Genomic DNA, 72,089 nt, shown 5'->3' on the forward strand with positions numbered 1-72,089 from the left:
GAGCCCCCTTTATATAATGACCTGATAATACAGGGGTGTACTCACTTATGCTGAGCCCTATATATATAATGACCTGGTAATACAGGGGTGTACTCACTTATGCTGAGCCCTGTATATATAATGTACTGATAATACAGGGGTGTACTCAATTATACTGAGCCCTGTATGTATAATGTACTGATAATACAGGGGTGTACTCACTTATGGTGAGCGCTGTATATACAATGTACTGATAATATAGGGGTGTACTCACTTATACTGAGCACTGTATATATAATGTACTGATAATACAGGGGTGTACTCACTTATGTTGAGCACTGTATATATAATGTACTGATAATACAGGGGTGTACTCACTTATGCTGAGCACTGTATTTATAATGTACTGTTAATACAGGGGTGTACTCACTTACACTGAACACTGTATATATAATGTACTGATAATACAGGGGTGTACTCACTTATGCTGAGCACTGTATATATAATGTACTCTTAATACAGGGGTGTACTCACTTACACTGAACACTGTATATATAATGTACTGATAATACAGGGGTGTACTCACTTATGCTGAGCCCTGTATATATAATGTTCTGATAATACAGGGGTGTACTCGTTTATACTGAGCGCTGTATATATAATGTACTGATAATACAGGGGTGTACTCACTTATACTGAGCACTGTATATATAATGTACTGATAATACAGGGGTGTACTCACTTATGTTGAGCCCTGTATATATAATGTACTGATAATACAGGGGTGAACTCACTTATACTGAGCCCTGTATATATAATGTACTGATAATACAGGGGTGTACTCACTTATGCTGAGCCCTGTATATGTAATGTACTGATAATACAGTGGTGTACTCGCTTATGCTGAGCCCCGTATATATAATGTACTGATAATACAGGGGTGTACTCACTTATGCTGAGCACTGTATATATAATGTACTGATAATACAGTGGTGTACTCACTTATACTGAGCCCTGTATATATAATGTACTGATAATACAGTGGTGTACTCACTTATACTGAGCCCTGTATATATAAAGTACTGATAATACAGGGTGTACTCACTTATGCTGAGCACTGTATATATAATGTACTGATAATACAGGGGTGTACTCACTTATGCTGAGCCCTGTATATATAATGTACTGTTAATACAGTGATGTACTCACTTATACTGAGCACTGTATATATAATGTACTGATAATACAGGGGTGTACTCACTTATGCTGAGCCCTGTATATATAATACACTGATAATACAGGGGGTGTACTCACTTATGCTGAGCTCTGTATATATAATGTACTGTTAATACAGTGATGTACTCACTTATACTGAGCACTGTATATATAATGTACTGATAATACAGGGGTGTACTCACTTATACTGAGCCCTGTATATAAAATGTACTGATAATACAGGGGTGTACTCACTTATGCTGAGCGCTGTATATATAATGTACTGATAATACTGGGGTGTACTCACTTATGCTGAGCACTGTATATATAATGTACTGATAATATAGGGTGTACTCACTTATACTGAGCCCTGTATATATAATGTACTGATAATACAGGGTGTACTCACTTATGCTGAGCACTGTATATATAATGTACTGATAATACAGGGGTGTACTCACTTATGCTGAGCACTGTATATATAATGTACTGATAATACAGGGGTGTACTCACTTACACTGAGCACTGTATATATAATGTACTGATAATACAGGGGTGTACTCACTTATGTTGAGCACTGTATATATAATGTACTGATAATACAGGGGTGTACTCTCTTATGCTGAGCCCTGTATATATAATGTACTGATAATACAGTGGTGTACTCACTTATGCTGAGCCCTGTATATATAATGTACTGATAATACAGTGGTGTACTCACTTATGTTGAGCACTGTATATATAATGTACTGATAATACAGGGGTGTACTCACTTATGTTGAGCACTGTATATATAATGTACTGATAATACAGGGGTGTACTCTCTTATGCTGAGCCATGTATATATAATGTACTGATAATACAGTGGTGTACTCACTTATGCTGAGCACTGTATATATAATGTACTGATAATACAGGGGTGTACTCACTTATGCTGAGCACTGTATATATAATGTACTGATAATACAGGGGTGTACCCACTTATGCTGAGCTCTGTATATATAATGTACTGATAATACAGGGGTGTACTCACTTATGCTGAGCCCTGTATATGTAATGTACTGATAATACAGGGGTGTACTCTCTTATGCTGAGCCCTGTATATATAATGTACTGATAATACAGTGGTGTACTCACTTATGCTGAGCACTGTATATATAATGTACTGATAATACAGGGGTGTACCCACTTATGCTGAGCTTTGTATATATAATGTACTGATAATACAGGGGTGTACTCACTTATGCTGAGCCCTGTATATGTAATGTACTGATAATACAGGGGTGTACTTACTAATGCTGAGCACTGTATATATAATGTACTGATAATACAGGGGTATACTCACTTATACTGAGCACTGTATATATAATGTACTGATAATACAGGGGGTGTACTCACTTATGCTGAGCCCTGTATATATAATGTACTGATAATACAGGGGGTGTACTCACTTATGCTGAGCACTGTATATATAATGTACTGATAATACAGGGGTGTACTCACTTATGCTGAGCACTGTATATATAATGTACTGATAATACAGTGGTGTACTCACTTATGCTGAGCCCTGTATATATAATGTACTGATAATACAGGGGTGTACTCACTTATGCTGAGCACTGTATATATTATGTACTGAGAATACAGGGGTGTACTCACTTATGCTGAGCCCTGTATATATAATGTACTGATAATACCGGGGTGTACTCACTTATACTAAGCCCTGTATATATAATGTACTGATAATACAGGGGGTGTACTCACTTATGCTGAGCCCTGTATATATAATGTACTGATAATACAGGGGTGTACTCACTTATGCTGAGCGCTGTATATATAATGTACTGATAATAAAGGGGGTGTACTCACTTATGATGAGCCCCGTATATATAATGTACTGATAATACAGGGGGTGTACTCACTTATACTGAGCACTGTATATATAATGTACTGATAATACCGGGGTGTACTCACTTATGCTGAGCGCTGTATATATAATGTACTGATAATACAGGGGTGTACTCACTTATACTGAGCTCTGTATATATAATGTACTGATAATACAGGGGTGTACTCACTTATGCTGAGCACTGTATATATAATGTACTGATAATACAGGGGGTGTACTCACTTATACTGAGCACTGTATATATAATGTACTGATAATACAGGGGGTGTACTCACTTATACTGAGCACTGTATATATAATGTACTGATAATACCGGGGTGTACTCACTTATGCTGAGCGCTGTATATATAATGTACTGATAATACAGGGATGTACTCACTTATACTGAGCTCTGTATATATAATGTACTGATAATACAGGGGTGTACTCACTTATGCTGAGCCCTGTATATATAATGTACTGATAATACAGGGGGTGTACTCACTTATACTGAGCACTGTATATATAATGTACTGATAATGCAGGGGTGTACTCACTTATGTTGAGCACTGTATATATAATGTACTGATAATACAGGGGGTGTACTCACTTACACTGAACACTGTATATATAATGTACTGATAATACAGGGGTGTACTCACTTATACTGAGCTCTGTATATATAATGTACTGATAATACAGGGGGTGTACTCACTTATGCTGAGCTCTGTATATATAATGTACTGTTAATACAGTGATGTACTCACTTATACTGAGCACTGTATATATAATGTACTGATAATACAGGGGTGTACTCACTTATGCTGAGCCCTGTATATATAATGTACTGATGATACAGGGGGTGTACTCACTTATGCTGAGCACTGTATATATAATGTACTGATAATACAGGGGTGTACTCACTTATGCTGAGCCCTATATATATAATGTACTGTTAATACAGTGATGTACTCACTTATACTGAGCACTGTATATATAATGTACTGATAATACCGGGGTGTACTCACTTATGCTGCACGCTGTATATATAATGTACTGATAATACAGGGGTGTACTCACTTATGCTGAGCGCTGTATATATAATGTACTGATAATAAAGGGGGTGTACTCACTTATGCTGAGCCCCGTATATATAATGTACTGATAATACAGGGGGTGTACTCACTTATACTGAGCACTGTATATAGAATGTACTGATAATACCGGGGTGTACTCACTTATGCTGAGCGCTGTATATATAATGTACTGATAATACAGGGGTGTACTCACTTATACTGAGCTCTGTATATATAATGTACTGATAATACAGGGGTGTACTCTCTTATGCTGAGCACTGTATATATAATGTACTGATAATACAGGTTTGTACTCACTTATGCTGAGCACTGTATATATAATGTACTGATAATACAGGGGTGTACTCACTTATACTGAGCTCTGTATATATAATGTACTGATAATACAGGGGTGTACTCTCTTATGCTGAGCCCTGTATATATAATGTACTGATAATACAGGGGGTGTACTCACTTATGCTGAGCCCCGTATATATAATGTACTGATAATACAGTATGTACTCACTTATGCTGAGCACTGTATATATAATGTACTGATAATACAGGGGTGTACTCACTTATGCTGAGCCCTGTATATATAATGTACTGATAATACAGGGGTGTACTCACTTATGCTGAGCGCTATATATATAATGTACTGATAATACAGGGGTGTACTCACTTATGCTGAGCCCTGTATATATAATGTACTGATAATACAGGGGTGTACTCACTTATGCTGAGCCCTGTATATATAATGTACTGATAATACAGGGGTGTACTCACTTATACTGAGCCCCGTATATATAATGTACTGATAATACAGGGGGTGTACTCACTTATGCTGAGCGCTGTATATATAATGTACTGATAATACAGGGGGTGTACTCACTTATGCTGAGCGCTGTATATATAATGTACTGATAATACAGGGGTGTACTCACTTATGCTGAGCACTGAATATATAATATACTGATAATACAGGGGGTGTACTCACTTATGCTGAGCTCTGTATATATAATGTACTGATAATACAGGGGTGTACTCACTTATGTTGAGCACTGTATATATAATGTACTGATAATACAGGGTGTACTCAGTTATACTGAGCCCTATATATATAATGTACTGATAATACAGGGGTGTACTCACTTATGCTGAGCGCTGTATATATAATGTACTGATAATACAGGGGTGTACTCACTTATACTGAGCCCTGTATATATAATGTACTGATAATACAGGGTGTACTCACTTATACTGAGCCCTGTATATATAATGTACTGATAATACAGGGGGTGTACTCACTTATGCTGAGCCCTGTATATATAATGTACTGATAATACAGGGGTTTACTCACTTACGCTGAGCACTGTATATATAATGTGCTGATAATACAGGGGTGTACTCACTTATGCTGAGCTCTGTATATATAATGTACTGATAATACAGGGGTGTACTCACTTATGCTGAGCCCTGTATATATAATGTACTGATAATACAGTGGTGTACTCACTTATGCTGAGCCCTGTATATATAATGTACTGATAATACAGGGGGTGTACTCACTTATGTTGAGCCCTGTATATATAATGTACTGATAATACAGTGGTGTACTCACTTATGCTGAGCCCCGTATATATAATGTTCTGATAATACAGGGGTGTACTCACTTATGCTGAGCCCTGTATATATAATGTACTGATAATACAGGGGGTGTACTCACTTATGCTGAGCACTGTATATATAATGTACTGATAATACAGGGGTGTACTCACTTATGCTGAGCACTGTATATATAATGTACTGATAATACAGTGGTGTACTCACTTATGCTGAGCCCTGTATATATAATGTACTGATAATACAGGGGTGTACTCACTTATGCTGAGCACTGTATATATAATGTACTGATAATACAGGGGTGTACTCACTTACACTGAGCACTGTATATATAATGTACTGATAATACAGGGGTGTACTCACTTATGCTGAGCCCTGTATATATAATGTACTGATAATACAGGGGGTGTACTCACTTATGCTGAGCACTGTATATATAATGTACTGATAATACAGGGGTGTACTCACTTATGCTGAGCACTGTATATATAATGTACTGATAATACATGGGTGTACTCACTTATGCTGAGCACTGCATATATAATGTACTGATAATACAGGGGTGTACTCACTTATGCTGAGCGCTGTATATATAATGTACTGATAATACAGGGGTGTACTCACTTATGCTGAGCCCTGTATATATAATGTACTGATAATACAGGGGTGTACTCACTTATGCTGAGCCCCGTATATATAATGTACTGATAATACAGGGGTTGTACTCACTTATGCTGAGCGCTGTATATATAATGTACTGATAATACAGGGGGTGTACTCACTTATGCTGAGCACGGTATATATAATGTACTGATAATACAGGGGTGTACTCACTTATGCTGAGCACTGTATATATAATGTACTGATAATACAGGGGGTGTACTCACTTATGCTGAGCTCTGTATATATAATGTACTGTTAATACAGTGATGTACTCACTTATGCTGAGCTCTGTATATATAATGTACTGATAATACAGGGGTGTACTCACTTATGCTGAGCCCTATATATATAATGTACTGATAATACAGGGGGTGTACTCACTTATACTGAGCCCTGTATATATAATGTACTGATAATACAGGGTGTACTCACTTATACTGAGCCCTGTATATATAATGTACTGATAATACAGGGGTGTACTCACTTATGCTGAGCACTGTATATATAATGTACTGATAATACAGGGGGTGTACTCACTTATGCTGAGCCCCGTATATATAATGTACTGATAATACAGGGGGTGTACTCACTTATACTGAGCACTGTATATATAATGTACTGATAATACAGGGTGTACTCACTTATACTGAGCCCTGTATATATAATGTACTGATAATACAGGGGGTGTACTCACTTATACTGAGCCCTGTATATATAATGTACTGATAATACAGGGTGTACTCACTTATACTGAGCCCTGTATATATAATGTACTGATAATACAGGGGGTGTACTCACTTATGCTGAGCCCTGTATATATAATGTACTGATAATACAGGGGTGTACTCACTTATGCTGAGCGCTGTATATTTAATGTACTGATAATACAGGGGGTGTACTCACTTATGCTGAGCCCCGTATATATAATGTACTGATAATACAGGGGGTGTACTCACTTACGCTGAGCACTGTATATATAATGTACTGATAATACAGGGGTGTACTCACTTATGCTAAGCACTGTATATATAATGTACTGATAATACCGGGGTGTACTCACTTATACTGAGCACTGTATATATAATGTGCTGATAATACCGGGGTGTACTCACTTATGCTGAGCGCTGTATATATAATGTACTGATAATACAGGGGTGTACTCACTTATACTGAGCTCTGTATATATAATGTACTGATAATACAGGGGTGTACTCTCTTATGCTGAGCACTGTATATATAATGTACTGATAATACAGGGGTGTACTCACTTATGCTGAGCACTGTATATATAATGTACTGATAATACAGTGGTGTACTCACTTATGCTGAGCCCTGTATATATAATGTACTGATAATACAGGGGGTGTACTCACTTATGCTGAGCCCCGTATATATAATGTACTGATAATCCAGCGGTGTACTCACTTATGCTGAACCCCGTATATATAATAACCTGATAATACGGGGGTGTACTCACTTATTCTGAGCCCCATATATATAATGTACTGATAATACAGGGGGTGTACTCACTTATACTGAGCCCTGTATATATAATGTACTGATAATACAGGGGTGTACTCACTTATGCTGAGCCCTGTATATATAATGTACTGATAATACAGGGTGTGTACTTCACTTATACTGAGCCCTGTATATATAATGTACTGATAATACAGGGTGTACTCACTTATGCTGAGCCCTATATATAATGTACTGATAATACAGGGGTGTACTCACTTATGCTGAGCCCCGTATATATAATGTACTGGTAATACAGGGGTGTACTCACTTATGCTGAACCCCGTATATATAATAACCTGATAATACAGGGGGTGTACTCACTTATGCTGAGCCCTGTATATATAATGTACTGATAATACAGGGTGTACTCACTTATGCTGAGCCCTATATATATAATGACCTGATAATACAGGGGTGTACTCACTTATTCTGAGTCCCGTATATATAATGACCTGATAATACAGGGGGTGTACTCACTTATACTGAGCCCTATATATATAATGTACTGATAATACAGAGGTGTACTCACTTATGCTAAGCGCAGTATATATAATGTACTGATAATACAGGGGTGTACTCACTTATGCTGAGCCCTGTATATATAATGTACTGATAATACAGGGGTGTACTCACTTATGCTGAGCCCCCTTTATATAATGACCTGATAATACAGGGGTGTAATCACTTATGCTGAGCCCTATATATATAATGACCTGGTAATACAGGGGTGTACTCACTTATGCTGAGCCCTGTATATATAATGTACTGATAATACAGGGGTGTACTCAATTATACTGAGCCCTGTATATATAATGTACTGATAATACAGGGGTGTACTCACTTATGGTGAGCGCTGTATATACAATGTACTGATAATATAGGGGTGTACTCACTTATACTGAGCACTGTATATATAATGTACTGATAATACAGGGGTGTACTCACTTATGTTGAGCACTGTATATATAATGTACTGATAATACAGGGGTGTACTCACTTATGCTGAGCACTGTATTTATAATGTACTGTTAATACAGGGGTGTACTCACTTACACTGAACACTGTATATATAATGTACTGATAATACAGGGGTGTACTCACTTATGCTGAGCACTGTATATATAATGTACTCTTAATACAGGGGTGTACTCACTTACACTGAACACTGTATATATAATGTACTGATAATACAGGGGTGTACTCACTTATGCTGAGCCCTGTATATATAATGTTCTGATAATACAGGGGTGTACTCGTTTATACTGAGCGCTGTATATATAATGTACTGATAATACAGGGGTGTACTCACTTATACTGAGCACTGTATATATAATGTACTCATAATACAGGGGTGTACTCTCTTATGCTGAGCCCTGTATATATAATGTACTGATAATACAGGGGTGAACTCACTTATACTGAGCCCTGTATATATAATGTACTGATAATACAGGGGTGTGCTCACTTATGCTGAACCCCGTATATATAATAACCTGATAATACAGGGGGTGTACTCACTTATGCTGAGCCCTGTATATATAATGTACTGATAATACAGGGTGTACTCACTTATGCTGAGCCCTATATATATAATGACCTGATAATACAGGGGTGTACTCACTTATTCTGAGTCCCGTATATATAATGACCTGATAATACAGGGGGTGTACTCACTTATGCTGAGCCCTGTATATATAATGTACTGATAATACAGAGGTGTACTCACTTATGCTAAGCGCAGTATATATAATGTACTGATAATACAGGGGTGTACTCACTTATGCTGAGCCCTGTATATATAATGTACTGATAATACAGGGGTGTACTCACTTATGCTGAGCCCCCTTTATATAATGACCTGATAATACAGGGGTGTACTCACTTATGCTGAGCCCTATATATATAATGACCTGGTAATACAGGGGTGTACTCACTTATGCTGAGCCCTGTATATATAATGTACTGATAATACAGGGGTGTACTCAATTATACTGAGCCCTGTATGTATAATGTACTGATAATACAGGGGTGTACTCACTTATGGTGAGCGCTGTATATACAATGTACTGATAATATAGGGGTGTACTCACTTATACTGAGCACTGTATATATAATGTACTGATAATACAGGGGTGTACTCACTTATGTTGAGCACTGTATATATAATGTACTGATAATACAGGGGTGTACTCACTTATGCTGAGCACTGTATTTATAATGTACTGTTAATACAGGGGTGTACTCACTTACACTGAACACTGTATATATAATGTACTGATAATACAGGGGTGTACTCACTTATGCTGAGCACTGTATATATAATGTACTCTTAATACAGGGGTGTACTCACTTACACTGAACACTGTATATATAATGTACTGATAATACAGGGGTGTACTCACTTATGCTGAGCCCTGTATATATAATGTTCTGATAATACAGGGGTGTACTCGTTTATACTGAGCGCTGTATATATAATGTACTGATAATACAGGGGTGTACTCACTTATACTGAGCACTGTATATATAATGTACTGATAATACAGGGGTGTACTCACTTATGTTGAGCCCTGTATATATAATGTACTGATAATACAGGGGTGAACTCACTTATACTGAGCCCTGTATATATAATGTACTGATAATACAGGGGTGTACTCACTTATGCTGAGCCCTGTATATGTAATGTACTGATAATACAGTGGTGTACTCGCTTATGCTGAGCCCCGTATATATAATGTACTGATAATACAGGGGTGTACTCACTTATGCTGAGCACTGTATATATAATGTACTGATAATACAGTGGTGTACTCACTTATACTGAGCCCTGTATATATAATGTACTGATAATACAGTGGTGTACTCACTTATACTGAGCCCTGTATATATAAAGTACTGATAATACAGGGTGTACTCACTTATGCTGAGCACTGTATATATAATGTACTGATAATACAGGGGTGTACTCACTTATGCTGAGCCCTGTATATATAATGTACTGTTAATACAGTGATGTACTCACTTATACTGAGCACTGTATATATAATGTACTGATAATACAGGGGTGTACTCACTTATGCTGAGCCCTGTATATATAATGCACTGATAATACAGGGGGTGTACTCACTTATGCTGAGCTCTGTATATATAATGTACTGTTAATACAGTGATGTACTCACTTATACTGAGCACTGTATATATAATGTACTGATAATACAGGGGTGTACTCACTTATACTGAGCCCTGTATATAAAATGTACTGATAATACAGGGGTGTACTCACTTATGCTGAGCGCTGTATATATAATGTACTGATAATACTGGGGTGTACTCACTTATGCTGAGCACTGTATATATAATGTACTGATAATATAGGGTGTACTCACTTATACTGAGCCCTGTATATATAATGTACTGATAATACAGGGTGTACTCACTTATGCTGAGCACTGTATATATAATGTACTGATAATACAGGGGTGTACTCACTTATGCTGAGCACTGTATATATAATGTACTGATAATACAGGGGTGTACTCACTTACACTGAGCACTGTATATATAATGTACTGATAATACAGGGGTGTACTCACTTATGTTGAGCACTGTATATATAATGTACTGATAATACAGGGGTGTACTCTCTTATGCTGAGCCCTGTATATATAATGTACTGATAATACAGTGGTGTACTCACTTATGCTGAGCCCTGTATATATAATGTACTGATAATACAGTGGTGTACTCACTTATGTTGAGCACTGTATATATAATGTACTGATAATACAGGGGTGTACTCACTTATGTTGAGCACTGTATATATAATGTACTGATAATACAGGGGTGTACTCTCTTATGCTGAGCCATGTATATATAATGTACTGATAATACAGTGGTGTACTCACTTATGCTGAGCACTGTATATATAATGTACTGATAATACAGGGGTGTACTCACTTATGCTGAGCACTGTATATATAATGTACTGATAATACAGGGGTGTACCCACTTATGCTGAGCTCTGTATATATAATGTACTGATAATACAGGGGTGTACTCACTTATGCTGAGCCCTGTATATGTAATGTACTGATAATACAGGGGTGTACTCTCTTATGCTGAGCCCTGTATATATAATGTACTGATAATACAGTGGTGTACTCACTTATGCTGAGCACTGTATATATAATGTACTGATAATACAGGGGTGTACCCACTTATGCTGAGCTTTGTATATATAATGTACTGATAATACAGGGGTGTACTCACTTATGCTGAGCCCTGTATATGTAATGTACTGATAATACAGGGGTGTACTTACTAATGCTGAGCACTGTATATATAATGTACTGATAATACAGGGGTATACTCACTTATACTGAGCACTGTATATATAATGTACTGATAATACAGGGGGTGTACTCACTTATGCTGAGCCCTGTATATATAATGTACTGATAATACAGGGGGTGTACTCACTTATGCTGAGCACTGTATATATAATGTACTGATAATACAGGGGTGTACTCACTTATGCTGAGCACTGTATATATAATGTACTGATAATACAGTGGTGTACTCACTTATGCTGAGCCCTGTATATATAATGTACTGATAATACAGGGGTGTACTCACTTATGCTGAGCACTGTATATATTATGTACTGAGAATACAGGGGTGTACTCACTTATGCTGAGCCCTGTATATATAATGTACTGATAATACCGGGGTGTACTCACTTATACTAAGCCCTGTATATATAATGTACTGATAATACAGGGGGTGTACTCACTTATGCTGAGCCCTGTATATATAATGTACTGATAATACAGGGGTGTACTCACTTATGCTGAGCGCTGTATATATAATGTACTGATAATAAAGGGGGTGTACTCACTTATGATGAGCCCCGTATATATAATGTACTGATAATACAGGGGGTGTACTCACTTATACTGAGCACTGTATATATAATGTACTGATAATACCGGGGTGTACTCACTTATGCTGAGCGCTGTATATATAATGTACTGATAATACAGGGGTGTACTCACTTATACTGAGCTCTGTATATATAATGTACTGATAATACAGGGGTGTACTCACTTATGCTGAGCACTGTATATATAATGTACTGATAATACAGGGGGTGTACTCACTTATACTGAGCACTGTATATATAATGTACTGATAATACAGGGGGTGTACTCACTTATACTGAGCACTGTATATATAATGTACTGATAATACCGGGGTGTACTCACTTATGCTGAGCGCTGTATATATAATGTACTGATAATACAGGGATGTACTCACTTATACTGAGCTCTGTATATATAATGTACTGATAATACAGGGGTGTACTCACTTATGCTGAGCCCTGTATATATAATGTACTGATAATACAGGGGGTGTACTCACTTATACTGAGCACTGTATATATAATGTACTGATAATACAGTGGTGTACTCACTTATGCTGAGCCCTGTATATATAATGTACTGATAATACAGGGTCTGTACTCACTTATACTGAGCACTGTATATATAATGTACTGATAATGCAGGGGTGTACTCACTTATGTTGAGCACTGTATATATAATGTACTGATAATACAGGGGGTGTACTCACTTACACTGAACACTGTATATATAATGTACTGATAATACAGGGGTGTACTCACTTATACTGAGCTCTGTATATATAATGTACTGATAATACAGGGGGTGTACTCACTTATGCTGAGCTCTGTATATATAATGTACTGTTAATACAGTGATGTACTCACTTATACTGAGCACTGTATATATAATGTACTGATAATACAGGGGTGTACTCACTTATGCTGAGCCCTGTATATATAATGTACTGATGATACAGGGGGTGTACTCACTTATGCTGAGCACTGTATATATAATGTACTGATAATACAGGGGTGTACTCACTTATGCTGAGCCCTATATATATAATGTACTGTTAATACAGTGATGTACTCACTTATACTGAGCACTGTATATATAATGTACTGATAATACCGGGGTGTACTCACTTATGCTGCACGCTGTATATATAATGTACTGATAATACAGGGGTGTACTCACTTATGCTGAGCGCTGTATATATAATGTACTGATAATAAAGGGGGTGTACTCACTTATGCTGAGCCCCGTATATATAATGTACTGATAATACAGGGGGTGTACTCACTTATACTGAGCACTGTATATAGAATGTACTGATAATACCGGGGTGTACTCACTTATGCTGAGCGCTGTATATATAATGTACTGATAATACAGGGGTGTACTCACTTATACTGAGCTCTGTATATATAATGTACTGATAATACAGGGGTGTACTCTCTTATGCTGAGCACTGTATATATAATGTACTGATAATACAGGTTTGTACTCACTTATGCTGAGCACTGTATATATAATGTACTGATAATACAGGGGTGTACTCACTTATACTGAGCTCTGTATATATAATGTACTGATAATACAGGGGTGTACTCTCTTATGCTGAGCCCTGTATATATAATGTACTGATAATACAGGGGGTGTACTCACTTATGCTGGGCCCCGTATATATAATGACCTGATAATACAGGGGTGTGCTCACTTATGCTGAGCCCCGTATATATAATGACCTGATAATACAGGGGTGTACTCACTTATTCTGAGCCCCGTATATATAATGACCTGATAATACAGGGGGTGTACTCACTTATGCTGAGCCCTATATATTTAATGACCTGATAATACAGGTGGTGTACTCACTTATGCTGAACCCTGTATATATAATGTACTGATAATACAGGGGGTGTACTCACTTATACTGAGCCCTGTATATATAATGTACTGATAATACAGGGTGTACTCACTTATGCTGAGCCCTATATATAATGTACTGATAATACAGGGGTGTACTCACTTATGCTGAGCCCCGTATATATAATATACTGGTAATACAGGGGTGTACTCACTTATGCTGAACCCCGTATATATAATAACCTGATAATACAGGGGGTGTACTCACTTATGCTGAGCCCTGTATATATAATGTACTGATAGTACAGGGTGTACTCACTTATGCTGAGCCCTATATATAATGACCTGATAATACAGGGGTGTACTCACTTATTCTGAGCCCCGTATATATAATGACCTCATAATTCAGGGGGTGTACTCACTTATGCTGAGCCCTATATATATAATGACCTGATAATACAGGGGGTGTACTCACTTATGCTGAGCCCTGTATATATAATGTACTGATAATACAGAGGTGTACTCACTTATGCTAAGCGCAGTATATATAATGTACTGATAATACAGGGGTGTACTCACTTATGCTGAGCCCTGTATATATAATGTACTGATAATACAGGGGTGTACTCACTTATGCTGAGCCCCGTATATATAATGACCTGATAATACAGGGGTGTACTCACTTATGTTGAGCCCTATATATATAATGACTTGGTAATACAGGGGTGTACTCACTTATGCTGAGCCCTGTATATATAATGTACTGATAATACAGGGGTGTACTCACTTATGGTGAGCGCTGTATATATAATGTACTGATAATATAGGGGTGTACTCACTTATACTGAGCCCTGTATATATAATGTACTGATAGTACAGGGTGTACTCACTTATGCTGAGCCCTATATATATAATGACCTGATAATACAGGGGTGTACTCACTTATTCTGAGCCCCTTATAAATAATGACCTGATAATACAGGGGGTGTACTCACTTATGCTGAGCCCTATATATATAATGACCTGATAATACAGGGGGTGTACTCACTTATGCTGAGCCCTGTATATATAATGTACTGATAATACAGAGGTGTACTCACTTATGCTAAGCGCAGTATATATAATGTACTGATAATACAGGGGTGTACTCACTTATGCTGAGCCCTGTATATATAATGTACTGATAATACAGGGGTGTACTCACTTATGCTGAGCCCCGTATATATAATGACCTGATAATACAGGGGTGTACTCACTTATGCTGAGCCCTATATATATAATGACCTGGTAATACAGGGGTGTACTCACTTATGCTGAGCCCTGTATATATAATGTACTGATAATATAGGGGTGTACTCAATTATACTGAGCCCTGTATATATAATGTACTGATAATACAGGGGTGTACTCACTTATGGTGAGCGCTGTATATATAATGTACTGATAATATAGAGGTGTACTCACTTATACTGAGCACTGTATATATAATGTACTGATAATGCAGGGGTGTACTCACTTATGTTGAGCACTGTATATATAATGTACTGATAATACAGGGGTGTACTCACTTATGCTGAGCACTGTATATATAATGTACTGTTAATACAAGGGTGTACTCACTTACACTGAACACTGTATATATAATGTACTGATAATACAGGGGTGTACTCACTTATACTGAGCACTGTATATATAATGTACTGATAATACAGGGGTGTACTCACTTATGCTGAGCCCTGTATATATAATGTACTGATGATACAGGGGGTGTACTCACTTATGCTGAGCACTGTATATATAATGTACTGATAATACAGGGGTGTACTCACTTATGCTGAGCCCTATATATATAATGTACTGTTAATACAGTGATGTACTCACTTATACTGAGCACTGTATATATAATGTACTGATAATACCGGGGTGTACTCACTTATGCTGAGCGCTGTATATATAATGTACTGATAATACAGGGGTGTACTCACTTATACTGAGCTCTGTATATATAATGTACTGATAATACAGGGGTGTACTCTCTTATGCTGAGCACTGTATATATAATGTACTGATAATACAGGGGTGTACTCACTTATGCTGAGCACTGTATATATAATGTACTGATAATACAGTGGTGTACTCACTTATGCTGAGCCCTGTATATATAATGTACTGATAATACAGTGGTGTACTCACTTATACTGAGCCCTGTATATATAATGTACTGATAATACAGGGGGTGTACTCACTTATGCTGAGCCCCGTATATATAATGACCTGATAATACAGGGGTGTGCTCACTTATGCTGAGCCCCGTATATATAATGACCTGATAATACAGGGGTGTACTCACTTATTCTAAGCCCCGTATATATAATGACCTGATAATACAGGGGGTGTACTCACTTATGCTGAGCCCTATATATTTAATGACCTGATAATACAGGGGGTGTAATCACTTATGCTGAGCCCTGTATATATAATGTACTGATAATACAGGGGATGTACTCACTTATACTGAGCCCTGTATATATAATGTACTGATAATACAGGGTGTACTCACTTATGCTGAGCCCTATATATAATGTACTGATAATACAGGGGTGTACTCACTTATGCTGAGCCCCGTATATATAATGTACTGGTAATACAGGGGTGTACTCACTTATGCTGAACCCCGTATATATAATAACCTGATAATACAGGGGGTGTACTCACTTATGCTGAGCCCTGTATATATAATGTACTGATAGTACAGGGTGTACTCACTTGTGCTGAGCCCTATATATATAATGACCTGATAATACAGGGGTGTACTCACTTATTCTGAGCCCCGTATAATGACCTGATAATACAGGGGGTGTACTCACTTATGCTGAGCCCTATATATATAATGACCTGATAATACAGGGGGTGTACTCACTTATGCTGAGCCCTGTATATATAATGTACTGATAATACAGGGGTGTACTCACTTATGCTGAGCCCCGTATATATAATGACCTGATAATACAGGGGTGTACTCACTTATGCTGAGCCCTGTATATATAATGTACTGATAATACAGGGGTGTACTCAATTATACTGAGCCCTGTATATATAATGTACTGATAGTACAGGGTGTACTCACTTATGCTGAGCCCTATATATATAATGACCTGATAATACAGGGGTGTACTCACTTATTCTGAGCCCTATATATATAATGACCTGATAATACAGGGGGTGTACTCACTTATGCTGAGCCCTGTATATATAATGTACTGATAATACAGGGGTGTACTCACTTATGCTGAGCCCCGTATATATAATGACCTGGTAATACAGGGGTGTACTCACTTATGCTGAGCCCTGTATATATAATGTACTGATAATACAGGGGTGTACTCAATTATACTGAGCCCTGTATATATAATGTACTGATAGTACAGGGTGTACTCACTTATGCTGAGCCCTATATATATAATGACCTGATAATACAGGGGTGTACTCACTTATTCTGAGCCCCTTATATATAATGACCTGATAATACAGGGGGTGTACTCACTTATGCTGAGCCCTATATATATAATGACCTGATAATACAGGGGGTGTACTCACTTATGCTGAGCCCTGTATATATAATGTACTGATAATACAGAGGTGTACTCACTTATGCTAAGCGCAGTATATATAATGTACTGATAATACTGGGGTGTACTCACTTATGCTGAGCCCTGTATATATAATGTACTGATAATACAGGGGTGTACTCACTTATGCTGAGCCCCGTATATATAATGACCTGATAATACAGGGGTGTACTCACTTATGCTGAGCCCTATATATATAATGACCTGGTAATACAGGGGTGTACTCACTTATGCTGAGCCCTGTATATATAATGTACTGATAATACAGGGGTGTACTCAATTATACTGAGCCCTGTATATATAATGTACTGATAATACAGGGGTGTACTCACTTATGGTGAGCGCTGTATATATAATGTACTGATAATATAGAGGTGTACTCACTTATACTGAGCACTGTATATATAATGTACTGATAATGCAGGGGTGTACTCACTTATGTTGAGCACTGTATATATAATGTACTGATAATACAGGGGTGTACTCACTTATGCTGAGCACTGTATATATAATGTACTGTTAATACAAGGGTGTACTCACTTACACTGAATACTGTATATATAATGTACTGATAATACAGGGGTGTACTCACTTATACTGAGCACTGTATATATAATGTACTGATAATACAGGGGTGTACTCACTTATGCTGAGCCCTGTATATATAATGTACTGATGATACAGGGGGTGTACTCACTTATGCTGAGCACTGTATATATAATGTACTGATAATACAGGGGTGTACTCACTTATGCTGAGCCCTGTATATATAATGTACTGATGATACAGGGGGTGTACTCACTTATGCTGAGCACTGTATATATAATGTACTGATAATACAGGGGTGTACTCACTTATACTGAGCACTGTATATATAATGTACTGATAATACAGGGGTGTACTCACTTATGCTGAGCCCTGTATATATAATGTACTGATGATACAGGGGGTGTACTCACTTATGCTGAGCACTGTATATATAATGTACTGATAATACAGGGGTGTACTCACTTATGGTGAGCGCTGTATATATAATGTACTGATAATATAGAGGTGTACTCACTTATACTGAGCACTGTATATATAATGTACTGATAATGCAGGGGTGTACTCACTTATGCTGAGCTCTGTATATATAATGTACTGTTAATACAGTGATGTACTCACTTATACTGAGCACTGTATATATAATGTACTGATAATACCGGGGTGTACTCACTTATGCTGAGCGCTGTATATATAATGTACTGATAATACAGGGGTGTACTCACTTATACTGAGCTCTGTATATATAATGTACTGATAATACAGGGGTGTACTCTCTTATGCTGAGCACTGTATATATAATGTACTGATAATACAGGGGTGTACTCACTTATGCTGAGCACTGTATATATAATGTACTGATAATACAGTGGTGTACTCACTTATGCTGAGCCCTGTATATATAATGTACTGATAATACAGGGGGTGTACTCACTTATGCTGAGCCCCGTATATATAATGACCTGATAATACAGGGGTGTGCTCACTTATGCTGAGCCCCGTATATATAATGACCTGATAATACAGGGGTGTACTCACTTATTCTAAGCCCCGTATATATAATGACCTGATAATACAGGGGGTGTACTCACTTATGCTGAGCCCTATATATTTAATGACCTGATAATACAGGGGGTGTACTCACTTATGCTGAGCCCTGTATATATAATGTACTGATAATACAGGGGATGTACTCACTTATACTGAGCTCTGTATATATAATGTACTGATAATACAGGGTGTACTCACTTATGCTGAGCCCTATATATAATGTACTGATAATACAGGGGTGTACTCACTTATGCTGAGCCCCGTATATATAATGTACTGGTAATACAGGGGTGTACTCACTTATGCTGAACCCCGTATATATAATAACCTGATAATACAGGGGGTGTACTCACTTATGCTGAGCCCTGTATATATAATGTACTGATAGTACAGGGTGTACTCACTTGTGCTGAGCCCTATATATATAATGACCTGATAATACAGGGGTGTACTCACTTATTCTGAGCCCCGTATAATGACCTGATAATACAGGGGGTGTACTCACTTATGCTGAGCCCTATATATACATTGACCTGATAATACAGGGGGTGTACTCACTTATGCTGAGCCCTGTATATATAATGTACTGATAATACAGGGGTGTACTCACTTATGCTGAGCCCCGTATATATAATGACCTGATAATACAGGGGTGTACTCACTTATGCTGAGCCTTATATATATAATGACCTGGTAATACAGGGGTGTACTCACTTATGCTGAGCCCTGTATATATAATGTACTGATAATACAGGGGTGTACTCAATTATACTGAGCCCTGTATATATAATGTACTGATAATACGGGGGTGTACTCACTTATGGTGAGCGCTGTATATATAATGTACTGATAATATAGGGGTGTACTCACTTATACTGAGCCCTGTATATATAATGTACTGATAGTACAGGGTGTACTCACTTATGCTGAGCCCTATATATATAATGACCTGATAATACAGGGGTGTACTCACTTATTCTGAGCCCCTTATATATAATGACCTGATAATACAGGGGGTGTACTCACTTATGCTGAGCCCTATATATATAATGACCTGATAATACAGGGGGTGTACTCACTTATGCTGAGCCCTGTATATATAATGTACTGATAATACAGAGGTGTACTCACTTATGCTAAGCGCAGTATATATAATGTACTGATAATACAGGGGTGTACTCACTTATGCTGAGCCCTGTATATATAATGTACTGATAATACAGGGGTGTACTCACTTATGCTGAGCCCCGTATATATAATGACCTGATAATACAGGGGTGTACTCACTTATGCTGAGCCCTATATATATAATGACCTGGTAATACAGGGGTGTACTCACTTATGCTGAGCCCTGTATATATAATGTACTGATAATACAGGGGTGTACTCAATTATACTGAGCCCTGTATATATAATGTACTGATAATACAGGGGTGTACTCACTTATGGTGAGCGCTGTATATATAATGTACTGATAATATAGGGGTGTACTCACTTATACTGAGCACTGTATATATAATGTAGTGATAATGCAGGGGTGTACTCACTTATGTTGAGCACTGTATATATAATGTACTGATAATACAGGGGTGTACTCACTTATGCTGAGCACTGTATATATAATGTACTGTTAAAACAGGGGGTGTACTCACTTACACTGAACACTGTATATATAATGTACTGATAATACAGGGGTGTACTCACTTATGCTGAGCCCTGTATATATAATGTACTGATAATACAGGGGTGTACTCACTTATGCTGAGTACTGTATATATAATGTACTGATAATACAGTGGTGTACTCACTTATGCTGAGCGCTGTATATATAATGTACTGTTAATACAAGGGTGTACTCACTTACACTGAGCACTGTATATATAATGTACTGATAATACAGGGGTGTACTCACTTATGCTGAGCCCTGTATATATAATGTACTGATAATACAGGGGTGTACTCACTTATACTGAGCACTGTATATATAATGTACTGATAATACAGGGGTGTACTCACTTATGCTGAGCCCTGTATATATAATGTACTGATGATACAGGGGGTGTACTCACTTATGCTGAGCACTGTATATATAATGTACTGATAATACAGGGGTGTACTCACTTATGCTGAGCCCTATATATATAATGTACTGATAATACAGGGGTGTACTCACTTATACTGAGCTCTGTATATATAATGTACTGATAATACAGGGGTGTACTCTCTTATGCTGAGCACTGTATATATAATGTACTGATAATACAGGGGTGTACTCACTTATGCTGAGCACTGTATATATAATGTACTGATAATACAGTGGTGTACTCACTTATGCTGAGCCCTGTATATATAATGTACTGATAATACAGTGGTGTACTCACTTATACTGAGCCCTGTATATATAATGTACTGATAATACAGGGGGTGTACTCACTTATGCTGAGCCCCGTATATATAATGACCTGATAATACAGGGGTGTGCTCACTTATGCTGAGCCCCGTATATATAATGACCTGATAATACAGGGGTGTACTCACTTATTCTAAGCCCCGTATATATAATGACCTGATAATACAGGGGGTGTACTCACTTATGCTGAGCCCTATATATTTAATGACCTGATAATACAGGGGGTGTACTCACTTATGCTGAGCCCTGTATATATAATGTACTGATAATACACCGGATGTACTCACTTATACTGAGCCCTGTATATATAATGTACTGATAATACAGGGTGTACTCACATATGCTGAGCCCTATATATAATGTACTGATAATACAGGGGTGTACTCACTTATGCTGAGCCCCGTATATATAATGTACTGGTAATACAGGGGTGTACTCACTTATGCTGAGCCCTGTATATATAATGTACTGATAATACAGGGGTGTACTCACTTATGCTGAGCCCCGTATATATAATGACCTGATAATACAGGGGTGTACTCACTTATGCTGAGCCTTATATATATAATGACCTGGTAATACAGGGGTGTACTCACTTATGCTGAGCCCTGTATATATAATGTACTGATAATACAGGGGTGTACTCAATTATACTGAGCCCTGTATATATAATGTACTGATAATACGGGGGTGTACTCACTTATGGTGAGCGCTGTATATATAATGTACTGATAATATAGGGGTGTACTCACTTATACTGAGCCCTGTATATATAATGTACTGATAGTACAGGGTGTACTCACTTATGCTGAGCCCTATATATATAATGACCTGATAATACAGGGGTGTACTCACTTATTCTGAGCCCCTTATATATAATGACCTGATAATACAGGGGGTGTACTCACTTATGCTGAGCCCTATATATATAATGACCTGATAATACAGGGGGTGTACTCACTTATGCTGAGCCCTGTATATATAATGTACTGATAATACAGAGGTGTACTCACTTATGCTAAGCGCAGTATATATAATGTACTGATAATACAGGGGTGTACTCACTTATGCTGAGCCCTGTATATATAATGTACTGATAATACAGGGATGTACTCACTTATGCTGAGCCCCGTATATATAATGACCTGATAATACAGGGGTGTACTCACTTATGCTGAGCCCTATATATATAATGACCTGGTAATACAGGGGTGTACTCACTTATGCTGAGCCCTGTATATATAATGTACTGATAATACAGGGGTGTACTCAATTATACTGAGCCCTGTATATATAATGTACTGATAATACAGGGGTGTACTCACTTATGGTGAGCGCTGTATATATAATGTACTGATAATATAGAGGTGTACTCACTTATACTGAGCACTGTATATATAATGTACTGATAATGCAGGGGTGTACTCACTTATGTTGAGCACTGTATATATAATGTACTGATAATACAGGGGTGTACTCACTTATGCTGAGCACTGTATATATAATGTACTGTTAATACAAGGGTGTACTCACTTACACTGAATACTGTATATATAATGTACTGATAATACAGGGGTGTACTCACTTATACTGAGCACTGTATATATAATGTACTGATAATACAGGGGTGTACTCACTTATGCTGAGCCCTGTATATATAATGTACTGATGATACAGGGGGTGTACTCACTTATGCTGAGCACTGTATATATAATGTACTGATAATACAGGGGTGTACTCACTTATGCTGAGCCCTGTATATATAATGTACTGATGATACAGGGGGTGTACTCACTTATGCTGAGCACTGTATATATAATGTACTGATAATACAGGGGTGTACTCACTTATACTGAGCACTGTATATATAATGTACTGATAATACAGGGGTGTACTCACTTATGCTGAGCCCTGTATATATAATGTACTGATGATACAGGGGGTGTACTCACTTATGCTGAGCACTGTATATATAATGTACTGATAATACAGGGGTGTACTCACTTATGGTGAGCGCTGTATATATAATGTACTGATAATATAGAGGTGTACTCACTTATACTGAGCACTGTATATATAATGTACTGATAATGCAGGGGTGTACTCACTTATGCTGAGCTCTGTATATATAATGTACTGTTAATACAGTGATGTACTCACTTATACTGAGCACTGTATATATAATGTACTGATAATACCGGGGTGTACTCACTTACACTGAACACTGTATATATAATGTACTGATAATACAGGGGTGTACTCACTTATACTGAGCACTGTATATATAATGTACTGTTAATACAGGGGTGTACTCACTTACACTGAACACTGTATATATAATGTACTGATAATACAGGGGTGTACTCACTTATGCTGAGCACTGTATATATAATGTACTGATAATACAGGGGTGTACTCACTTATGCTGAGCACTGTATATATAATGTACTGTTAATACAGGGGTGTACTCACTTACACTGAACACTGTATATATAATGTACTGATAATACAGGGGTGTACTCTCTTATGCTGAGCCCTGTATATATAATGTACTGATAATACAGGGGGTACTCACTTATGCTGAGCCCTGTATATATAATGTACTGATAATACAGGGGGTGTACTCACTTATGCTGAGCCCTGTATATATTTTGTACTGATAATACAGGGGTGTACTCACTTATACTGAGCACTGTATATATAATGTACTGATAATACAGGGGTGTACTCACTTATGCTGAGCACTGTATATATAATGTACTGATAATACAGGGGTGTACTCACTTATGCTGAGCACTGTATATATAATGTACTGATAATACAGGGGGTGTACTCACTTATGCTGAGCCCTGTATATATAATGTACTGATAATACAGGGGGTGTACTCACTTATGCTGAACCCTGTATATATATTGTACTGATAATACAGGGGTGTTCTCACTTATTCTGAGCCCTGTATATATAATGTACTGATAATACAGGGGTGTACTCACTTATGCTGAGCACTGTATATATAATATACTGATAATACAGGGGTGTACTCACTTATGCTGAGCACTGTATATATAATGTACTGATAATACAGGAGTGTACTCACTTATGCTGAGCACGGTATATATAATGTACTGATAATACAGGGGTGTACTCACTTATACTGAGCACTGTATATATAGTGTGCTGATAATACAGGGGTGTAGTCACTTATGCTGAGCACTGTATATATAATGTACTGATAATACAGGGGGTGTACTCACTTATACTGAGCCCTGTATATATAATGTACTGATAATACAGGGGTGTACTCACTTATGCTGAACACTGTATATATAATGTACTGATAATACAGGGGTGTACTCACTTATGCTGAGCCCTGTATATATAATGTACTGATAATACAGGGGGTGTACTCACTTATGCTGAGCCCTGTATATATAATGTACTGATAATACAGGGGTGTACTCACTTATGCTGAGCGCTGTATATATAATGTACTGATAATACAGGGGGTGTACTCACTTATGCTGAGCCCCGTATATATAATGTACTGATAATACAGGGGGTGTACTCACTTACGCTGAGCACTGTATATATAATGTACTGATAATACAGGGGTGTACTCACTTATGCTGAGCACTGTATATATAATGTATTGATAATACAGGGGTGTACTCACTTATGCTGAGCACTGTATATATAATGTACTGATAATACAGGGGTGTACTCACTTATGCTGAGCACTGTATATATAATGTACTGTTAATACAGGGGTGTACTCACTTACACTGAACACTGTATATATAATGTACTGATAATACAGGGGTGTACTCACTTATACTGAGCACTGTATATATAATGTACTGTTAATACAGGGGTGTACTCACTTACACTGAACACTGTATATATAATGTACTGATAATACAGGGGTGTACTCACTTATGCTGAGCACTGTATATATAATGTACTGATAATACAGGGGTGTACTCACTTATGCTGAGCACTGTATATATAATGTACTGTTAATACAGGGGTGTACTCACTTACACTGAACACTGTATATATAATGTACTGATAATACAGGGGTGTACTCTCTTATGCTGAGCCCTGTATATATAATGTACTGATAATACAGGGGGTACTCACTTATGCTGAGCCCTGTATATATAATGTACTGATAATACAGGGGGTGTACTCACTTATGCTGAGCCCTGTATATATTTTGTACTGATAATACAGGGGTGTACTCACTTATACTGAGCACTGTATATATAATGTACTGATAATACAGGGGTGTACTCACTTATGCTGAGCACTGTATATATAATGTACTGATAATACAGGGGTGTACTCACTTATGCTGAGCACTGTATATATAATGTACTGATAATACAGGGGGTGTACTCACTTATGCTGAGCCCTGTATATATAATGTACTGATAATACAGGGGGTGTACTCACTTATGCTGAACCCTGTATATATATTGTACTGATAATACAGGGGTGTTCTCACTTATTCTGAGCCCTGTATATATAATGTACTGATAATACAGGGGTGTACTCACTTATGCTGAGCACTGTATATATAATATACTGATAATACAGGGGTGTACTCACTTATGCTGAGCACTGTATATATAATGTACTGATAATACAGGAGTGTACTCACTTATGCTGAGCACGGTATATATAATGTACTGATAATACAGGGGTGTACTCACTTATACTGAGCACTGTATATATAGTGTGCTGATAATACAGGGGTGTAGTCACTTATGCTGAGCACTGTATATATAATGTACTGATAATACAGGGGGTGTACTCACTTATACTGAGCCCTGTATATATAATGTACTGATAATACAGGGGTGTACTCACTTATGCTGAACACTGTATATATAATGTACTGATAATACAGGGGTGTACTCACTTATGCTGAGCACTGTATATATAATGTACTGATAATACAGGGGGTGTACTCACTTATACTGAGCACTGTATATATAATGTACTGATAATACAGGGGTGTACTCACTTTTGCTGAGCCCTGTATATATAATGTACTGATAATACAGGGGGTGTACTCACTTATGCTGAGCCCTATATATATAATGTACTGATAATACAGGGGTGTACTCACTTATGCTGAGCACTGTATATATAATGTACTGATAATACAGGGGTGTACTCACTTATGCTGAGCACTGTATATATAATGTACTGATAATACAGGGGTGTACTCTCTTATGCTGAGCCCTGTATATATAATGTACTGATAATACAGGGGTGTACTCTCTTATGCTGAGCCCTATATATATAATGTACTGATAATACAGGGGTGTACACACTTATACTGAGCACTGTATATATAATATACTGATAATACAGGGATGTACTCACTTATGGTGAGCACTGTATATATAATGTACTGATAATACAGGGGGTGTACTCACTTATGCTGAGCCCTATATATATAATGACCTGATAATACAGGGGTGTACTCTCTTATGCTGAGCCCTGTATATATAATGTACTGATAATACAGGGGTGTACTCACTTATACTGAGCCCTGTATATATAATGTGCTGATAATACAGGGGTGTACTCACTTATGCTGAGCCCTGTATATATAATGTACTGATAATACAGGGGGTGTACTCACTTATGCTGAGCCCTATATATATAATGTACTGATAATACAGGGGTGTACTCACTTATACTGAGCCCTGTATATATAATTTGCTGATAATACAGGGGTGTACTCACTTATGCTGAGCCCTATATATATAATGTACTGATAATACAGGGATGTACTCACTTACACTGAACACTGTATATATAATGTACTGATAATACAGGGGGTGTGCTCACTTATGCTGAGCCCTATATATATAATGTACTGATAATACAGGGGTGTACTCACTTATACTGAGCCCTGTATATATAATGTGCTGATAATACAGGGGTGTACTCACTTATGCTGAGCCCTGTATATATAATGTTCTGATAATACAGTGGTGTACTCACTTATACTGAGCTCTGTATATATAATGTACTGATAATACAGGGGGTGTACTCACTTATGCTGACCACTGTATATATAATGTACTGATAATACAGGGGTGTACTCACTTATACTGAGCACTGTATATATAATGTACTGATAATACAGGGGTGTACTCACTTATGCTGAGCACTGTATATATAATGTACTGATAATACAGGGGGTGTACTCACTTATGCTGAGCCCTGTATATATAATGTACTGATAATACAGGGGTGTACTCACTTATGCTGAGCACTGTATATATAATGTACTGATAATACAGGGGGTGTACTCACTTATACTGATCCCTGTATATATAATGTACTGATAATACAGGGATGTAATCACTTATGCTGAGCCCTGTATATATAATGTACTGATAATACAGGGGTGTACTCACTTATGCTGAGCCCTATATATATAATGTACTGATAATACAGGGGTGTACTCACTTATGCTGAGCCCTATATATATAATGTACTGATAATACAGGGGGTGTACTCACTTATGCTGAGCACTGTATATATAATGTACGGATAATACAGGTGAGGTATACTCACTTATGCTAAGCGCTGTATATATAATGTACTGCTAATAAAGGGGTGTACTCACTTATGCTGAGCCCTATATATATAATGTACTGATAATACAGGGGTGTACTCACTTATACTGAGCCCTGTATATAAAATGTACTGATAATACTGGGGTGTACTCACTTATGCTGAGCTCTGTATACATAATGTACTGATAATACAGGGGTGTACTCACTCATGCTGAGCCCTATATATATAATGTACTGATAATACAGGGGTGTACTCACTTATACTGAGCCCTGTATATAAAATGTACTGATAATACTGGGGTGTACTCACTTATGCTGAGCACTGTATATATAATACACTGATAATACAGGGAGTGTACTCACTTATGCTGAGCACTGTATATATAATGTACTGATAATACAGGAGTGTACTCACTTATGCTGAGCACTGTATATATAATGTACTGATAATACAGGAGTGTACTCACGTATGCTGAGCGCTGTATATATAATGTATGGATAATACAGGGGTGTACTCACTTATACTGAGCACTGTATATATAATGTACTGATAATACAGGGGTGTACTCACTTATACTGAGCGCTGTATATATAATGTACTGATAATACAGGGGGTGTACTCACTTATGCTGAGCGCTGTATATATAATGTACGGATAATACAGGGGTGTACTCACTTATACTGAGCACTGTATATATAATGTACTGATAATACAGGGGTGTACTCACTTATGCTGAGCACTGTATATATAATGTACTGATAATACAGGGGTTTACTCACTTATGCTGAGCACTGTATATATAATGTACTGATAATACAGGAGTGTACTCACTTATGCTGAGCCCTGTATATATAATATACTGATAATACAGGGGTGTATTCACTTATGCTGAGCTCTGTATATATAATGTACTGATAATACAGGGGTGTACTCACTTATGCTGAGCCCTATATATATAATGTACTGATAATACAGGGGTGTACTCACTTATACTGAGCACTGTATATATAATGTACTGATAATACAGGGGTGTACTCACTTATGCTGAGCACTGTATATATAATGTGCTGATAATACAGGGGGTGTACTCACTTATACTGAGCACTGTATATATAATGTACTGATAATACAGGGGTGTACTCACTTTTGCTGAGCCCTGTATATATAATGTACTGATAATACAGGGGTGTACTCACTTATGCTGAGCTCTGTATATATAATGTACTGATAATACAGGGGTGTACTCACTTATGCTGAGCCCTATATATATAATGTACTGATAATACAGGGGTGTACTCACTTATACTGAGCCCTGTATATATAATGTGCTGATAATACAGGGGTGTACTCACTTATGCTGAGCCCTATATATATAATGTACTGATAATACAGGGGTGTACTCACTTATGCTGAGCACTGCATATATAATGTACTGATAATACAGGGGTGTACTCACTTATGCTGAGCCCTATATATATAATGTACTGATAATACAGGGGTGTACTCACTTATGCTGAGCCCTATATATATAATGTACTGATAATACAGGGGGTGTACTCACTTATGCTGAGCACTGTATATATAATGTACGGATAATACAGGTGAGGTATACTCACTTATGCTAAGCGCTGTATATATAATGTACTGCTAATAAAGGGGTGTACTCACTTATGCTGAGCCCTATATATATAATGTACTGATAATACAGGGGTGTACTCACTTATACTGAGCCCTGTATATAAAATGTACTGATAATACTGGGGTGTACTCACTTATGCTGAGCTCTGTATACATAATGTACTGATAATACAGGGGTGTACTCACTCATGCTGAGCCCTATATATATAATGTACTGATAATACAGGGGTGTACTCACTTATACTGAGCCCTGTATATAAAATGTACTGATAATACTGGGGTGTACTCACTTATGCTGAGCACTGTATATATAATACACTGATAATACAGGGAGTGTACTCACTTATGCTGAGCACTGTATATATAATGTACTGATAATACAGGAGTGTACTCACTTATGCTGAGCACTGTATATATAATGTACTGATAATACAGGAGTGTACTCACGTATGCTGAGCGCTGTATATATAATGTATGGATAATACAGGGGTGTACTCACTTATACTGAGCACTGTATATATAATGTACTGATAATACAGGGGTGTACTCACTTATACTGAGCGCTGTATATATAATGTACTGATAATACAGGGGGTGTACTCACTTATGCTGAGCGCTGTATATATAATGTACGGATAATACAGGGGTGTACTCACTTATACTGAGCACTGTATATATAATGTACTGATAATACAGGGGTGTACTCACTTATGCTGAGCACTGTATATATAATGTACTGATAATACAGGGGTTTACTCACTTATGCTGAGCACTGTATATATAATGTACTGATAATACAGGAGTGTACTCACTTATGCTGAGCCCTGTATATATAATATACTGATAATACAGGGGTGTATTCACTTATGCTGAGCTCTGTATATATAATGTACTGATAATACAGGGGTGTACTCACTTATGCTGAGCCCTATATATATAATGTACTGATAATACAGGGGTGTACTCACTTATACTGAGCACTGTATATATAATGTACTGATAATACAGGGGTGTACTCACTTATGCTGAGCACTGTATATATAATGTGCTGATAATACAGGGGGTGTACTCACTTATACTGAGCACTGTATATATAATGTACTGATAATACAGGGGTGTACTCACTTTTGCTGAGCCCTGTATATATAATGTACTGATAATACAGGGGTGTACTCACTTATGCTGAGCTCTGTATATATAATGTACTGATAATACAGGGGTGTACTCACTTATGCTGAGCCCTATATATATAATGTACTGATAATACAGGGGTGTACTCACTTATACTGAGCCCTGTATATATAATGTGCTGATAATACAGGGGTGTACTCACTTATGCTGAGCCCTATATATATAATGTACTGATAATACAGGGGTGTACTCACTTATGCTGAGCACTGCATATATAATGTACTGATAATACAGGGGTGTACTCACTTTTGCTGAGCCCTGTATATATAATGTACTGATAATACAGGGGTGTACTCACTTATACTGAGCCCTGTATATATAATGTACTGATAATACAGGGGTGTACTTACTTATACTGAGCCCTGTATATATAATGTACTGATAATACAGGGGTGTACTTACTTATACTGAGCCCTGTATATATAATGTACTGATAATACAGGGGGTGTACTCACTTATGCTGAGCCCTGTATATATAATGTACTGATAATACAGGGGGTGTACTCACTTATGCTGAGCTCTGTATATATAATGTACTGATAATACAGGGGTGTACTCACTTATACTGAGCTCTGTATACATAATGTACTGGTAATACAGGGGTGTACTCACTTATGCTGAGCACTGTATATATATTGTACTGATAATACAGGGGGTGTACTCACTTATGCTAAGCCCTGTATATATAATGTACTGATAATACAGTGGTGTACTCACTTATACTGAGCTCTGTATATATAATGTACTGATAATACAGGGGGTGTACTCACTTATGCTGACCACTGTATATATAATGTACTGATAATACAGGGGTGTACTCACTTATGCTGAGCGCTGTATATATAATGTACTGATACTACAGGGGTGTACTCAATTATGCTGAGCACTGTATATATAATGTACTGATAATACAGGGTGTGTACTCACTTATGCTGAGCACTGTATATATAATGTACTGATAATACAGGGTGTGTACTCACTTATGCTGAGCACTGTATATATAATGTACTGATAATACAGGGTGTGTACTCACTTATGCTGAGCACTGTATATATAATGTACTGATAATACAGGGGTGTACTCACTTATGTTGAGCACTGTATATATAATGTACTGATAATACAGGGTGTACTCACTTATTCTGAGCTCTGTATATATAATTTACTGATAATACAGGGTGTACTCACTTATGTTGAGCACTGTATATATAATGTACTGATAATACAGGGTGTACTCACTTATGCTGAGCACTGTATATATAATGTACTGATAATACAGGGTGTACTCACTTATTCTGAGCTCTGTATATATAATGTACTGATAATACAGGGTGTACTCACTTATTCTGAGCTCTGTATATATAATGTACTGATAATACAGGGTGTACTCACTTATTCTGAGCTCTGTATATATAATGTACTGATAATACAGGGTGTACTCACTTATGTTGAGCCCTGTATATATATTGTACTGATAATACTGGGGGTGTACTCACTTATGCTGCGCGCTGTATATATAATGTACTGATAATACAGGGGTGTACTCACTTATGCTGAGCACTGTATATATAATGTACTGATAATACAGGGGTGTACTCACTTATGCTGAGCACTGTATATATAATGTACTGATACTACAGGGGTGTACTCACTTATACTGAGCCCTGTATATACAATGTACTGATAATACCGGGGTGTACTCACTTATGCTGAGCCCTGTGTATATAATGTACTGATAATACAGTGGTGTACTCACTTATGCTGAGCACTGTATATATAATGTACTGATAATACAGGGGTGTACTCACTTATGGTGAGCACTGTATATATAATGTACTGATAATACAGTGGTGTACTCACTTATGCTGAGCCCTGTATATATAATGTACTGATAATACAGGGGGTTTACTCACTTATACTGAGCCCTGTATATATAATGTACTGATAATACAGGGGTGTACTCACTTATGCTGAGCACTGTATATATAATGTACTAATAATACAGGGGTGTACTCACTTATACTGAGCCCTGTATATATAATGTACTGATAATACAGGGGGTGTACTCACTTATGCTGAGCTCTATATATATAATGTACTGATAATACTGGGGTGTACTCACTTATGCTGAGCACTGTATATATAATGTACTGATAATACAGGGGGTGTACTCACTTATGCTGAGCACTGTATATATAATGTACTGATAATACAGGGGGTGTACTCACTTATGCTGAGCCCTGTATATATAATGTACTGATAATACAGTGGTGTACTCACTTATGCTGAGCACTGTATATATAATGTACTGATAATACAGGGGTGTACTCACTTATGCTGAGCACTGTATATATAATGTACTGATAATACAGGGTGTACTCACTTATACTGAGCCCTGTATATATAATGTACTGATAATACAGGGGTGTACTCACTTATGCTGAGCGCTGTATATATAACGTACTGATAATACAGGGGTGTACTCACTTATGCTGAGCCCTGTATATATATTGTACTGATAATACTGGGGTGTACTCACTTATGCTGAGCGCTGTATATATAATGTACTGATAATACAGGGGTGTACTCACTTATGCTGAGCACTGTATATATAATGTACTGATAATACAAGGGTGTACTCACTTATGCTGAGCCCTGTATATATAATGTACTGATAATACAGGGGTGTACTCACTTATACTGATCCCTGTATATATAATGTACTGATAATACAGGGGTGTACTCACTTATACTGAGCTCTGTATATATAATGTACTGATAATACAGGGGTGTACTCACTTATGCTGAGCCCTATATATAAAGTACTGATAATACAGGGGTGTACTCACTTATGCTGAGCGCTGTATATATAATGTACTGATAATACAGGGGTGTACTCACTTATGCTGAGCGCTGTATATATAATGTACTGATAATACAGGGGTGTACTCACTTATGCTGAGCACTGTATATATAATGTACTGATAATACAGGGGTGTACTCACTTATGCTGAGCCCTGTATATATAATGTACTGATAATACAGGGGTGTACTCACTTATGCTGAGCCCTATATATAAAGTACTGATAATACAGGGGTGTACTCACTTATGCTGAGCACTGTATATATAATGTACTGATAATACAGGGGTGTACTCACTTATGCTGAGCCCTATATATAAAGTACTGATAATACAGGGGTGTACTCACTTATGCTGAGCCCTATATATATAATGTACTGATAATACAGTGGTGTACTCACTTATGCTGAGCACTGTATATATAATGTACTGATAATACAGGGGTGTACTCACTTATGCTGAGCCCTGTATATATAATGTACTGATAATACAATGGTGTACTCACTTATGCTGAGCACTGTATATATAATGTGCTGATAATACAGGGGTGTACTCACTTATGCTGAGCCCTGTATATATAATGTACTGATAATACAGGGGTGTACTCACTTATGCTGAGCACTGTATATATAATGTACTGATAATACAGTGGTGTACTCACTTATGCTGAGCACTGTATATATAATGTACTGATAATACAGTGGTGTACTCACTTATGCTGAGCACTGTATATATAATGTACTGATAATACCGGGGTGTACTCACTTATGCTGAGCACTGTATATATAATGTACTGATAATACAGGGGTGTACTCACTTATGCTGAGCACTGTATATATAATGTACTGATAATACAGTGGTGTACTCACTTATGCTGAGCACTGTATATATAATGTACTGATAATACAGTGGTGTACTCACTTATGCTGAGCACTGTATATATAATGTACTGATAATACAGGGGTGTACTCACTTATACTGAACCCTGTATATATAATGTACTGATAATACCGGGGTGTACTCACACTGAGCACTGTATATATAATGTACTGATAATACAGGGGTGTACTCACTTATACTGAGCCCTGTATATATAATGTACTGATAATATAGGGGTGTACTCACTTATGCTGAGCACTGTATATATAATGTACTGATAATACAGGGGTGTACTCACTTATGCTGAGCCCTGTATATATAATGTACTGATAATATAGGGGTGTACTCACTTATACTGAGCGCTGTATATATAATGTACTGATAATACCGGGGTGTACTCACTTATGCTGAGCACTGTATATATAATGTACTGATAATACAGGGGTGTACTCACTTATACTGAGCCCTGTATATATAAAGTACTGATAATACAGGGGTGTACTCACTTATGCTGAGCGCTGTATATATAATGTACTGATACTACAGGGGTGTACTCACTTATGCTGAGCACTGTATATATAATGTACTGATAATACAGGGTGTGTACTCACTTATGCTGAGCCCTGTATATATAATGTACTGATAATACAGGGGGTGTACTCACTTATGCTGAGCACTGTATATATAATGTACTGATAATACAGGGGTGTACTCACTTATGCTGAGCACTGTATATATAATGTACTGATAATACAGGGGTGTACTCACTTATGCTGAGCACTGTATATATAATGTACTGATAATACAGGGTGTACTCACTTATTCTGAGCTCTGTATATATAATGTACTGATAATACAGGGTGTACTCACTTATGTTGAGCACTGTATATATAATGTACTGATAATACAGGGTGTACTCACTTATGTTGAGCACTGTATATATAATGTACTGATAATACAGGGTGTGTACTCACTTATGCTGAGCACTGTATATATAATGTACTGATAATACAGGGGTGTACTCACTTATGCTGAGCACTGTATATATAATGTACTGATAATACAGGGTGTACTCACTTATTCTGAGCTCTGTATATATAATGTACTGATAATACAGGGTGTACTCACTTATGTTGAGCACTGTATATATAATGTACTGATAATACAGGGTGTACTCACTTATGTTGAGCACTGTATATATAATGTACTGATAATACAGGGTGTACTCACTTATGCTGAGCACTGTATATATAATGTACTGATAATACAGGGTGTACTCACTTATTCTGAGCTCTGTATATATAATGTACTGATAATACAGGGTCTACTCACTTATTCTGAGCTCTGTATATATAATGTACTGATAATACAGGGTGTACTCACTTATTCTGAGCTCTGTATATATAATGTACTGATAATACAGGGTGTACTCACTTATGTTGAGCACTGTATATATAATGTACTGATAATACAGGGTGTGTACTCACTTATGCTGAGCCCTGTATATATAATGTACTGATAATACAGGGGGTGTACTCACTTATGCTGAGCACTGTATATATAATGTACTGATAATACAGGGGTGTACTCACTTATGCTGAGCACTGTATATATAATGTACTGATAATACAGGGGTGTACTCACTTATGCTGAGCTCTGTATATATAATGTACTGATAATACAGGGGTGTACTCTCTTATGCTGAGCACTGTATATATAATGTACTGATAATACAGGGGTGTACTCACTTATGCTGAGCTCTGTATATATAATGTACTGATAATACAGGGGGTGTACTCACTTATGCTGAGCACTGTATATATAATGTACTGATAATACAGGGGTGTACTCACTTATGCTGAGCACTGTATATATAATGTACTGATAATACAGGGGGTGTACTCACTTATGCTGAGCTCTCTATATATAATGTACTGATAATACAGGGGGTGTACTCACTTATGCTGAGCCCTCTATATATAATGTACTGATAACACAGGGGGTGTACTCACTTATACTGAGCACTGTATATATAATGTACTGATAATACAGGGTGTACTCACTTATTCTGAGCTCTGTATATATAATGTACTGATAATACAGGGTGTGCTCACTTATGTTGAGCACTGTATATATAATGTACTGATAATACAGGGTGTACTAACTTATGTTGAGCACTGTATATATAATGTACTGATAATACAGGGTGTACTCACTTATTCTGAGCTCTGTATATATAATGTACTGATAATACAGGGTGTACTCACTTATGCTGAGCCCTGTATATATAATGTACTGATAATACAGGGGGTGTACTCACTTATGTTGAGCACTGTATATATAATGTACTGATAATACAGGGTGTACTCACTTATGCTGAGCACTGTATATATAATGTACTGATAATACAGGGTGTACTCACTTATTCTGAGCTCTGTATATATAATGTACTGATAATACAGGGTGTACTCACTTATTCTGAGCTCTGTATATATAATGTACTGATAATACAGGGGTGTACTCACTTATGCTGAGCACTGTATATATAATGTACTGATAATACAGGGGTGTACTCACTTATACTGAGCCCTATATATATAATGTACTGATAATACAGGGTGTACTCACTTATGCTGAGCACTGTATATATAATGTACTGATAATACAGGGTGTACTCACTTATGTTGAGCACTGTATATATAATGTACTGATAATACAGGGGTGTACTCACTTATGCTGAGCACTGTATATATAATGTACTGATAATACAGGGGTGTACTCACTTATACTGAGCCCTATATATATAATGTACTGATAATACAGGGTGTACTCACTTATGCTGAGCACTGTATATATAATGTACTGATAATACAGCGTGTACTCACTTATGCTGAGCACTGTATATATAATGTACTGATAATACAGGGTGTACTCACTTATACTGAGCCCTCTATATATAATGTACTGATAATACAGGGGTGTACTCACTTATTCTGAGCTCTGTATATATAATGTACTGATAATACAGCAGTGTACTCACTTATGCTGAGCCCTGTATATATAATGTACTGATAATACAGGGGTGTACTCACTTATACTGAGCCCTCTATATATAATGTACTGATAATACAGGGGTGTACTCACTTATTCTGAGCTCTGTATATATAATGTACTGATACTACAGGGGTGTACTCACTTATGCTGAGCACTGTATATATAATGTACTGATAATACAGGGTGTACTCACTTATGCTGAGCACTGTATATATAATGTACTGATACTACAGGGGTGTACTCACTTATGCTGAGCACTGTATATATAATGTACTGATAATACAGGGGTGTACTCACTTATGCTGAGCACTGTATATATAATGTACTGATAATACAGGGGTGTACTCACTTATGCTGAGCACTGTATATATAATGTACTGATACTACAGGGGTGTACTCACTTATACTGAGCCCTGTATAGTGTGCTGATAATAAAGATGGAGGCTTCAGACAGAGACACGCATCCCCGGTTATATTATAGATAGATAGATAGATATATTTATGTAACTCATTAATTAAGATAACTTACATCTGGAGGGGCGGCCGCCTCGGCAAACAGACATGCGCCAAATACTCTGACTTTGTTTCCTCGTAAGTGCTGGCCCGAGTACTGTGGTCCCCAGTAATCTGCCTGGGGGGCCACAGAGAAGCTGATCACGTGCCCGGGGTTCCCCAGCCCTGCTCTAATGGAAATGTACTGCAGAGGAAACAAGCTATTGCAATGACTCAAAAAGATCTAATCAAATAAAAGTTTAAGATCCAGTAGCAGTTTTAGTATTCAGCACTTATGAGGAGTTTTTAGTACAGAGTAAATTAGCATGAGCTCACTATAAAAGAGTAATACAATACCAGCACCACCAATTAAAAGTGGGTCCATTTAGAGGGGTTGTGCGACCATAAAGAATACAGTAAACCAACCAGAAAAGGTGAAAATAAATAGATTTGTAATTTATTGTGATTAAAAATTATGCTTCATTCAAAAGATACCAAGTTTTTATTTTTTCAATTATGCTCTCTGGCGCCACCTGGCATTATTCCATTAGGTTCTGGTAGTGGGTGATCAGCTGGTTGCAGTTCCTGTCATAAGACCTCCCCACCTGCAGCCTGCACAATGTATTCTCTGTCACAAGGCTCCCTTCTGCAAGCACAGAGTGTCTGTGATTCACCCCCTCCCCTTGAGCTCACTGCTCACCTCCAGGTGATTCACTCCCTCCCCCTACACTCACTGCTGATCTCCGGGTGATTCACCCTCTCCCCGTGCACTCAAAGCTGTACTTTGTGTGAGACCCCCCCTCCCCCTGCACTCACAGCTGATCTCCGGGTGAGACACCCCTCCACCTGCACTCACAGCTGATCTCACTGAGTCACCCCCTCCCCCTGTGCTCACAGCTGATCTCTGGGTGAGACAGCCCCTCCCCCTGCGCTCACAGCTGATCTCCAGGTGAGATACCCCCTCCCCCTGCACTCACAGCTGATCTCCAGGTGAGATACCCCCTCCCCCTGCACTCACAGCTGATCTCCAGGTGAGATACCCCTCCTCCTGCACTCACAGCTGATCTCCAGGTGGTATACCCCCTCCCCCTGCACTCACAGCTGATCTCCAGGTGAGATACCCCCTCCCCCTGCACTCATAGCTGATCTCCAGGTGAGATACCCCCTCCCCCTGCACTCATAGCTGATCTCCAGGTGAGATACCTCCTCCCCCTGCACTCACAGCTGATCTCCGGGTGAGATACCTCCTCCCCCTGCACTCACAGCTGATCTCCAGGTGAGATACCCCCCCCCCTGCCTCACAGCTGATCTCCAGGTGAGATACCCCCTCCCCCTGCACTCACAGCTGATCTCCGGGTGAGATACCCCCTCCCCCTGCACTCACAGCTGATCTCCGGGTGAGATACCCCCTCCCCCTGCACTCACATCTGATCTCCGGGTGAGATACCCCGCCCCCTGCACTCACAGCTGATCTCCAGGTGAGATACCCCCTCCCCCTGCACTCACAGCTGATCTCCAGGTGAGATACCCCCTCCCCCTGCCCTCACAGCTGATCTCCAGGTGAGACACCTCCTCCCCCTGCACTCACAGCTGATCTCCGGGTGAGACACCCCCTCCTCCTGCACTCACAGCTGATCTCCGGGTGAGATACCCCCTCCCCCTGCACTCACAGCTGATCTCCGGGTGAGATACCCCCTCCCCCTGCACTCACAGCTGATCTCCAGGTGAGATACCCCCTCCTCCTGCACTCACAGCTGATCTCCAGGTGACATACCTCCTCCCCCTGCACTCACAGCTGATCTCCGGGTGAGACACACCTCCACCTGCGCTCACAGCTGATCTACAGGTGAGAGACTCGCTGCGCTCACAGCTGATCTCCAGGTGAGATACCCCCTCCCCCTGCACTCACAGCTGATCTCCAGGTGAGATACCCCCTCCTCCTGCACTCACAGCTGATCTCCAAGTGAGACACCTCCTCCCCCTGCACTCACAGCTGATCTCCAGGTGAGATACCCCCTCCCCCTGCACTCACAGCTGATCTCCAGGTGAGATACCTCCTCCTCCTGCACTCACAGCTGATCTCCAGGTGAGATACCCCCTCCCCCTGCCTCACAGCTGATCTCCAGGTGAGATACCCCCTCCCCCTGCCTCACAGCTGATCTCCAGGTGAGATACCCCCTCCTGCACTCACAGCTGATCTCCAGGTGAGATACCCCCTCCCCCTGCACTCACAGCTGATCTCCAGGTGAGACACCTCCTCCTCCTGCACTCACAGCTGATCTCCAGGTGAGACACCTCCTCCCCCTGCACTCACAGCTGATCTCCAGGTGAGATACCCCCTCCTCCTGCACTCACAGCTGATCTCCAGGTGAGATACCTCCTCCTCCTGCACTCATAGCTGATCTCCAGGTGAGGTCATCTGCTTCACAGAATTGTAAGTAGGATAGCAGAGAGACTCTTCCTGTGCTTAGTCTGTGAAGCAGATGATCTCACCCAGAGATCAGCTGTGAATACAGGTGGAGGTAGTGAATCACCTGGAGATCAGCTGTCAGTGCAGGGGGAGGGGGTGTCTCACCCACAGATCAGCTGTGAGCGCAGGGGGAGGAGGTGTCTTACCCGGAGATCAGCTGTGAGTGCAGGGGGAGGAAGTGTCTCACCCGGAGATCAGCTGTGAGTGCAGGAGGAGGAGGTGTCTCACCTGGAGATCAGCTATGAGTGCAGGGGGAGGGGGTGTCTCACCTGGAGATCGCCTGTGAGTGCAGAGGGAGGGGGTGTCTCACCCGGAGATCAGCTGTGAGTGCAGGGGGAGGAGGTATCTCACCCGGAGATCAGCTGTGAGTGCAGGAGGAGGAGGTGTCTCACCTGGAGATCACCTGTGAGTGCAGGGGGAGGGGGTGTCTCACCTGGAGATCACCTGTGAGTGCAGAGGGAGGGGGTGTCTCACCTGGAGATCAGCTGTGAGTGCAGGAGGAGGAGGTGTCTCACCCGGAGATCAGCTGTGAGTGCAGGGGGAGGAGGTATCTCACCTGGAGATCAGCTGTGAGTGCAGGGGGAGGAGGTGTCTCACCCGGAGATCAGCTGTGAGGGCAGGAGGAGGGGGTATCTCACCTGGAGATCAGCTGTGAGTGCAGGGGGAGGAGGTGTCTCACCTGGAGATCAGCTGTGAATACAGGTGGAGGTAGTGAATCACCTGGAGATCAGCTGTGAGGCAGGGGGAGGGGGTGTCTCACCTGGAGATCAGCTGTGAATACAGGTGGAGGTAGTGAATCACCTGGAGATCAGCTGTGAGGGCAGGGGGAGGGGGTATCTCACCTGGAGATCAGCTGTGAGTGCAGGGGGAGGAGGTGTCTCACCTGGAGATCAGCTGTGAATACAGGTGGAGGTAGTGAATCACCTGGAGATCAGCTGTGAGGCAGGGGGAGGGGGTGTCTCACCTGGAGATCAGCTGTGAATACAGGTGGAGGTAGTGAATCACCTGGAGATCAGCTGTGAGGGCAGGGGGAGGAGGTGTCTCACCTGGAGATCAGCTGTGAGGGCAGGGGGAGGAGGTGTCTCACCTGGAGATCAGCTGTGAATACAGGTGGAGGTAGTGAATCACCTGGAGATCAGCTGTGAGGCAGGGGGAGGGGGTATCTCACCTGGAGATCAGCTGTGAATACAGGTGGAGGTAGTGAATCACCTGGAGATCAGCTGTGAGTGCAGGGGGAGGAGGTGTCTCACCTGGAGATCAGCTGTGAGTGCAGGAGGAGGGTGTGAATCACCTGGAGATCAGCTGTGAGGGCAGGGGGAGGAGGTGTCTCACCCAGAGATCAGCTGTGAATACAGGTGGAGGTAGTGAATCACCTGGAGATCAGCTGTGAGTGCAGGGGGAGAGAGTGAATCACAGACACTCTGTGCTTGCAGCAGGGAGCCTTGTGACAGACAATACATTGTGCAGGCTGCGGTTGGAGAGCTCTTATGACAGGAACTGCAACCAGCTGATCACCCACTACCAGAACCTAATGGAATAACGCCAGGTGGCGCCAGAGAGCATAATTGAAAAAATAAAAGCTTGGTATCTTTTGAATGAAGAATAATTTTGAATCACTTTAAATTACAAAACTATTTATTTCCACCTTTTCTGGTTGGTTACTTGTATTCATTATAGTGGCACAACCCCTTTAAGAAGGATACTACTCTGAGGTACAGGATAAGACCAGAAAGGGTGTTCCCCCACTCGAATCGCCGCTACCAGTGCGGCTTCATCAGGAGTACCTGCATTAAAGAGCGTTCAAAGCTTGTGTGTATATGTATGTATATAATATATATTTATGTAACTCATAAATTAACTTACATCTGGAGGAGCGGCCGCCTCGGCAAACAGACATGCGCCAAAATACTCTGACATTGTTTCCTCGTAAGTGCTGGCCCAAGTACTGTGGTCCCCAGTAATCTGCCTGGGGGGCCACAGAGAAGCTGATCATGGGCCAGAGGTTCCCCACCCCTGCTCTAATGGAAATGTACTGCAGAGGAAACAAGCTATTGCAATGACAATGACTCAAAAAGATCTAATCAAATAAAAGTTTAAGATCCAGTAGCGGTTTTAGTATTCAGCACTTATGAGGAGTTTTTAGTATAGAGTAAATTAGCATGAGCTCACTATAAAAGAGTAATACAATACCAGCACCACCAATTAAAAGTGGGTCCATTTAGAGGGGTTGTGCGACCATAAAGAATACAGTAAACCAACCAGAAAAGGTGAAAATATATAGATTTGTAATTTCTAGTGATTAAAAATTATGCTTCATTCAAAAGATACCAAGCTTTTATTTTTTGAATGCTGCTCTCTGGCGCCCCCTGGCGTTATTCCACTACGTCCTGGTAGTAGGTGATCAACTGGTCGGGTTTGAGCAGTTTCTGTCATAAGAGCTCCCCACCCGCAGCCTGCACAATGTATTCTCTGTCACAAGGCCCCCTGCAGTAAGCACAGTGTGTGTGATTCACCCCCTCCCCTTGAGCTCACTGCTCACCTCCAAGTGATTCACTCCCTCCCCCTACACTCACTGCTGATCTCCGGGTGAGACACCCCTCCACCTGCGCTCACAGCTGATCTCTGGGTGAGATACCCCCTCCTCCTGCACTCACAGCTGATCTCTGGGTGAGACACCCCTCCACCTGCGCTCACAGCTGATCTACAGGTGAGAGACTCGCTGCACTCACAGCTGATCTCACTGAGTCACCCCCTCCCCCTGTGCTCACAGCTGATCTCTGGGTGAGATACCCCCTCCCCCTGCACTCACAGCTGTTCTCCCGGTTAGACACGTCCTCCTCCTGCGCTCACCGCTCATATCCGGGTGAGATACCTCCTCCTCCTGCCCTCACAGCTGATCTCCGGGTGAGACACCTCCTCCCCCTGCACTCACAGCTGATCTCAGGGTGAGACACCTCCTCCCCCTGCACTCACAACTGATCTCCAGGTGAGATACCCCCTCCTCCTGCCCTCACAGCTGATCTCCGGGTGAGATACCCCCTCCCCCTGCACTCACAGCTGATCTCCAGGTGAGATACCCTCTCCTCCTGCCCTCACAGCTGATCTCCAGGTGAGATACCCCCTCCCCCTGCACACACAGCCGATCTCGGGGTGAGACCCCCCCCTCCCCCTGCACTCACAGCTGATCTCGGGGTGAGACACCTCCTCCCCCTGCACTCACAGCTGATCTCCAGGTGAGATACCCCCTCCTCCTGCCCTCACAGCTGATCTCCGGGTGAGATACCCCCTCCCCCTGCACTCACAGCTGATCTCCAGGTGAGATACCCCCTCCCCCTGCACTCACAGCTGATCTCCAGGTGAGATACCCCCTCCCCCTGCACTCACAGCTGATCTCCAGGTGAGATACCCCCTCCTCCTGCGCTCACAGCTGATCTCCAGGTGAGATACCCCCTCCCCCTGCACACACAGCTGATCTCCAGGTGAGATACCCCCTCCTCCTACACTCACAGCTGATCTCCAGGTGAGATACCCCCTCCCCCTGCTCTCACAGCTGTTCTCGGGTTAAGACACCTCCTCCTCCTGCGCTCACCGCTCATATCCGGGTGAGATACCCCCTCCTCCTGCACTTACAGCTGATCTCTGGGTGAGACACCCCTCCCCCTGCACTCACAGCTGATCTCCAGGTGAGATACCCCCTCCCCCTGCACTCACAGCTGATCTCCAGGTGAGATACCCCCTCCCCCTGCACTCATAGCTGATCTCCAGGTGAGATACCCCCTCCCCCTGCACTCACAGCTGATCTCCAGGTGAGATACCCCCTCCCCCTGCACTCATAGCTGATCTCCAGGTGAGATACCCCCTCCTCTTGCCCTCACAGCTGATCTCCAGGTGAGATACCCCCTCCCCCTGCACTCATAGCTGATCTCCAGGTGAGATACCCCCTCCCCCTGCACTCACAGCTGATCTCCAGGTGAGATACCCCCTCCCCCTGCACTCATAGCTGATCTCCAGGTGAGATACCCCCTCCTCTTGCCCTCACAGCTGATCTCCAGGTGAGATAGCCCCTCCCCCTGCACTCATAGCTGATCTCCAGGTGAGATACCCCCTCCTCCTGCACTCACAGCTGATCTCCAGGTGAGATACCCCCTCCCCCTGCCCTCACAGCTGATCTCCAGGTGAGATACCCCCTCCCCCTGCACTCACAGCTGATCTCCAGGTGAGATACCCCCCCCCCCTGCACTCATAGCTGATCTCCAGGTGAGATACCCCCTCCTCTTGCCCTCACAACTGATCTCCAGGTGAGATACCCCCTCCCCCTGCACTCATAGCTGATCTCCAGGTGAGATACCCCCTCCCTCTGCCCTCACAGCTGATCTCCAGGTGAGATACCCCCTCCCCCTGCACTCACAGCTGATCTCCAGCTTAGATACCCCCTCCCTCTGCCCTCACAGCTGATCTCCAGGTGAGATACCCCCTCCCCCTGCACTCACAGCTGATCTCCAGGTGAGATACCCCGTCCCCCTGCACTCATAGCTGATCTCCAGGTGAGATACCCCCTCCTCTTGCCCTCACAGCTGATCTCCAGGTGAGATACCCCCTCCCCCTGCACTCATAGCTGATCTCCAGGTGAGATACCCCCTCCCCCTGCACTCACAGCTGATCTCCAGGTGAGATATCCCCTCCCTCTGCACTCACAGCTGATCTCCAGGTGAGATACCTCCTCCTCCTGCACTCATAGCTGATCTCCAGGTGAGATACCCCCTCCTCCTGCACTCAAAGCTGATCTCCAGGTGAGATACCCCCTCCCCCTGCACTCATAGCTGATCTCCAGGTGAGATACCTCCTCCTCTTGCCCTCACAGCTGATCTCTGGGTGAGACACCCCCTCCCCCTGCACTCACAGCTGATCTCCAGGTGAGATACCTCCTCCTCCTGCACTCATAGCTGATCTCCAGGTGAGATACCCCCTCCCCCTGCACTCACATCTGATCTCCGGGTGAGATACCCCGCCCCCTGCACTCACAGCTGATCTCCAGGTGAGATACCCCCTCCCCCTGCACTCACAGCTGATCTCCAGGTGAGATACCCCCTCCCCCTGCCCTCACAGCTGATCTCCAGGTGAGACACCTCCTCCCCCTGCACTCACAGCTGATCTCCGGGTGAGACACCCCCTCCTCCTGCACTCACAGCTGATCTCCGGGTGAGATACCCCCTCCCCCTGCACTCACAGCTGATCTCCGGGTGAGATACCCCCTCCCCCTGCACTCACAGCTGATCTCCAGGTGAGATACCCCCTCCTCCTGCACTCACAGCTGATCTCCAGGTGACATACCTCCTCCCCCTGCACTCACAGCTGATCTCCGGGTGAGACACCCCTCCACCTGCGCTCACAGCTGATCTACAGGTGAGAGACTCGCTGCGCTCACAGCTGATCTCCAGGTGAGATACCCCCTCCCCCTGCACTCACAGCTGATCTCCGTGTGAGATACCCCCTCCCCCTGCACTCACAGCTGATCTCCAGGTGAGATACCCCCTCCTCCTGCACTCACAGCTGATCTCCAAGTGAGACACCTCCTCCCCCTGCACTCACAGCTGATCTCCAGGTGAGATACCCCCTCCCCCTGCACTCACAGCTGATCTCCAGGTGAGATACCTCCTCCTCCTGCACTCACAGCTGATCTCCAGGTGAGATACCCCCTCCCCCTGCCTCACAGCTGATCTCCAGGTGAGATACCCCCTCCCCCTGCCTCACAGCTGATCTCCAGGTGAGATACCCCCTCCTCCTGCACTCACAGCTGATCTCCAGGTGAGATACCCCCTCCCCCTGCACTCACAGCTGATCTCCAGGTGAGACACCTCCTCCTCCTGCACTCACAGCTGATCTCCAGGTGAGACACCTCCTCCCCCTGCACTCACAGCTGATCTCCAGGTGAGATACCCCCTCCTCCTGCACTCACAGCTGATCTCCAGGTGAGATACCTCCTCCTCCTGCACTCATAGCTGATCTCCAGGTGAGGTCATCTGCTTCACAGAATTGTAAGTAGGATAGCAGAGAGACTCTTCCTGTGCTTAGTCTGTGAAGCAGATGATCTCACCCAGAGATCAGCTGTGAATACAGGTGGAGGTAGTGAATCACCTGGAGATCAGCTGTCAGTGCAGGGGGAGGGGGTGTCTCACCCACAGATCAGCTGTGAGCGCAGGGGGAGGAGGTGTCTTACCCGGAGATCAGCTGTGAGTGCAGGGGGAGGAAGTGTCTCACCCGGAGATCAGCTGTGAGTGCAGGAGGAGGAGGTGTCTCACCTGGAGATCAGCTATGAGTGCAGGGGGAGGGGGTGTCTCACCTGGAGATCGCCTGTGAGTGCAGAGGGAGGGGGTGTCTCACCCGGAGATCAGCTGTGAGTGCAGGGGGAGGAGGTATCTCACCCGGAGATCAGCTGTGAGTGCAGGAGGAGGAGGTGTCTCACCTGGAGATCACCTGTGAGTGCAGGGGGAGGGGGTGTCTCACCTGGAGATCACCTGTGAGTGCAGAGGGAGGGGGTGTCTCACCTGGAGATCAGCTGTGAGTGCAGGAGGAGGAGGTGTCTCACCCGGAGATCAGCTGTGAGTGCAGGGGGAGGAGGTATCTCACCTGGAGATCAGCTGTGAGTGCAGGGGGAGGAGGTGTCTCACCCGGAGATCAGCTGTGAGGGCAGGAGGAGGGGGTATCTCACCTGGAGATCAGCTGTGAGTGCAGGGGGAGGAGGTGTCTCACCTGGAGATCAGCTGTGAATACAGGTGGAGGTAGTGAATCACCTGGAGATCAGCTGTGAGGCAGGGGGAGGGGGTGTCTCACCTGGAGATCAGCTGTGAATACAGGTGGAGGTAGTGAATCACCTGGAGATCAGCTGTGAGGGCAGGGGGAGGGGGTATCTCACCTGGAGATCAGCTGTGAGTGCAGGGGGAGGAGGTGTCTCACCTGGAGATCAGCTGTGAATACAGGTGGAGGTAGTGAATCACCTGGAGATCAGCTGTGAGGCAGGGGGAGGGGGTGTCTCACCTGGAGATCAGCTGTGAATACAGGTGGAGGTAGTGAATCACCTGGAGATCAGCTGTGAGGGCAGGGGGAGGAGGTGTCTCACCTGGAGATCAGCTGTGAGGGCAGGGGGAGGAGGTGTCTCACCTGGAGATCAGCTGTGAATACAGGTGGAGGTAGTGAATCACCTGGAGATCAGCTGTGAGGCAGGGGGAGGGGGTATCTCACCTGGAGATCAGCTGTGAATACAGGTGGAGGTAGTGAATCACCTGGAGATCAGCTGTGAGTGCAGGGGGAGGAGGTGTCTCACCTGGAGATCAGCTGTGAGTGCAGGAGGAGGGTGTGAATCACCTGGAGATCAGCTGTGAGGGCAGGGGGAGGAGGTGTCTCACCCAGAGATCAGCTGTGAATACAGGTGGAGGTAGTGAATCACCTGGAGATCAGCTGTGAGTGCAGGGGGAGAGAGTGAATCACAGACACTCTGTGCTTGCAGCAGGGAGCCTTGTGACAGACAATACATTGTGCAGGCTGCGGTTGGAGAGCTCTTATGACAGGAACTGCAACCAGCTGATCACCCACTACCAGAACCTAATGGAATAACGCCAGGTGGCGCCAGAGAGCATAATTGAAAAAATAAAAGCTTGGTATCTTTTGAATGAAGAATAATTTTGAATCACTTTAAATTACAAAACTATTTATTTCCACCTTTTCTGGTTGGTTACTTGTATTCATTATAGTGGCACAACCCCTTTAAGAAGGATACTACTCTGAGGTACAGGATAAGACCAGAAAGGGTGTTCCCCCACTCGAATCGCCGCTACCAGTGCGGCTTCATCAGGAGTACCTGCATTAAAGAGCGTTCAAAGCTTGTGTGTATATGTATGTATATAATATATATTTATGTAACTCATAAATTAACTTACATCTGGAGGAGCGGCCGCCTCGGCAAACAGACATGCGCCAAAATACTCTGACATTGTTTCCTCGTAAGTGCTGGCCCAAGTACTGTGGTCCCCAGTAATCTGCCTGGGGGGCCACAGAGAAGCTGATCATGGGCCAGAGGTTCCCCACCCCTGCTCTAATGGAAATGTACTGCAGAGGAAACAAGCTATTGCAATGACAATGACTCAAAAAGATCTAATCAAATAAAAGTTTAAGATCCAGTAGCGGTTTTAGTATTCAGCACTTATGAGGAGTTTTTAGTATAGAGTAAATTAGCATGAGCTCACTATAAAAGAGTAATACAATACCAGCACCACCAATTAAAAGTGGGTCCATTTAGAGGGGTTGTGCGACCATAAAGAATACAGTAAACCAACCAGAAAAGGTGAAAATATATAGATTTGTAATTTCTAGTGATTAAAAATTATGCTTCATTCAAAAGATACCAAGCTTTTATTTTTTGAATGCTGCTCTCTGGCGCCCCCTGGCGTTATTCCACTACGTCCTGGTAGTAGGTGATCAACTGGTCGGGTTTGAGCAGTTTCTGTCATAAGAGCTCCCCACCCGCAGCCTGCACAATGTATTCTCTGTCACAAGGCCCCCTGCAGTAAGCACAGTGTGTGTGATTCACCCCCTCCCCTTGAGCTCACTGTTCACCTCCAAGTGATTCACTCCCTCCCCCTACACTCACTGCTGATCTCCGGGTGAGACACCCCTCCACCTGCGCTCACAGCTGATCTCTGGGTGAGATACCCCCTCCTCCTGCACTCACAGCTGATCTCTGGGTGAGACACCCCTCCACCTGCGCTCACAGCTGATCTACAGGTGAGAGACTCGCTGCACTCACAGCTGATCTCACTGAGTCACCCCCTCCCCCTGTGCTCACAGCTGATCTCTGGGTGAGATACCCCCTCCCCCTGCACTCACAGCTGTTCTCCCGGTTAGACACGTCCTCCTCCTGCGCTCACCGCTCATATCCGGGTGAGATACCTCCTCCTCCTGCCCTCACAGCTGATCTCCGGGTGAGACACCTCCTCCCCCTGCACTCACAGCTGATCTCAGGGTGAGACACCTCCTCCCCCTGCACTCACAGCTGATCTCCAGGTGAGATACCCCCTCCTCCTGCCCTCACAGCTGATCTCCGGGTGAGATACCCCCTCCCCCTGCACTCACAGCTGATCTCCAGGTGAGATACCCTCTCCTCCTGCCCTCACAGCTGATCTCCAGGTGAGATACCCCCTCCCCCTGCACACACAGCCGATCTCGGGGTGAGACCCCCCCCTCCCCCTGCACTCACAGCTGATCTCGGGGTGAGACACCTCCTCCCCCTGCACTCACAGCTGATCTCCAGGTGAGATACCCCCTCCTCCTGCCCTCACAGCTGATCTCCGGGTGAGATACCCCCTCCCCCTGCACTCACAGCTGATCTCCAGGTGAGATACCCCCTCCCCCTGCACTCACAGCTGATCTCCAGGTGAGATACCCCCTCCCCCTGCACTCACAGCTGATCTCCAGGTGAGATACCCCCTCCTCCTGCGCTCACAGCTGATCTCCAGGTGAGATACCCCCTCCCCCTGCACACACAGCTGATCTCCAGGTGAGATACCCCCTCCTCCTACACTCACAGCTGATCTCCAGGTGAGATACCCCCTCCCCCTGCTCTCACAGCTGTTCTCGGGTTAAGACACCTCCTCCTCCTGCGCTCACCGCTCATATCCGGGTGAGATACCCCCTCCTCCTGCACTTACAGCTGATCTCTGGGTGAGACACCCCTCCCCCTGCACTCACAGCTGATCTCCAGGTGAGATACCCCCTCCCCCTGCACTCACAGCTGATCTCCAGGTGAGATACCCCCTCCCCCTGCACTCATAGCTGATCTCCAGGTGAGATACCCCCTCCCCCTGCACTCACAGCTGATCTCCAGGTGAGATACCCCCTCCCCCTGCACTCATAGCTGATCTCCAGGTGAGATACCCCCTCCTCTTGCCCTCACAGCTGATCTCCAGGTGAGATACCCCCTCCCCCTGCACTCATAGCTGATCTCCAGGTGAGATACCCCCTCCCCCTGCACTCACAGCTGATCTCCAGGTGAGATACCCCCTCCCCCTGCACTCATAGCTGATCTCCAGGTGAGATACCCCCTCCTCTTGCCCTCACAGCTGATCTCCAGGTGAGATAGCCCCTCCCCCTGCACTCATAGCTGATCTCCAGGTGAGATACCCCCTCCTCCTGCACTCACAGCTGATCTCCAGGTGAGATACCCCCTCCCCCTGCCCTCACAGCTGATCTCCAGGTGAGATACCCCCTCCCCCTGCACTCACAGCTGATCTCCAGGTGAGATACCCCCCCCCCCTGCACTTATAGCTGATCTCCAGGTGAGATACCCCCTCCTCTTGCCCTCACAACTGATCTCCAGGTGAGATACCCCCTCCCCCTGCACTCATAGCTGATCTCCAGGTGAGATACCCCCTCCCTCTGCCCTCACAGCTGATCTCCAGGTGAGATACCCCCTCCCCCTGCACTCACAGCTGATCTCCAGGTGAGATACCCCCTCCCTCTGCCCTCACAGCTGATCTCCAGGTGAGATACCCCCTCCCCCTGCACTCACAGCTGATCTCCAGGTGAGATACCCCGTCCCCCTGCACTCATAGCTGATCTCCAGGTGAGATACCCCCTCCTCTTGCCCTCACAGCTGATCTCCAGGTGAGATACCCCCTCCCCCTGCACTCATAGCTGATCTCCAGGTGAGATACCCCCTCCCCCTGCACTCACAGCTGATCTCCAGGTGAGATATCCCCTCCCTCTGCACTCACAGCTGATCTCCAGGTGAGATACCTCCTCCTCCTGCACTCATAGCTGATCTCCAGGTGAGATACCCCCTCCTCCTGCACTCAAAGCTGATCTCCAGGTGAGATACCCCCTCCCCCTGCACTCATAGCTGATCTCCAGGTGAGATACCTCCTCCTCTTGCCCTCACAGCTGATCTCTGGGTGAGACACCCCCTCCCCCTGCACTCACAGCTGATCTCCAGGTGAGATAACTCCTCCTCCTGCACTCATAGCTGATCTCCAGGTGAGATACCCCCTCCTCCTGCACTCACAGCTGATCTCCAGGTGAGATACCTCCTCCTCCTGCACTCATAGCTGATCTCCAGGTGAGGTCATCTGCTTCACAGAATTGTAAGTAGGATAGCAGAGAGACATTTCCTGTGCTTAGTCTGTGAAGCAGATGATCTCACCCGGAGATCAGCTGTGAATACAGGTGGAGGTAGTGAATCACCCGGAGATCAGCTGTCAGTGCAGGGGGAGGGGGTGTCTCACCCACAGATCAGCTGTGAGCGCAGGGTTAAGAGGTGTCTCAACCGGAGATCAGCTGTGAGCGCAGGGTTAAGAGGTGTCTCAACCGGAGATCAGCTGTGAGTGCAGGGGGAGGAGGTGTCTCACCTGGAGATCAGCTGTGAGTGCAGGGGGAGGGGGTATCTCATCTGGAGATCAGCTGTGAGTGCAGGGGGAGGGGGTATCTCACCTGGAGATCAGCTGTGAGTGCAGGGGGAGGAGGTGTCTCACCTGGAGATCAGCTGTGAGTGCAGGGGGAGGAGGTGTCTCACCCGGAGATCAGCTGTGAGTGCAGGGGTAGGGGGTATCTCACCTGGAGATCAGCTGTGAGCGCAGGGGGAGGAGGTGTCTCACCTGGAGATCAGCTGTGAGTGCAGGGGGAGGAGGTATCTCACCTGGAGATCAGCTGTGAGTGCAGGGGGAGGGGGTGTCTCACCCTGAGATCAGCTGTGAGTGCAGGGGGAGGGCGTATCTCACCTGGAGTTCAGCTGTGAGTGCAGGAGGAGGAGGTATCTCACCTGGATATCAGCTGTGAGTGCAGGAGGAGGAGGTGTCTCACCCGTAGATCAGCTGTGAGTGCAGGGGGAGGGGGTGTCTCACCCAGAGATCAGCTGTGAGTGCAGGGGGAGGAGTTGTCTCACCCGGAGATCAGCTGTGAGTGCAGGTGGAGGAGGTGTCTCTCCCGGAGATCAGCTGTGAGTGCAGGGGGAGGAGGTGTCTCACCCAGAGATCAGCTGTGAGTGCAGGGGGAGGAGGTGTCTCACCCAGAGATCAGCTGTTAGCAAAGGGGGAGGGGTGTCTCACCTGGAGATCAGCTGTGAGTGCAGGGGGAGGGGGTGTCCCACCTGGAGATCAGCTGTGAGTGCAGGGGGAGGAGGTGTCTCACCCGTAGATCAGCTGTGAGTGCAGGGGGAGGAGGTGTCTCACCCGGAGATCAGCTGTGAGGCAGGGGGAGGAGGTATCTCACCTGGAGATCAGCTGTGAGTGCAGGGGGAGGAGGTATCTCACCCGGAGATCAGCTGTGAGTGCAGGGGGAGGAGGTGTCCCACCTGGAGATCAGCTGTGAGTGCAGGGGGAGGGGGTATCTCACCTGGAGATCAGCTGTGAGGCAGGGGGAGGAGGTGTCTCACCTGGAGATCAGCTGTGAGTGCAGGGGAAGGAGGTGTCTCATCTGGAGATCAGCTATGAGTGCAGGAGGAGGGGGTATCTCACCTGGAGATCAGCTGTGAGTGCAGGGGGAGGAGGTGTTTCACCTGGAGATCAGCTGTGAGTGCAGGGGGAGGAGGTATCTCACCCGGAGATCAGCTGTGAGTGCAGGGGGAGGAGGTATCTCACCCGGAGATCAGCTGTGAGTGCAGGGGGAGGAGGTGTCTCACCTGGAGATCAGCTGTGAGTGCAGGGGAAGGAGGTGTCTCATCTGGAGATCAGCTGTGAGTGCAGGGGGAGGAGGTGTCTCATCCGGAGATCAGCTGTGAGTGCAGGGGGAGGGGGTATCTCACCTGGAGATCAGCTGTGAGTGCAGGGGGAGGAGGTGTCTCACCCGGAGATCAGCTGTGAGTGCAGGGGGAGGAGGTGTCTCACCCGAAGATCAGCTGTGAGTGCAGGGGGAGGAGGTGTCTCACCTGGAGATCAGCTGTGAGTGCAGGAGGAGGGTGTGAATCACCTGGAGATCAGCTGTGAGGGCAGGGGGAGGAGGTGTCTCACCCAGAGATCAGCTGTGAATACAGGTGGAGGTAGTGAATCACCTGGAGATCAGCTGTGAGTGCAGGGGGAGAGAGTAAATCACAGACACTCTGTGCTTGCAGCAGGGAGCCTTGTGACAGACAATACATTGTGCAGGCTGCGGTTGGAGAGCTCTTATGACAGGAACTGCAACCAGCTGATCACCCACTACCAGAACCTAATGGAATAACGCCAGGTGGCGCCAGAGAGCATAATTGAAAAAATAAAAGCTTGGTATCTTTTGAACGAAGCATAATTTTGAATCACTTTAAATTACAAAACTATTTATTTCCACCTTTTCTGGTTGGTTACTTGTATTCATTATAGTGGCACAACCCCTTTAAGAAGGATACTACTCTGAGGTACAGGATAAGACCAGAAAGGGTGTTCCCCCACTCGAATCGCCGCTACCAGTGCGGCTTCATCAGGAGTACCTGCATTAAAGAGCGTTCAAAGCTTGTGTGTATATGTATGTATATAATATATATTTATGTAACTCATAAATTAAGATAACTTACATCTGGAGGGGCGGCCGCCTCGGCAAACAGACATGCGCCAAATACTCTGACTTTGTTTCCTCGTAAGTGCTGGCCCGAGTACTGTGGTCCCCAGTAATCTGCCTGGGGGGCCACAGAGAAGCTGATCACGGGCCCGGGGTTCCTCAGCCCTGCTCTAATGGAAATGTACTGCAGAGGAAACAAGCTATTGCAATGACAATGACTCAAAAAGATCTAATCAAATAAAAGTTTAAGATCCAGTAGCAGTTTTAGTATTCAGCACTTATGAGGAGTTTTTAGTACAGAGTAAATTAGCATGAGCTCACTATAAAAGAGTAATACAATACCAGCACCACCAATTAAAAGTGGGTCCATTTAGAGGGGTTGTGTGACCATAAAGAATACAGTTAACCAACCAGAAAAGGTGAAAATATATAGATTTGTAATTTCTAGTGATTAAAAATTATGCTTCATTCAAAAGATACCAAACTTTTATTTTTTTGAATGCTGCTCTCTGGCGCCACCTGGCGTTATTCCATTACGTCCTGGTAGTGGATGATCAGCTGGTCGGGTTTGAGCAGTTTTTGTCATAAGAGCTACCCACCCGCAGCCTGCACAATGTATTCTCTGTCACAAGGTCCCGTGCTGTAAGCACAGTGTGTGTGATTCACCCCTTGAGCTCACTGCTCACCTCCAGGTGATTCACTCCCTCCCCCTACACTCACTGCTGATCTCTGGGTGAGACACCCCCTCCCCCTGCACTCATAACTTGTCTCCGGTTGAGACACTCCCTCCAATTGCACTCACAGCTGATCTACTGGTGAGACACCGCCTACCCCTGCACTCACAGCTGATCTCCGTGTGAGACACCCCTTCTCCCTGCACTCACAGCTGATCTCCGGGTGAGATACCCCCTCCCCCTGCACTCTCAGCTGATCTCCAGGTGAGATACCCCCTCCCCCTGCACTCACAGCTGATCTCCGGGTGAGATACCCCCTCCACCTGGACTCACAGCTGATCTACAGGTGAGAGACCCGCTGCGCTCACAGCTGATCTCCAAGTGAGACACCTCCTCCCCCTGCACTCACAGCTGATCTCCAGGTGAGATACCCCCTCCCCCTGCCTCACAGCTGATCTCCAGGTGAGATACCCCCTCCCCCTGCACTCACAGCTGATCTCCAGGTGAGATACCCCCTCCCCCTGCACTCACAGCTGATCTCCAGGTGAGATACCCCCTCCCCCTGCACTCACAGCTGATCTCCAGGTGAGATACCACCTCCTCCTGCACTCACAGCTGATCTCCAGGTGAGATACCCCCTCCCCCTGCACTCACAGCTGATCTCCAGGTGAGATACCCCCTCCCCCTGCACTCACAGCTGATCTCCAGGTGAGATACCTCCTCCTCCTGCACTCACAGCTGATCTCCAGGTGAGATACCCCCTCCCCCTGCCTCACAGCTGATCTCCAGGTGAAACACCTCTTCCCCCTGCACTCACAGCTGATCTCCGGGTGAGATACCCCCTCCTCCTGCCCTCACAGCTAATCTCCAGTTGAGATACCCCCTCCTCCTGCACTCACAGCTGATCTCCAGGTGAGATACCTCCTCCCCCTGCACTCACAGCTGATCTCCAGGTGAGACACCTCCTCCCCCTGCACTCTCAGCTGATTTCCAGGTGAGATACCTCCTCCCCCTGCACTCACAGCTGATTTCCAGGTGAGACACCTCCTCCACCTGCACTCTCAGCTGATCTCCAGGTGAGATACCTCCTCCTCCTGCACTCATAGCTGATCTCCGGGTGAGACACCCCCTCCCCCTGCCTTACAGCTGATCTCCGGGTGAGACACCTCCTCCCCCTGCACTCACAGCTGATCTCCAGGTGAGATACCCCCTCCTCCTGCACTCACAGCTGATCTCCAGGTGAGATACCCCCTCCTCCTGCACTCACAGCTGATTTCCAGGTGAGATACTCCCTCTCCCTGCACTCACAGCTGATCTCCAGGTGAGATACCTCCTCCCCCTGCACTCACAGCTGATCTCCAGGTGAGATACCTCCTCTCCCTGCACTCACAGCTGATTTCCAGGTGAGATACCCCCTCTCCCTGTACTCACAGCTGATCTCTGAGTGATTCACCCCCTCCCCCTGCACTCACAGCTGATCTCCGGGTGAGACACCCCCTCCCCCTGCGCTCACAGCTGATCTCTGAGTGATTCACCCCCTCCCCCTGCGCTCACAGCTGATTTCCGGGTGAGACTCCCCCTGCGCTCACAGCTGATCTCTTGGTGAGACACCCCCTCCCCCTGCGCTCACAGCTGATCTATGAGTGATTCACCCCCTCCCCCTGCGCTCACAGCTGATTTCCGGGTGAGACTCCCCCTGCGCTCACAGCTGATCTCTGCGTGTTCCACCCCCCCCCCCCACAACCCCCTGCACTCACAGCTGATCTCCGGGTGAGACACCTCCTCCCCCAGCACTCACAGCTCATATCTGGGTGAGACACCTCCTTACCCCTGTGCTCACAGCTGATCTCCGGGTGAGACACCCCTTTCCCCTGCGCTCACAGCTGATCTCCGGGTTAGACACTCCCTCCCCCTGCGCTCACAGCTGATCTCCGGGTGATTCACCATTCGCTCACAGCTGATCTCTGGGTGAGACTCCCCCTCCCCCTGCGCTCACAGCTGATCTCTGAGTGATTCAACCCCTCCCCCTGCGCTCACAGCTGATTTCCAGGTGAGACTCCCCCTGCGCTCACAGCTGATCTCTGCGTGTCTCCCCCCCACACCCCCCTGCACTCACAGCTGATCTCCGGGTGAGACACCTCCTCCCCCTGCACTCACAGCTCATATCTGGGTGAGACACCTCCTTACCCCTGTGCTCACAGCTGATCTCCGGGTGAGACACCCCCTTCCTCTGCCCTCACAGCTGATCTCCGGGTGAGACACCCCCTCCCCCTGCGCTCACAGCTGATCTCAGGGTTAGACACTCCCTCCCCCTGCGCTCACAGCTGATCTCCGGGTGAGACACCCCCTCCACTTGCACTCACAGCTGATCTCCGGGTTAGACACTCCCTCCCCCTGCGCTCACAGCTGATCTCTGGGTGAGACACCCCCTCCTCCTGCACTCACAGCTCATATCTGGGTGAGACACCGCCTTACCCCTGTGCTCACAGCTGATCTCCGGGTGAGGCAACCCCTTCCCCTGCCCTCACAGCTGATCTCCGGGTGAGACAACCCCTCACCCCTGCGCTCACAGCTGATCTCCGGGTGAGACACCCCCTTCCCCTGCGCTCACAGCTGATCTCCGGGTTAGACACTCCCTCCCCCTGCGCTCACTGCTGATCTCCTGGTGAGACACCTCCTCCCCCTTCACTCACAGCTCATATCTGGCTGAGACACCTCGTTACCCCTGTGCTCACAGCTGATCTCCGGGTGAGACACCCCCTTCCCCTGTCCTCACAGCTGATCTCCGGGTGAGACACCCCCTCCTCCTGCGCTCACAGCTGATCTCCGGGTTAGACACTCCCTCCCCCTGCACTCTCAGCTGATCTCTGGGTTAGACACCTCCTCCCCCTGCACTCACAACTCATATCTGGGTGAGACACCTCCTTACCCCTGTGCTCACAGCTGATCTCCGGGTGAAACACCCCCTTCCCCTGCCCTCAGAGCTGATCTCCGGGTGAGACACCTCCTTACCCCTGTGCTCACAGCTGATCTCTGGGTGAGACACCTCCTTACCCCTGTGCTCACAGCTGATCTCTGGGTGAGACACCCCCTTCCCCTGCCCTCACAGCTGATCTCCAGGTAAGACACCCCCTTCCCCTGTCCTCACAGCTGATCTCCGGGTGAGACACCTCCTTACCCCTGCCCTCACAGCTGATCTCTGGGTGAGACACCCCCTTCCCCTGCCCTCACAGCTGATCTCCAGGTGAGACACCCCCTTCCCCTGTCCTCACAGCTGATCTCCGGGTGAGACACCTCCATACCCCTGCCCTCACAGCTGATCTCTGGGTGAGACACCCCCTTCCCCTGCCCTCACAGCTGATCTCTGGGTGAGACACCCCCTTCCCCTGCCCTCACAGCTGATCTGCGGGTGAGAGACCTCCTTACCCCTGTGCTCACAGCTGATCTCCGGGTGAGACACCTCCTTACCCCTGTGTTCACAGCTGATCTCCGGGTGAGACACCCCCTTCCCCTGCCCTCACAGCTGATGTCCGGGTGAGACACCCCCTCCCCCTGCACTCACAGCTGATCTCCAGGTGAGACACCCCCTCCCCCTGCACTCACAGCTGATCTCCGGGTTAGACACCCCCTTCCCCTGCCCTCACAGCTGATCTCCGGGTGAGACACCTCCTTACCCCTGTGCTCACAGCTGATCTCCGGGTGAGACACCTCCTTACCCCTGTGTTCACAGCTGATCTCCCGGTGAGATACCCCCTTCCCCTGCCCTCACAGCTGATCTCCGGGTGAGACACCCCCTCCCCCTGCCCTCACAGCTGATCTCTGGGTTAGACACTCCCTCCCCCTGCGCTCACAGCTGATCTCAGGGTGATTCACCCTCTAACCCTGCACTCCCTGCAGATCTCCAGGGGGCGCCAGAGAGTATTATTCAAATACTAAAAGCTTGATATCTTTTGAATGAAGCATAATTTTGAATCATTATAAATTACAAAATTATTTATTTCCACCTTTTCTGGTTGGTTAACTGTATTCTTTATGGTGACACAACCCCTTTAAGAAGGATACCACTCTGAGGTACAGGATAAGACCAGAAAGGTTGTTCCCCCTCGCGAATCGCCGCTACCAGTGCGTCTTCATCAGCGGAAGTTGCCGTAAAGAGTGTTCAAAGCTTAGATGTATATATATATATATATTTATATAATTCATTAATTAAGATAACTTACATCTGGAGGGGCGACCGACTCGGCAAACAGACATGAGCCAAGATACTCTGCCGTAATTTCCTCGTATAGTGGATGAACATGACATACAGTATGTACCTAAAAGAGCCACCACATTGAGGGACTTATTATCCCCCAGTATGTTTGTGGATAGGGTTAAAAATACTAAAAATCCTGGCTTAGTATCAGTGGGTTCCATAAGTGCAGAGCCAACGTATGCAAATGCTGCAGTTTTGCTAGAAAAGATAACAAATTTAAATGCATCGCCAATGGTAAAGAATTCCCCATAAGGAACTTTATTAATTGCAACACTGAATCTGTGATATTGAATCACATTTGATTCAGTGTGATATTTGCAATGCGTTGGATGCACGATGGGTGCTTTGAAAAAGCGCATTAGGAAACATCTCTCGGATGCTGTTCACCTCCCAGTAGCGGGTTACTCTGCGGTATCTATTTGCATTTAAGCATAATGGGGATTTAGGCTCCTTTTCATTTAAGGGTTTAGAACAGGTGTGTAAACCCACCAGAGGTGGTGGTATGCATAAATTAGTGCTAAAAAGAGAAAGTAAGTGGATTTTCTTGTTAGACACTGACACATGGTTTAAATAACAGGTTAGATCTAATTACACAATACTAGTTTGGGACCATAGTGTAATAAACAACTAAAAAGAAGGGAACAGATAAGGGTTTTGTTTGTTTTTTTTCCTTTTTTTGGGTTGTTTTTTTTTTTGTATTTTGTGTTTTTTGTTTTATTATTTCCCAACTACATAGCTTGTTATGTTCCTATCAGTTTCAATTTTACCCTTACTCTCATTTACCCTAACAAAAATTATTTCCTGTTATTTCCTGTATAGGTACAGGTATGGCACATACCCTATAATAGATTGTGATCTGTATCTATTGCTCAACTTGGCTTTTTCCCTGTGCAATTTATAATCACCATTATATACAGAAAAAAATATATATTTTCTTTTTATATTCACATATTTATGTTTTTTTATTCATGTTCTATGTATACTCTGTCTATATGAAGCATCAAGGTAACTAGCAGTGATAATGTTGAGACTTCCTCTCTATGGGAAAGGCTGATACATGCATACGGATGGGGTCACACCCAGTTGGTTGTAACTTCTCCTCCAAACAATTCTATGCCTTATATATTCCTAGTTAGCTCTATCTAGACAGGTTTTGGACCTTGAAGAAGGCACTACCCGTGTCGAACACATAGTCCGGAGGGGTCTCTGCATCTCTATTGTTCTGTTGTGTGGACTATGGATATGGTTTCATGGAATTTGAGTAAAAGTCGTTTCTTATAATCACCATTGGAGGAATAGCTGGAGAAATGTCTTGTAAATCTTCACATATATATATAAAGTTGAAAAAGGTGCAGCACAGGTTAGCTGTATAAATCATGGGTGCAAAGCCTTGCAAACAGAACCAAACCTCAACGCAGTCCACAAAAGTAAAGGCAGCACTCCAGTCTTCAAAATAAGCTGTGATTTCTTGTCACATAGTCATAGTGGCAGTGGCAACGTTTAATTCCCCTTGAGGAACTTTCTCAAGCAGTGCTCAATCCATCTAGTCAGCATTATATAGGTGATACAATTAGACTTATTACAATTCCAATCTTCATAAAAGCATTAAGAGAAATGTTTACATACAGTGATTAGAATGTTAAAGTGCATCTCAGTGCTTCTGCAGATATAAGACAACCCATCACATAGTTCATTTTTGATTTCATAACTTAATATTATTAGATTAGTGTTAATTGGGAAATTTCATATCTATGTAACATATATTTCACCCACCTATGTGATTGATGTCCGTGATGCCACGCTATTCTCAGCGTCCTTCCCATCCCATAGTGCGGGGATTCTTGGGAATGACTACAAAGTCTACTGTACACACGTGGCCATATTGGAGACCATTTCCCCATGGTTGCAGACAGATATTTACTGTGCATGCTCAATGTACTCGAGACTTGCAGCACTAATAACTACTGCGGTAATGTCTATCTCCAGTCTCATAATTAAACTATATCTCAGCGCACATCTCCGTATTGGGTTAGATGTTTGCACATATATATTACTTTCAATAATTACAACTATAGGTACAGATGATATTTATATTACCGAAGTATATGTTTTACAATCCATGCAGATATCTAATAGCAACAGACTTAAAGTGACAGTGCATGGTATGAAATAAACATTTTATCTATTATAAACAAATTGATCAATACATAGAAATGTCTTTTTTGTAAAGTGAATTGTGCAATTCTTCCCTCATCTGTAAGAGAGAAAAAAGTGAAAAAAATATAAATGAAAATGGCTAAAAATACACAGATAAATCCAAAGTTTTACCGGTTTTATGGCAATTAATCAGATTAAATTATGTAATTTCTAATCAGCATTGAGGCCATTAGGTCTCAATGTATTTAGTTCATAAATCCATTTCATTTCTTTATTTTTTAATATTTTAACCCTATCTCCTCTTCTTCATGGCATAGGTACATGATCTATAATACAGAATCTAAGGTCCCTTTCTCCATGTCCCATCTCACTGAAATGTTTGGGGACTGGCAGATCCATCTTTTTCTTCCTAATTGTATGGCGATGATTATTAATCCTGAGTTTAAATTCACTGGTTGTTTCGCCTACATAGATTAAATTCCATGGACATTGTAGTATATAGATAACTAATTCACTCTCACACGTTAAGTAATGCTTAATATCATACTCCTTTCCAGTGCCTGGGTGTATAAAATGTTCTCCCTTTATCATAAGCTTACAATTAACACAGCTCAAGCATGGAAAGCAGCCCATCCGTTTGTGTCCTGTCAATGAGCCCTGTATATTCCTCTTAAAGGTGCCAATATCAGAATGTACCAATTTATCTTAAAGGCTAGCTTTTTTTTATATATGAAAACAATGGCAGGGCCTTAAATTCTTCTATATCTGGCATACACATTCCCAGCATTGGCCAATGTCATTTTATGATGTTTTCTATCTCTGTGGTCTCTTCTCCATATTTACTGGCAAAGGGGATTCTCTTATTTTGTGTTTTGATGTCTTTCTTCACTAGCAGGGATTCACACGATAGACCTTCAGTCCTGTTTTTAGTTTTCTCTAGAACTAATTTTGGGTAACCCCTACTTAGAAATTTCTTTGTTAATTTTTCAAATTCGGGTTGTACTAATTTTTCATCACTAATTATTCTTTTACGCCTCAAAAACTGGCTATATGGCAAAGATTCAACCAATCTCCTCAGATGGTGGCTCTCAAATTTCAGTAAGTTATGTTTATCAGTGGCTTTTGTATATAGGGTCGTTGATAACCCTTTCTCATCCTGTTGGACTAAAACATCCAAAAATTCGATATCCGTTTCGGAATATATCAGTGTAAATTTAATATCTCTGTCTATTTGATTTAAAAAGGTTTCAAAATCCAGTAATTCTTCAATGTTCCCCATCCATAGGAGGAAGACGTCATCAATAAATCTCCACCACCCCCGGGCAAGCCGGAAGTGGTGGGACACAGACGACATCCTCCTCCAATGCCATCATCATCAGGTTGTCATAAGCCAGCTCCATATTGGCGCCCATTGCTGTACCGCGTTCTTGCCTGTAAAAAGTGTCACCAAATAAAAAATAATTGTTTCTCAGAACCAGTTCTAACAAATTCATAGTGAATGTTTTACACTCCTCTGAGTAACTAGTATCTGCTGTTTTCTATAAACCGCTCTTAATCCTTTGTCATGATTTATTGACATGTATAATGATACTATGTCAAAAGAGGCAAGAATCACCCTTCTATCCAATTTAATTTCGCTTAATTTGCATAAAAAATCTGTAATATCTAATATGAATGAGGCTGTACATCGTGAGAGAGGACCCAAAATTTTGTCTAAAAAGACTCCACTATGACTAAAAATTGAGTCGCAACCCAATATTATGGGTCACCCCGGAGGATTCACCAATGTTTTGTGGATTTTGTGAACAACATATATGACTGGCGTGACTGAGTTTTCATGATATAGATACTTATATAAATCCTCATCAATTACACCCCCATTTTTACTCTCATCCAAAATCAATTAAATTTTCTTCAGTATATTAAACTTTGGATCACTGTCCAGCTTCTTATATATCTCTTGATCATCCAGTTGTCCCATAATTTCAGATATTTAATTATCCGTGTCCATGACGAGGACAGCACCTCCCTTATCCGCAGGTTTGATGGTGATGTCGTCATCATGGACCAGGGACATAAGGGCCTCATATTCCTCGGTTTTCAAATTAAATTGTTTGAACACTTTCTCATTACTCATCACTTTAACTTTAGAAACATCATTATTGATAGTCAATATGAATGCGTCAATTACCGGGTTATTAATGTTTGGCATAAAATTACTACCTGTTGGTAAGGATAGATCAGGCAAATCTAATTCCGTTACACGAGGTAATGCTCAGAAAACCAACATTTCAACTTTATAGATCTAAAAAATCTAAGCAATGCTATTTCCAATTCAAACCAGTCTGTGTGTGAGGTGGGACTAAACGATAAACCTTTGCTTAATCATTTCATTTCTACATCATTTCAAGTTCTATTTGTTAGGTTTACCATGAGGTTAGATTTCTCTTCCTCGTCGCTATCTGTTTTGTTGTCGTCTTGTTTTTCTGTCTCTTGTCTTTTTTGAGATCTATGATGTTTTCTCCCACCTCTGCGCGTCCCCTTGGGCTGCTTGTCTGAGGGTCCAAAAGTCCACCTAAAAAAGCATGGTCATTAGATGAATTAGAAAAATTGCTTTTTTTCACAGTCCTGTAGCTGTCCTCCCACTTCTGAGCTTTGGAATTAGTGCCGTCTCTCTGCCAATTATATATGAAACCACTTCTATAATCCTCCATATCACGGTTCCATTTCTTTGGTTTTACATCCTCCAAGTCACCACGTATTTTTAACAGCCAATTTTCTACTGTTTCTTTAAACCTTGTGCCATCATCCGTTTTCAATAACTCCATTAATTTATTCTCAGTCTCTGATTGTGTGAGGGACGCAATTTCATATTTATTGGATATGGATATAAACTTTTCACAGAAGTTAGGGTTATTCATGAACAGATTTGTCTAATACTGGACTGTAACCCTCTAGGGATTCTCTTGGCTTTATAGTATTCTTTTAAAGTTGTGAAATGTAGTTGCAGTGTTAATAAGCGTTTCAAATCAGTAGAAGATGGTATACATAAAATGCCAGCATCTGCATCAATTGCTCCCAAAATCCTCTCTTTATCATCAGTGAATCGTGCAATTCCTCCCTCATCAGGAGGTTAGATCAGCTGTGAGTGCAGGAGGAGGGGGTATCTCACCCTGAGATCAGCTATGAGTGCAGGAGAAGGGGGTGTCTCACCCTGAGATCAGCTGTGAGTGCAGGAGGAGAGGGTATCTCACCCAGAGATCAGCTGTGAGTGCAGGGGGAGGGAGTGTCTCACCCAGAGATCAGCTGTGAGTGCAGGGGGAGGGGGTATCTCACCTGGAGATCAGCTGTGAGTGCAGGGGGAGGGGGAGTCTCACCCAGAGATCAGCTGTGAGTGCAGGAGGAGGGGGTATCTCACCTGGAGATCAGCTTTGAGTGCAGGAGGAGGTGTCTCACCCGAGATCAGCTGTGAGTGCAGGAGGAGGGGGTATCTCACCCGGAGATCAGCTGTGAGTGCAGGGGGAGGGGGTATCTCACCTAGAGATCAGCTGTGAGTGCAGGGGGAGGGGGAGTCTCACCCGGAGATCAGGGGTAGCTGCATTAAAGAGCGTTCAAAGCTTGTGTGTATATACATATTTATGTAATTCATTAATTATGATACCTTACATCTGGAGGGGCGGCCACCTCCGCAAACAGACATGTGCCAAATACTCTGACATTGTTTCCTCGTAAGTGCTGGCCCGAGTACTGTGGTCCCCAGTAATCTGCCTGGGGGGCCACAGAGTAGCTGATCACGGGCCCGGGGTTCCCCAGCCCTGCTCTAATGGAAATGTACTGCAGAGGAAACAAGCTATTGCAATGACAATGACTCAAAATAAAAGTGAAAGAACCAGTAGCTAATCAGTAGAAGACTGTATGTAGACTGCATGGGAATTCTTCATTCAGGAAGGAACAGCATCATTCCTTTTTGGAATACTTAAAATTATTTATATAATATAGCTAAAGTGTCGGTTGCAGGGTACAGTGCAAACCAAAGCCATTCAAAGTTTTCTTCATGAGTGAATCAATGGACATCCGTTTAGGAATGAGTCATTGAGTTATGCATGGGGAAATTCAGTGTCAGTTTTTCAGTATATAAATATATATATATATAGTCATCTTCCACTTACAGTAGGGCAGCCTGAAAACATGTTTTGACAATTGTTGACACCTTCTTTGTCACATGTTTTGTCAGTTTCGCTGACATCCGGAGAACAGCTGTGAGCGCAGGGGGAGGGGGTGACTCAGTTTTCTTAGGGCACTGGCTCCAGCATCAAACCCTTTCCGAGACATGACCTCAGGTGTCGGTCACCTTACCAAGCATCACAAGTACTTTGATTAGTTATCATCTGTCTTTCTGTCTTCCGTCACATGTCCTTTATGTAAATTAAGATCTTATTATGAACTCATATAAATGTATCTACAGCACCTGCAGGTTTACGCACTATGATGTCAGGCACATTGTGTAATCATAGGAGACAGAATCAGTGCATACTGTTGAATAAGTTTCTGTAATGCTCCGTACTCTTGTATTGATCCAGATAGTTCCTGTCTTTGTAACAACTCGATTATTGATGTTTATCTCCACTATTAGACGTACGGATATGGGTTGTCTGGTAACTTATGAATTAACTTTGTGAAGCTTTTTCTCTCCTGCTTGGAGCCGGGCAGGTTACATCATAGCGAGTTACTGCTGTTTTTCAATAACCGTTCTTAACAGACTGTTCACTGTTTTGATTTTTGTAATTATATGTTTAATAAAGTTAATTTTGTTGATATTTATATTATGCGTCCTTATCCTTCTTTGCGTCCTTATCTGTTCCTCGGGGGTTTATTGAGTTGTTCAAATACCTCCTTTATATGATAAATATTTAAAAGTAACTGATCTTCCCATGCTTGATTAACCATTACGTATAGGCCCTATTGGCTTGGTTTACTGTTATTGTTTCATCCTGTATTTGCCCTGTCTTTTAGGATAATCAACCATTACATATAGGCCATATTGACTTTGTTTTACTGTTATTGTTTCATCCTATATTTGCCCTGTCTTTGTGGATAATCAACCATTAGGCTGTGTACCCACGATGCATTTTTTAAGCGTTTCCGCAGCGGCAAAAATGCTGCAGAAACGCTTAAAAAACGCATGGTAGAAGGCCTGCCATGTTCCCCAATGATAATCCGCATGTGCTGTGCACATGCAGCGGAAATTTCTGCTGCGGATTATCATTGCGGAAAAAAACGCAGCATGTCCATTAATTTTGCGAAAACGCTGCGTTTTCGCCGCCATTTACTTGAATTGGAACGCATGGATTACGCATCACTGCATCTCTAGATGCGGATTCCATGCTTTTCAATGTGCGGATGGTACCTGGGTGTGGAGAAGAGGAGGCTCTCCTCGGGACCCGGGTGCCATAGTACCTGTTAAAAAAAGAATAAAATAAAAAATAAATATTATATTTACCTTCCGATGTCCCCCGGACTCCTTCTCAGTGCTTGCTGGCAGATCATGGTGAATTGTAGGATCTGCTATGACGTCATAGTCATGTGACAGCAGGTCCTCCAGTGCAGTGCACCGCGAGTTGCCGGCAGCCAGGACGGAGCAAAGCAAGACTGCGGGGGCCATCTGAAGGTAAGTATAGATTTATTTTTTTACATTCTTTGGGGGTCACAGTATATAAATCCATGCAGTTTGCACGGATTTATATAGTGTGACCAAGTTGACAAGCACTTTGCAAGTGATGCTAAAATCGATTGGAAAGTGCTTGTCAACCCACATGTGGAAATGCATGTGAAGAACGCTTCACTTCCGCATGTCTTTGGCAGGAAAAACGCATGTACAATCCACATGTACAATCTGCTTGCGTTTTTTCTGCCAGGGAGATGCAGAAATGCTCAGGAAAAAATCCTGAGCATTTCTGCATCATGGGCACATAGCCTTACATATAGGCCTTATTGGCTGCATTTTACGGTTATTGTCTTATTCATCTGGACTGATTTCTTTACCCATATGTATAGACTTTCCAGTGCACTTTTTTCTGTCATTACTGTTTGAATGTATTTAATTTAAAATGTTATTTGTTATTTATTTATCTGTTATATTTTTTCTATCTTTGATCATGGGAATTTCTGATATATTGAGAATTCATAAGAAATAGTAGAAAAAATCTGGCACTCTGAACTGAGTATGGTGAAGAAACATGAGACTTTATTACAGTGGTCCTAAGGCCACAGCCCCACTATCAGTATTTGGTCAGTATACGGTCAGTATTTTTTCTCAGGAGTGGGAGCCAAAACCAGGAGTGGGTGATAAATGCAGAATTGGTGACGTGTTTCTATTATACCTTTTCTCTGATTGTTCCTCACCTGGTTTTGGCTCCCACTCATGAGAAAAAATACTGACCGAATACTGACCAAATACTAATAGTGGAGCCGTGGCCTAATACAACCCCTGGCAAAAAATATGGAATCACCGGGCTCGGAGGATGCTCATTCAGTTGTTTAATGTTGTTGAAAAAAAGCAGATCACAGACATGGCGCAAAACTAAAGTCATTTCAAATGGCAACTTTATGGCTTTAAGAAACACTAAAAGAAATCAGGATTAAAAATGTGCTACTCAGTAAGGGTAATTTTTTTCAGACCAAGCAGAGGGAAAAAATTATGGAATCATTCAATTCTGAGGAAAAAATTATGGAATCACCCTGCAAATTTTCATTTCCAAAACTAACACCTGCATCAAACTAGATCTGCTCGTTAGTCTCCATCTAAAAAGGAGTGATCACACCTTGGAGAGCTGTTGCACCAAGTGGAGTGACATGAATCATGGCTCCAACACGGCCAATCATGGCTCCAAAGAGATGTCAATTGAAACAAAGGAGAGGATTATCAAACTCTTAAAAGAAGGTAAATCATTACGCAATGTTGCAAAAGATGTTGGTTGTTCACAGTCAGCTGTGTCTAAAATCTGGACCAAATACAAACAACATGGGTAGGTTATTAAAGGCAAACATACTGGTAGACCAAGGAAGACATCAAAGCGTCAAGACCGGAAACTTAAAGCAATATGTCTCCAAAACAGGAAATGCACAACAAAACAAATGAGGAACGAATGGGAGGAAACTGGAGTCAATGTCTGTGACAGAACTGTAAGAAACTGCCTAAAGGAAATGGGATTTACATACAGAAAAGCTAAACATAAGCCATCATTAACGCCTAAACTGAAAAAAACAAGGTTACAATGGGCTAAGGAAAAGCAATCTTGGACTGTGGATGACTGGATAAAAGTCATATTCAGTGATGAATTGCGAATCTGCATTGGGCAAGGTGATGATTCTGGAACTTTTGTTTGGTGCCGTTCCAATGAGATTTATAAAGATGACTTATTGAAGAGAACATACAAATTTCCACAGTCATTGATGATATGGGGCTGCGTGTCAGGTAAAGGCACTGGAGAGATGGCTGTCATTACATATTCAATAAATGCCCAAGTTTACATTGATAGTTTGGACAGTTTTCTTATCCCATCAATTGAAAGGATGTTTGGGGATGGTGACATCATTTTTCAAGATGATAATGCATCCTGCCATAGAGCAAAAACTGTGAAAACATTCTTTGAAAGAAGACACATAAGGTCAATGTCATGACCTGCAAATAGTCCGGATCTCAATCCAAATGAAAATCTTAGGTGGAAGTTGAAGAAAATGGTCCATGACAAGGATCCAACCTGCAAAGCTGATCTGGCAACAGCAATCAGAGAAAGTTGGAGCCAGATTGATGAAGAGCACTGTTTGTCACTCATTAAGTCCATGCCTCAGATACTGCAAGCTGTTACTAGTAATGTATTGGAGTGTTCTTTTGTGTGTTTGTTTTTCATGATTCCATAATTTTTTTCTCAGAATTGAGTGGTTCCATAATTTTTTTCCCTCTGCTTGGTCTGCAAAAAATTACCCTTACTGAGTACCACATTTTTAATCTTGATTTCTTTTAGTGTTTCTTAAAGCCCTAAAGTTGCCATTTGAAATGACTTTAGTTTTGTGCCATGTCTGTGATCTGCTTTTTTTCAACAACATTAAACAACTGAATGAACATCCTCCGAGCCCGATGATTCCATAATTTTTTCCAGGGGTTGTAGATGCTGTCTATCATACATGACGTTTCGGTCTGAGACCTTTATCACACATACACTGTAGGGACAATAACAAAAACAGTCATAAGGAATAATGTACAAGATAACATGGAGTGAAAAAAAGCAAAACAACAAAAAATATTAAATCAGACATACTGTTCTGGTGATAGCCACCCATCACAGAGAATATTAGCGTTACAGGGTTTGTCTCATGGAGATTTGTCCTGGACAAATTACATTGGAATTCATTATTATATTTGTATCATCTCTCTGAGACAAACCCTGTTATTGATGGCTCACGCAGGCCTGTACCTTGGCGCCTGCACTCTGATTCCCAGCACGTACTTATGGGTCCTGTAGTGCAGCCCCTGCGCAGTGGGGACAGCCCGGCCATTTTTGGTATCTCTTGTGTTTTTTCCGGTCTACTGCCCCCATCAGGGCGTGTTAAAATAATGGTTCAGTAGCAACATTGCCTTTAAGACATATATTTACTCTGAGTTTTTGCTTTTATACAGCTCATCTTGTTTTTCTCAAAATCACAAGATTGACCTATGTACAGACTTGGGAATTGGCTGACGGAGTCTGCAATTATCATACTTGTCCTGTATCTGTCCACAGCAACAATATCCCCATATATCAATTACAGGAAACTCCCTAAATCTCCCTTAACCTGGATTATACCCAAGTTTAGCGATAAGCAGAACACTATTTGTGTGAAAGGATGTTAACTGTATCATACATCATGAATATCCTCCAGACGCATTGACAAGTAATTGTTCTTTAATTTCTGTGTGCCAAAGATAGCATATTACTTACATAATCCTTCGTATTTTACAAAGTCCTACCCTCTTTTACTAAGGGTATATAATCTGATGACATCTAATAATAAACAGGACTATTCTCTTGAGAAAGTCTGTAGTGAGTGTCTTATTTGAAAGCGCCGATACAAGAGATCTCTTTATAGATCTATTTTCTGCCTGAGAGAAGCCAGATCCCCACTCGTCTTCAACAGCTGGAGGCCCCAGCGAGATCTATTTTCCCTTTAATTTCATCTGAGACTAAACAACAGGTTTACCTCTATCCCGAACAGAAACAAACCCCGGCCGGGTAAGTGAGTGGCTTTTACACTCTAAGGCTATGTGCCCACCATGCGGAAATGCTGCATATTTTTTACTCTTCTCCCTGGCGGGAAAAACGCATGTGGATTTTACATGCGTTTTTCCCGCCAGGTAGAAGCGTTTGTCAAGCGTTTTTGCATGCATTTCTGCATGCCGGTTATCAAGCGCTTTTCCAAGCGATTTTAGCATCACTTGGAAAAGTGCTTGACAACTTGGTCATACTATATAAATCCATGCAACCGGCATAGATTTATATAGTGTGACCAAGAAATAGTTAAAAAAAAACAATAAGAATGGTGAAAAATAAAAAATAAAGATTATACTTACCTTCCGATGGCCCGCGGTCTCCTTAGCCGCTCCGTCCGGTCTCCCCGTGTCTCACGGTGGTATGAGGACCTGACATGACGTCATTGAGTCATGTGATAGGTCACGCGACCGCCGATGTCAGCAGTCGCGTGACCTGTCACATGACTCAATGACGTCATGTCAGGTCCTCACACCACCGCGAGCCGCCCAACAGATCGCACGCATCGCTGAGGAGGCCGGGGGACATCGGAAGGTAAGTATAATCTTTATTTTTTATTTTAAATTCTTTTTTTTACAGGTACTTATGGTACCCAGGTCTGGATGAGAGTCTCCTGTTTTCCA

The sequence above is a fragment of the Phyllobates terribilis genome, unplaced genomic scaffold, assembly GCF_046119375.1.
Source record: "Phyllobates terribilis strain yellow unplaced genomic scaffold, ASM4611937v1 Scaffold_39__1_contigs__length_11870865, whole genome shotgun sequence".
NCBI classification, from domain to species: domain Eukaryota; kingdom Metazoa; phylum Chordata; class Amphibia; order Anura; family Dendrobatidae; genus Phyllobates; species Phyllobates terribilis.